We start from the raw sequence: 68428 nt of genomic DNA, 5'->3' as shown, positions 1-68428 counted from the left end.
TTACAAGAAAAGCACTCACGTGTTCTACAAAAGGACCACGCATACACTATTACTTGAATGTTATGACTAGACAGTGTGCCACTGTAATGCCCCGCTGACTGATGTTGTAACACCTAAATCTTCAGTCCACCTGTCTAGCCATCATAAAACTGCACAGTCTGCACAGTCCCATCGCTGTCTCTTGTGTCCGCGAATCCGTGAACAAATGATGAGTCATCACTGACAGATGGTCTTTGTTGAGAAAAACTTGTCTGTGAGATATGACCTTTCTGTTAAGTTAGTTCAGATAAGGCTTTTGTGCTTTTATGGAAATGTTTGTAAACATACAGTCACTTATAAACTATCCTTACAATCTTCTGTTTGAGCTGTCGGGAAATAAAAAGCCTAAAAAACTGCTTTCAGGGTTTTACAATTGCTACATTTTCACCTGATTGCAAGTGACTTTTCCAAAACTTAACTTCTGATGTTGATGCTCTGTGGTTTTTTCTCATCGCTGCATCATTGATTCCAAAGGACCATTTTGTCAGTCGTCAAATTAACACCCGCTGTAAAGCAACAATAAGATGCATCTGCGCGTATCTTCTAACCGCAAAAATCAAGATTATAGATACAAATCGTGTGAGAAATCACGTTTTGGGGAGACTGAATCATGTGTGATTTGTATTATTTTTCTTTGATCCCTTAAAAATTGTAATATCACCCGTCAAGAATGTACACTATCACAATCTTTCAATCTCTATCTATATCATACCTATCTGAGAAACATCTTAACTGAGCATATTCCCCGTGTCTTTAGGATAGTTCAGTATTGTCAGCTGAGCACCTAGAGTGTCTTTTCTTGTTGATTGGCTTAAATAAAAATGCAAAGAGATGCTCAGAACAAGAAAGGTTCAGTGCAGGGACTCAGCTAAGACAAAGACAACAGCCGTAGAGCTATCCAACAATAGTACCCACATGAGTGTTTTAATCTCCAGACCTGGGCTCAGACCTAGACACCACGCCTCTCTGTATTTCATTCTGTGATAAAGTCAAATGAATGTGCTTATTCCACCAACAAGGGAATGTGAGTTGCAAATGACGTGTTGAAACCAGACAATACCTTATTTGTGTTCTGTCTACCAGGTTTTTAACTGATACTAAAAGATTAGTTGTCACAGATTTATATTTTATTGTACAACCCACTTTAAGAGGTCATAAACTCCATTCCCCTGGGAAGTACTGAAATCCTGCCTTATATTTTGGTAATGACAGTTCAAGTCATGCTGCTAATGTATATCTTTTTAGTTATATTTCATATCACATACATTCAAAGTCTTTTCCTTCACAAGTCCTCCATGTACACTTAGTACTCTGAAAGGTTGAAAGTACAGGGCTGAAAGCCTCAGTTTATAACATTCATGTAGTGGGTGGAGAAACATTTAGATCCTTTACTTAAGTAGAATCTCATTAGGTGTTAAATTGAAAATGGAACTTGTTATAATCAACATTTTTATTTCAACAGTGACTCAAAAGACTATGTGTATGTGAAAGGTGTCTTGTAGTAATCAACCCACAGAGAATGTTCATTTGACCCCCATGGAGTATTTAAGCATCTTTTAACCCAGTGTTTTGATAGATGGCCCACAACCTTACTGTTTTGGTTCAGCTTCAGCTCTCTCTCAGTGGCAGACAAACACGGTTTGTGACTAGCTGGTAAGCACGGTGGAGCATTTACTCCAGCTGCTAAAGAGCCATATATTTTTCTCGGGAGCTGGTGGAGACCAAAAACAGAGCTAAAAGGAGAGTGTTCCTACTGCCCCCAACTGGTCCAAAAATCAGTCAATGCAGGTTTAAGGAAAAGGGCTATTAGATAATAAATTACGCAATGAATGTTATGTATTACGTATGTATATAAGTAGGTAAAAGTATTAATATATTATATTATCGCAAAGGTTTTACTGCTGTAGTTGCTTGAGGTGGAGCAATTTGCAAGTACTTGACAAACCTCCCATCTATAGAAATGCATCATATTTAATGAGCTCATCATATGTTGTGTATGTAAACTATTAAAATAAAAAAAAATTAAATTTTATTTTTTTTAAATACTCAAGAAAAGTACTTCTACATGTACTTACATTGTACCTACAGTTAATTTCCACCACTGTATTCATGTTAATAATGTCCTGTCCAGTTGTCATTTTAATAATAATAAGAACTTCCGTTTAAATTGAATTTCTCAAACCTTTCATTTAAACCAAGGAATTGGCCATACATTACACAACAACAAGAGTTTTAGATAAAATTACTGGGTAAGCAGCTCTAAGGGAGTTTCCTGGCTGTGGTGAATAAATGGTGCTTGATGAGTGTTTTTTAACATGTCCAGGGATGAAGCCTTGTGGATATCTACAGAAAGGGCGTTCCAGAGGGTTGTGCTGCACAACTACAGGCTAACCTACTTTGGAGAACTATGACCTGAATGTCTGAAAATCTTCAGAGATATAATAGTAGTACTGTATATCTTGGGCTAATGTGCTCTGAAATAATCAACAGATTTGTAGTTTGCTGTGTTGGATAATAGGTGATGATTAGATTATTAATTTGGAACAACTTGTAATTAACCTGCATTGTGATTGATGGATGTATGTTATCATACAGGTTCTAAATGTCAGTAATGAGGGTTATAATCATGAGTCATCCATAATCTGCTTTAGGATTGCTTGGTATTGGCTTATCTAATGTTTGAGTGAAACCTTGAACAGCAGTGTTTGATCAGCCTCTGTGTCAGCAGTCATGAGCGTGTTGTTTCCCTGTCTTTTTCCTGCAGGGTGACACAAGGAAAGTGTAGGCGGCTCTAATATCAGGACAGTGGTTTCACCCTTGCTGCCAAATATAACCCACATATGTGCCACCTTTATATTAGGGTTATGAGTGGTTATTTGTTATTCTTAAGAGGTCCAGCCTCAATCTACTACATTTTTAACTAACTTGTAATGTATTATAGTATGCACTGTCCTGCTAACTGATGATAAATTAGTTAGTACATGTACGCAACTGTTACCATTCTGCAGGATGGATAGAAATAATGCCAGCCACAGACTGTAGTTAATATCTCATTTTTATGTTTGGACAGTATTTTATCCTCCACATGCTACAGTCCAGTAAATCTGAAAGTCACAAATGTGTAATGACTTTAAAAAACATAATGCCAATTAAGGAAATAGGATTTTTAGCATCCACATTCCAGACCATGTATTACATTTATTTCCAGACTTGCTTGTAAATAGGGTTGTGAGGGAGCAGACTACAACGGACAGTCAGGACTGCAGAAATGATCATCGGTGCCAACCTGCCCTCCATTCAGGACTTATACATTTCCAGAGTCAGGAAATGGGCAGGAAGCATCACTGCACATCCATCTCACCCCGGACAAAATCTGTTCCAGCTTCTCCCCTCTGGTAGGCGCTACAGAGCACTGTACACCAAAACCAAATGACTCAGGAACAGTTTCTTCCAACAAGCCATCATTCTGATGAACAGCTGATTCCTGACACTCACAGTGTCAGGAACAATTCCTGTGTAATAACCCAGTAACTCTGTCTCTAATCAGCCATCTGTTTACTGGTTACCACTTATAATCTATTTATTCACCATTCTCTATTTCAGGGCTGTTCATACTGTTATTCACACCGGCATTTTGTATATTGTAATACTGTATACCAAATTCACCCACCACATGTACATAACACCTGCACATAATACTTATTTATTCCAGCATCCTTTGCACTATGCTCCATCGCACTGTATACATGTATACATGTATGCATGTATGTGTACCTGCATATCACATCCACCTTCGACATGTACATAATAATAATAATGGTAATACAGTAGTAATTTACTCCTGCATCCTTTGTACCTTGCTCATTGCTCTATTGTCTCAATCTGTCTATATTGTTTTGGTTTATAGTGTGTATGTATGTGTTCTCCATACTGTAGGGTGTGTCTGATTTTATTATTGTATTATTGTATAAGTAAGCATATCATGAGCAAAGCAAACAATCCACTGTGAAATTCCTCGTATGTGTCCACATACCTGGCAAAAAAAGTTGATTCTGATTCTGATTCTGAAATTTCAGCATACACAAGGGTTAAAGGCAGGGAAACACATTAACCTGAGCTGCTGTCGTTGGTCTGTAGAAACACATGCGGACATACCTTTAAGGTAAACATTAAAATGTTCTTTTGCATAGGTAGAAGTGTTTTCTTTGGGCAAAATAAGAACTGGCGCTGATCACAGAAATACTATGACAGCAGCATACAACTCCCATCAAATATCTATTAATAATTAATTTCCTGAAATCTGACAGGCAGTTGAGCGAGTTGAGCAGATATAAATCAGAGCCTTTTCCCTCTTATTCAACCATAAAATGTATGGTCGGATCATCCAAATTTGTCACAGGAAATGAGCGTCTAAAAAAGAGACACAACAAAAGCTGTAGCTAATAATAGATTTGAAGGCGTGGGTGTAGCTAATCAAACAGCACATGTATTGTGCAGCTTCTATTCACCACAAAGTGGTTGGACTATCTAGCGTATTTATACTTAGCCTTTTCAGGGGTTCAGAGACGCAGGTTTCCTCTGTTTGTTCACTGTTTCTAAGTTTAATATGAGGGAGTTCAATGCAAGATCACAATGCTGAGTGGTAAATGATTCTTTTAGGAGGAAATGTACCCATGATTGGATGAAACTGAATCTGCCTTGTGGAAAAACACCAGAAAGAGGGGAGCTAATACACAAACAAAGTTAAAGAACATGTTTCTGTGATTATCGCCTGTATAGGGTATTTTAACGTAAGGCAGTGGTTCACAACCCCGTTCAGAAGCCAAAAAAGGCTCATGCCCACCATGCCAAGTAACAGTTGATTTCATTTTTATCAATCATCATAATTATACAGGCAATAGAAATAAATAAGATTCAGGTTTGCAAAATAGCCTTGCCAGCATCAGAGCCCTCTTGTTTGTTTATGTCACCACATGAATCATATTAATGGAAGTCCACGACCCCCCTTTAAACCGCCCGCAGTTTGAGAACTGCTGCCGTAAGGTCAGTTAGTAGGAACTATTGGGGCTGTGACCATACTGCTTAAATAATTAATATATAAGTCTTTGCAGTGAAGCTGTGTTTTCACAGTCTGGTTCCAGGTTCTCTGAATCTTCTTTTTTTCCAGTGAGTGTGATGTAATGCTAAATAATGAAGTGAAAACAGTCTGATTATCAGCCTAGTGTCTACAGCATGGTGTGATGTTGCAGAAACAAACTGTAATATTATTATTTTGATTATTATGTGGGTAAAAAGGGTGGATTCCTTGAATTTTTAGTCAACTTTGAATGTTTCTAAAAAGAAGGATGTTAACTGATGAAAAGAAATTCCACAGGAAATAAAAGGGATTGTATCTCACTGATTGATTAGCAGCCTTTAATTGTAGAAACAGACCAACCTTCTTAATCGGAGTCAAAATGGATAAAGGCAAACATAGATATAGAATAGGTGTACAGTTGTTATTTGATAATTGGTTAAACAGGGTTTTTGATAATGGATCCAGGAGTGGGAGTTGCCGTAGCCAGCGGCTGCCACAGCTAATCACATTAGAAACAAAACAAGTTAGAAGTACCAAAGTTACTGCATCCATCAGGTGTAATAAAATAGAGCAAACATAACACAGCCAGTCCTTTATTTAGTCTGAAAGGTGAACGGTGCCTCCCTGCATAGCAGTGAGTTGATTCTAGGAGGGGCTGAGATTTTTTCTATTACACAGAACTTTCATGACGCTGCAGAGCTGTGGTTAGCCTGTGTGCAATGTCCAGCAAAATCCATGTTGTGTGTCTCTATACAAATGTACAAATCTCTCTCTTTTAGTTTGTCCAACAGATACCAGACATGTAGACATAAACAGTTTATGAGGGATTTTATAGTGTATTTTCTACCAGTTGATTAGAAGTGTACATTTAATTATAGTGGAACATTGTGTAAGACATCATCTAGTCCAAGTCGAAGTTGATATGAGGGTATGCAGGTTTGATTTTGATTTGTCTGTTTAGTTGTGTTTTTATCATTTATTTTTATTTTTTTGATTAATGTTAAAAATATTTTTTTGTAATTCTTTGTTTCTGTAGTTTTTAAAAGCCTGTTAGACAGTGCTTTAATGAAAACAAGAACATCCGAAGTAGCAATAATATTCTTTAAAACCTTTAGAAAATGATATGACAATGCAAAAAGAATTGATTTTCCAAGTATAATTGAGTGGGTTGCAGTCTTTACTGGCCTTGATATCCCTTTTAAACAAGGGGAACCAAAAGTGAACGCTTAATAGGCGATATGAGAGCGCAATCTGGCATATAAAGGCTTAAAAGTTCTGAAATATATATAAGAGTCTGAACACTGAGTGCTTTGTGATGAGTGGAATCTTAAAATCAGTTCTAGGCTGGGTCCACCTATAGGTCACTGGCAGGCTTGCTTTTGTGTGACTTTTCCTTCATAGCCAACAATTCCTCTGATGGAAACCAGTATCCTGCAGAAAAATAACAGCGTGAATGGCTGTGTGGCAGCTATTGTCACAGCAGACAGTGCTGTATGATTTGTTTACTTCCTAATACCAGCCAAAGAAAGGGCACATACATTTTATTAGAGTTACTTGAATTGAACTGCTGTAGTATCAGCTCTGGCATCGATGCCTTGTTCTTGGATTATTGCATTGTGGCAGTGTCTGGGAAGAGATTTTGTTTTTCTTTTGTTCTTCTTTGTTTGAGTTTGATTAAGAAATTTCATCTTAACAGCAGGCTGTAGTTGTAATTAGTCCTGGGATTAGATAAGTGACTTCAGCTGTTCAGTTCAGCTGATTCTTGGATTGCCTTTTTTTCCACACAGCAGTCCACACTCAGTGACAGTCTTAAACAGCCCAGTAGATGGCAGACAAATCTGGGCCGCTGATGGTGTACTGGCCACAAAAAAAACAAAAAAACATCTGCTGTGCTCATGTAGTTCAACAAATGACCAGAAGAGACCACACTATTCCAACTTTTGATTGCTGTACCATCTGCAGAAAAAAGCCGTGTGAGAGGTTTCAAAGAGATCAGAGTTGAATTCATTTCAGTTGAATTTAACTCAGAATGCACACAGCAGCACATTTGAACATAAAATAGTTCTATCTCAATGTGTTGCTTGCACAGGCTTGTCCTTTTCAAAGTGTTACATAGTGACCAACAACATTTTGTGCACATATAGTGAAAGGAAAAATGGAAAATATTTTTATTTTCTAATGCACAGAAATCCCAATTCCAAATCAGACTTTATAACCTCTCTAGCACATGTTTTACAGATATACTCAGTGTATAATGCTAAAATGAACTTATCCTACTTATTAACGACAGTAATTTTAACTATTGAATCTTAATCTCACTATTCAATATTTCTCCCTATTAAGTCAACATCTCCATAGAGAAAGGTTACATATCTAATGCATATGTAATTTTCACCTAATAATGTCAACATCCCCTGAGGATTTGCTATGATCAAATGCAATTAAATTGGACCTTTTCAGTTCAGAAATTGTATTACACCCTGGGATAACTGGCAAGTTAAATTTAGAAGGAAACTAAATATATGTTTAAAACCTGTATTCAAGACCTCTTTTGTATTTTCCTATGTTTTTTTGTGTGCGCAAAGTTTCAAGAGTTTGATTTGTCACAAGCATTAGTGAAATGCAGTGAGGCATGCTCATTAAGGCTGTGTGAAAAATAAGAATTAGAAAAAAAAATATTTGTTTTTCTTTATTCGATTGAATAATATGTGTATATATTGTATTATATATATGTATAGATCATAAAGATACAATTTAGCGTTTCAGGTAAGAGCAGACAAACTGTAAGCAACTGCCTGACCGTATAAGGATAATGACAGTCCTTCCTTACCTCTGACTAAAGTGTTGTTATTGACAAACCTTAACCACATCATAACCAAGCATGATCTGCCCCCCGTGGCCACAAACTTTAAGCAAGAAATGTCAGTCACTGCGGTCTTCACTGAGCTCAGGTGGTCACGCGGTTCCTGCGGTTTGTCTGAGGTTTTTTTCCCCAGGTGGGGGAGCTGCCACCCTGCTGAGAAGTACGCATGCGCGACAGTATTTAATCCTCCTACAGAGTTGACGTACAACACCTTTTGACAGCAAAGTGTTAACAAAGAAGTTTAAAATACAACATTTAGCGGCTTCTCTTGGCATTTCCTGTCCAATTCAGGCGATACTTGCCTGCTATATTTTTGTCTGCCGCTTCAGAATGTCCCTTTTGTGACTTTATTTGGGACTAAAGAAGGCAGTTAGTGAAGCTAGTTCCGCCTTGGATTCTCCCTGTGATGGACTACAGCGACAAGTGTCAAAAGTACTTAGAGGTCAACGAAACACAGTGAAAACAGGTCTACTGCCTTTTGGATACATTTGCACACAAGTTTACTGGTTACTTGAAAACGTGAGTACCCTCTGTGCACCATAATACGTAGGTAATTTTAAGCCAGAACGACTGGTGTGAACTAGTTTATGTGAGCTAACAAAGCTAATGCAGCATCGTTAGCCACCTGTTGCTGGCTTCAACTTATTTACGTTAGCTAGCAGCAGCCAAGGATTAGCACTATGCCAGCCCTCTTTGTAATGCCTTTCTATCTTTAGCTCACACACATACGTTTGCTTGGTCAAATTATAAAGAAGAAATGCACAGCGAGACTAAAATTCAGCCTGTGTTACTATAAGTTAACGTTTACTTTCCCCCAATTAGCCTATCTGCTAATACCTGTCTGATGTTAACTTGCTAGTGAAACGTCACATGTAACGTTAACATTAGTTTCGGGGGGGGGGGGGGGGGGCTGAAAGTCTGAATGTAACTTACCTTACTAACGACTTATTTTTGCCTTTAGTTGGCTTTCTGTTTTTATTCAGGACACATTACCACTGCGTGAGTGTTAAAACCTAGATTTAAAAAACAAAATGTTTTTGTATTGTTTTAATTTAGTACATTTGCAATAGAGACGTCACTGAGCTGTCGGGCCTTCGTCTGACATCTGTAGCATTACATGATAATGACTGGAGAGATGGTGTAAACTATTTGGCGTCCCTGGGAAACAACTTGCCTCTGTGAAGGATTCCACTGCATTCCATTCACAGGACCGTCTACTTGTTCCAACAAGCACCCAGTTCTGTTAGTCCTGGCTGAAAGCCGTCATACGCCCTACAGGGCAACAGAGTCTGTAAAGGAGGGAAGCCAAAAGCAGCTTCAGCTTATTGTATTTGTTCTAGATCGGCTGCTTTGTAATTAGGACAGTCATGTTATTGTGCTTTGTATGGATCTAAAAGGGATTGCACCTTGCTTGTTGAGCAGAAGAAGTGTTGGTGAATTCATCTCAACCTATGTTCATAAAGGTGGGTAGCATTTTGGAATGAGGCTGAGAGATTCATGGCGATGGGACATGTTGCAGAGTATTGGCATTGATTTTTTTCAGAAGATTTGAATGGTGGAAAGTGCATGCCTAGAGTGGCTTTTAACTTTGGTCTTGTTCGCAATAACACCTTTGGCAGATACAGAGAACTTTTGTCTGGAGGTAATTTTTACCTCGGCCAAAGAGGTAATGTGTTCAGTCCAATTTGCCTGATAGTAAGGTGTATGTCTCAAAAACTTGTTAACATTTTAAAATTTTGTGGAAGCAGGCCTTTTGTCAAGGAACACGTTTTTGGTGTATATCCAGGAATGAGCTTGTAGGATGGGAATCTTCCATAATTTGTGCTTTTTCTTCTCATGTACTACTGCACATCAAAAAACATATGCTCTGAAGCTACATACACTTTTAACAGTGTGTAAAATCTTTTTCTGTTTAAGCTACAACAAACAGCTTTGTGCAGCCTTGGTCGGTACTAATAATTAGAAAACGGATGTGTTCACATGAAGATTTTAATATTGTGGGTCTGTGTTGGACTTACATAATCAGCTGTGTGTGCCATTATCAGCTTGCTGTTGACAGTGGCTCACTGAGATCTTTGCAGCTCGCTCCCAAACAGACTCCAGCTTGGTTCTACATTTAGTGATTGCCAAGTCTGCAGAATGAGCTTGACCCAAAGTGCTGATTGTACTCACCTCAGCTCGACAGATCTGTCCCGTCCCGTGTCATCCCGTGAACTGGAAGTTCTTAATGATCTAATTGGGATCTCGCATGTAAAAACTGATGAACTACCAGTGCAGTGCAAAAGGAGCACAGATGATTTTAATTACTGACATTTCAAAGGAATCATATCTTTTTAGCATGTCGGCTAGAGTATGAAATACCTCTGACATTTCTTAAAGTGTATCATCATTCAGCAATCTCAGGAGTTATTGTTGCTTTGCAAAGGCAGTAATCTGTTATCATAAAACAGCATTTTTTTCCATTAGAACTAAGTAAAATCTACATTAACCAAGTGTTCACGGTTTGTGATGCTAATATTATTACTAAGGAAAGTGTCTTGGACTTGGTTTTATATTCATGTAAATAAACACTGTGGCTGTAGAGGCTGTGCTGAGCTGTTGCTGTCTTAGACGAGGTGTATTTGTTTTTAATTTTGATGACAAGCAGCAACCCTGGCAGTTAGCTTATCCAATTAGCATGCTGATACCTGTTGACCTTGATGGTTACCATACCATTCTGTGGCTTTCCAGAGTGTGCTTTGATTTATAAGCATTTATTACACCCTGGTTGCCAGAGGCTCAGAAGAAACAAGACAAAAAATATTAGCAACAATCACTTTTTTCTCACACGTGTCAGATTATTGGTGAATGCAAGATAAATCATTATTGTGGAAAGTAAGAAGAAGTGGTTAAGATGAATTAATTGAATTATGTATTCAGGTGTGGTTAGTACCACATGGTAATGGTAACTACAGAATTTATTTGAAGAGGAAATCTGAGGCATAAATGCAGATAACACCATCTGCTCTGATTCTGACAGTTAGCATTGTGAGGCAAACATGCAAAACACAATTGTCAGCCTGTTGTTCAATATAAATAGTAGTCTCTGTTTGCCGATGTGTCTCACATTTATTTTTGACATATTGTATTGACATTTATACCTAAAAGTCAGTCAAAACTGTCCTTAGTTCATAGATACACTACTCAGTGCTTGCTCACTTCCATACAAAATGCAAAAAGGCGTACACTCATGTGAAAGTACTGAAATAGCATGGTTAGATCCTGTTACCAAACCTGAATATCTGGCTGTCATTTTACATGCTGTTCTTGGAACTGTACTCTGTTCTCTGTATACTTTCAAGTGTGTGCTTGACTCACAAAGACAACATGGAAGCAATGACTTGAAAACCCGACATAAGGTAACTCATAAGCCAGGCTATCTTCTCCTCAGTCCTCGAATACTCTGTAGAATCATGACAGGACTGGGTGTGAACCGTTTGTGTGTTAGTACATGCTCTAGTTTAGCAGTCTATATGCTCACAAAGTGGTGCACATAAAGTGTTTGTTGTCAGTATGCACCAGCTCATTGTTGTTGCATTTCTGAGCGGGAACTTGCCTGGGCCAAGTTCACCGGGAGGATACTTGAGAACAGAATTGGGTTGCAGTGGTGCTGAACTTTGTCTAGTGAATTATTTGTGAGTTCAAGTGCGTATCAACTTCTCTGTCTTAGTGGGGAGGCTGGAAAGTATGAATAATAAATGCTTCATGGCTTTATTTAAATGGTAAGTAAGTAGGTATTTGTGTATTAGCGTAAGTAGCAGTAATCGTGTTCAGCATGCAGTAGCTGTACTTCCATCAGTTTTCTTTTACACGTGCCCTGTTGTTAACTATGTGTGTTTTTATTGGAAATAAATACAGTAATAATACAGAATAAGTAATTTACAGGATCAGTCAATTTATTGCAAGTTTCTAATTTACAGGTAAAATATTGATTTTTTTTGGCTGATGAGAGTATCCATGTGTTTTTTTTTTTCCCTAGGTTAGATTGCTCTGCTATTTTGTCAGTTCTGTACCTCTGTTTAATTGCAGCGAGATATTACATTATTTAACAGCTACATTCATTATTTTTGGTTACAGGAACAGCTCAGAATCATCTGCACTGTAGATGATTGTTCCTGTAGACATTTTGTGGTCAACCTGATGGTGATATGTAGTAGTAGCATATATATAGTGCACAGTAGCCTTTTAAAATGGATGATTTGAAGTGGTGTACAGTACAGACATGTAGTCCTCATTGCAGCTGTTGAGCATGTGCTGTGTGTACATTATAGCCTAAGACTTGTCAAACCAGTAGGACTGAACCAAAGCTGATCTGGCAGAGGGTTGTTAGCTGTTTAAAAAGTAACAGCTTAGTGGTAGCCTATTTTTGTCAATGGCGATGACTTGTCTCTTGTCAAAAGGATCTGTACTACAATCCAAGAAAATGGCACCCACTAAAACCTTACCTAATTAACTGAGCTTAAAAGGAAGATGACTTTGTGTCCTGTTTTATGAACTTGTCTGTTTGTATGTTTTACAGGAGTGCTGTAATCACTGTGCTGCTAACAAGAAGTCACTGACACTGTTTCTGTGGAAGATTTTTGTCGACAATCAATGATCTTCAGAAGAAGTAAGTTGGCTTAACAAGACAACATTTTGTAGCTGAATAAAGGTAGTAATATTGGCTAATGATAGTTAGTACTGTACTTTCATCACGACTACATTTGAAAGAAATAAAGGGAGGAAAATTGCTGCTCCCAAACACTGTATCAGGTTCCCCGGACGTAACAAATATCACAACAAACAGAATGCCAGCACTCGCAGTTAAATAGTCTTTGTGTTTTATTGTTTCTGCTACAGTAAACAAGAAAACTATTCACCTGTGAGTGCGGGCATTCTGCTGGTTTCCCATTTGAAAGAGAACCTGTGCTTTATCAGAAGAACTTGGCTTAGTCCACCTGATAAGAAGGTCAAATACCTGCCTGCCAGGCTACACTCTCCCTTTTATACTGCAGTGTACACATTATGCAGCCTGATTCAGTCACACAGGCTGGGTTTCACCAGTTTGTTGTCAAGGGACTTTTGACATTCCAAAGGTCCGCCTGATACTGCTGTTAGGACCCTCCCCTTTTTAGCGTCATGATGTAGCCGCGCCTACTGATTTTGACCAATGACAGGCAGGGCCATCATTTGAATAGTCACTGTGAATCTCACAGACAACACAAATTGACACTGCCTGTTTGCTCTGTGTTAGAGCTACAGGACTTTTTAACTTTCCAAATGAACTATAAATTATCATTGATAATTGATAACTACACATATTTAACTTTAATTGGCAGATGCATTGTTAAACAGTTAGATTTGCAGGTCTCTCTACCTCTTTTTGCACACACACGCTCACTGTGAAATACTGAGCTGTTCAGAGCTGTACTGAGCTGTGGCAGTCGAAGTTGTTAAATGGATTCCTCTGTACCTTCATCCTGGCGTGTTAATGAGTGAGCTTATTAATGAACTATTTTGTCTTTGTTAACACAAAGGAACTTTTGTTCAGCTTCAATCTTTCCCCCATTAGCTGCAGAGAACATCCAATCTATTGAAGTGCCCTGAGAGTCATTCACTAATTTACTGAGTAATAATAGAAATCTGGGGTCTTCAATGATCGGAATAAGTTTTGTAAGTTCCTGTAAAGTTAAACTTCATTAACACGTTTTGTTTTAGTAGATTTTTTTTATTGTTGGTTGTGAATTGAGCAAGTCTGTTCTCAGAGCCATGACAAGTGAGAGGTATTCATGAAGTAAAACATTTGTTTATACTGTGTCGAAGAACTCTTGTCATCTTATAGTGAAGTAATCTACGTTGTTAAAATACATTTCATAATGATCTTATTTGTTCATTTAATTCAGGAGCTGCTGACTGCTGAGTTTTGGACACTGTGATGGAAAATAATGGTAAGGAATTACTCCTTTGTGTTATAAGAATGTATAATCTGTGGTTTTAATGTTTTAAGTTTCTCATATTTTTTTTAAAATGCATGTCATCAAATGAAAAAAGGTTTTGTTTTTTATGGTTATGCTGGCTATGTGAGACTGATGTTATCTCAACCATAGTATCGTGTTGACAAAAAGCAGTGTCAGCAAACAAAGTGTGACGAAGCTGTCCATCAAGGGGTTGGCCCTGTGACACATTGTGCTGTTGACACTGCAGCTATTTGATTGGCCCTCACTCAGAGGACACACCTGGTAGGTTAGTAGAGCTGCCGTCTTCTCTCACTGCCTCTCGTGGCCTTGTGTCTAATTCACCACTGGCCTCAATTGTTGTCGACCTCAACATACCGCACGTACACTCTTGTGGCCCAGAGGACCTTTGTGACATCTGTGGGGAAATACCTTGGATGGCTGTTCAGTCTGAATATATTAGTGAGTAAACCTGCTTTTCTGTCTGTTGTTGGATGTTAAATGGTGAATAATTAACTTTTCACTACTTTTGTTAACTATAGTGCTCTGTCTTGAAACAATAATTACAACATGATTGAGACAGTAATCATAGCAAATGATCAGTAATCACTTTGTTCCCTTGAAATGCCAAGACAGGACAGGACATGGCCCCATGATCACTTTTTAGACAACTAGGGCATGGCAGGAACAGATTAAGGAAGCTTGATCTACTCATCCCTGCCTGGCCCTGTGGCCAAACAGTAAAAATAAACTGCACTTCCTCCTCGGTCCTATTCTAAAAGTGATGTGTTTCTGACATGAATGCATGGCTGTTGAGCACCTGGAGGTTTTTACGTGTCCTTGTATTTTGATCCAAAAGGCCAAAGTCATCCAGTTTGTTGGAGCTTGTTGGCTGGTTTTACGTTATATTAGTATTTTTAGTACGTTTAGTATGTTTTGGGGTTGTCATGCTAACATGGTTTTTGTGAGTCATCAAGTTTGTGTTTTTAGTTAGCTGAGCTTCATTTTCTCATGGAGTGGGTGTGTTTTATTGTTTTTTTTTTAAAGCATGAAAAAATGTGTTTGTCTCCATCTGCTGCTGCTCTTAGGAAAGAGTGAAAAGGATGCCAGTGCCACAGTGATCAAATGTTGTCATCTCTGTCTGTATGCCAGTGATTTCCAGGATTGTTGTCCAAGTTAAGGTCCTTGTACTGAAAGGCTGACTTGGACTTTCATTACACACATTCCTGTGTCAGTTGTGCTCCTGTGCTGTCGCTTTAATTGGACTGCAGAGGGGGCAACCGTGATGTAGGGTATTATGAAGTCAACTATTTAATGCACTGAAAACACAGGAATGGCTCTGTCACTGCTTACCAAACCTCTTCTTATTTAGAGTCCTTTAGGTATCAATCCATTACATTCTAGTGCAGTTTGCATCAGCATATTACAGTTTATGGAAAGTAATGTCTCCCTGCCTGTCTGTGGTTATTACACTGCACTCTCGTCCTTTTTGAGTAGACTTCACATTCAGTAAATCAAATTCAGTTTGAATAGCAGTAGAAAAGATGTTTAACATAATTTTTTGTAGTTGCACTTTTATCTCTAACATGCAAGGAGGAGCTCTTCTAGCTCCCACACACTAGTTAAATATAACCTAATCACACAGAGCTCTGATAGGAATGTTCAGACAGACTGCCTGGGTGTCCTGTTTCTGACCTGCATGGGGACACATGTAAGAATCAGGCCTCTAGACCAGTTTTGACCATGTTTCTGCTCAAGCTTTATGGTGTTTGGTACTTAACTTTGAGATATTTTCTTGTGCTTTCAGTGTTACAAAAAGACTGCGATACTCTATGTAAAAGGAAATATCTCAGAATTTCTCATTTTAAAAACACAAAAGTTAATTAAATTGTACTCAAAACACTTACCCAAACCTGAGGGCGGATTGAGTTGCTAATGTGTAATGAAAGTGTTATCATTTCACATGTGCAATTCATAGTTTTAGAAGGACAATCCCCGGAAAGTCACTGGACACCTCCGCTGTGTCACTTCCTCTTCTCTGGCTTTGCGCTCCACCTTGGCTCCGGCTCACCTTCCACTTCTCGAGTTACTTCGCCCCAAAGAGCCCGCCCCTCGCCCTTCAGGGAGTAGTATTTTGTCAGTCTGTGAAATGGTGCTAGCGGGGGGCCCACTGCATCCCAAATCCCCCGAGGCTTGATGCTGGACTGACCTCAAAGCTTGCCCGCTGTGAACTTTGCCCCTGAAAAATCTACTCTCAGGAATGAAAGGCATCCAAGACTGCCGGATTACTTTATTGGCGTACCTTATTTATGAAGTCAGAGCTCCAAGAAGGGAGGGACCTAAGAATTTAGCAAGTGAGTGTTTGTGTTTTAAAGCGAAAGAAGGAGGGAGGAAGGGCGGTAGAGACCAAATCACCCAAGCTGAAGGGAGGGGAGAGAGCAAGACTGTAGAGACAAGAGAGACTAAACGACACAAGTGAGCAGTCAAGACAGTCTTGAGTTACAGGAGCTCTATGCCTGATCAGAGAGGAGCGAGGTGGCGTTAGGTTTTCCTCTCCTGCCGTGCGCCTAGGGAGAGGCAGGGCCCGGCAGGCCAGTGGGGACAGGAGCCGTAGCATGGGACACAGTGCTAGCAGTGAGACAGTGGCCCAGCAACCAGCTCAACACAACACTGGTGAGTCCAAGACCACAGATCAGCACTAAATGGTTGCTGTGAACATTTTGACAGAATTTTGATGGGGAAACACCTGGCAGGCAGGTTTGCCTTTGTGTAGATTGGAAAGGCAACCAGAGGGCACAGTATATATGAGCAGGTGTTTTGAAAGCAGAGAGAAAATGGAAGGTGGCAGGCACAGACAGGTATGCATGCAGATGGAATGTGATGATTGTGAAACGCATGAACCACACAAACCTGTGTGTGTGTGTGTGTGTGTGTGTGTGTGTGTGCACGCAGCGCTCATCTCCCTGTGGAAGCCTCTCTGGAAAACAAGATTTGGGGGTACAAGGCACCAATTGACACCAGCTCTCCCCATGTGGATCTGGTTGTTGTTTCTTATAACTGAGGTCTGCTTGTCTTCTCCAGTCACATTGTAGTCCATAGGGTTATAGTGAACCCTAAAGCCCCTGTCTCTTGCTAGTTAAGCTAATAACCGTTCAAACATTCACATCCTGTTTTCGCTCTCTCAAGTTCTATTTGCACACTGTTTCTGCATAATATCATTGCCTCTGATTTGCTGACACTAGGCTGTAGGTCATGATCTGCTGTTTATGTGTGCTTTATATTTTGATACAGGGTTTCTGTTCCTAATACTTGTGAACCCTCTTGCCTAAATAAAACAAGTAACACGAGAACACCATCTTCGTTACATGTTTCCTGCCCGTACAACATGTATTTTTGCCTCTGGTGAGCTATTCTGTGTAGTAGGTGTGAATCTGTCATGTGACTGGCGTGTCATTTGGACAGCTTGACCAGAGGACCGCAGGGTACTGCATTAGTGCTGAGTGGTTAGTACAGGTTTGAGTTTGAATGGCTTAACATTTGCAGAAGCCTTGGTGGATACTACTGACTTAGGTTTAGCTGAAACAACTTTTCCTGTTTAGAGACAGTTTATAAAGTCATACCTGAGGCTTTTTAACCTCATCTGTTAGATGCCTTTTATTATCTGATTGTTCTGTGAGAAGCGGCCATCTCAGATTGTCATTCTCTGTCACCACATCACACTTTGCTTCTGTTGCAGGAAAACTACATCGGTGTTCTCCCAGTTCCCCCCTCCCAGTTTAACACCCTCCGGTGTCCGGGGTATGAGTCAGGAATAGTTTGAGTGCCAATGTAGTGTACAGAGTAGTTAGCATGGGCCATACATGCAACAGCCTGCTTTACTTCATACAGTGGGTAGACAAAATAATTTTACAGAGAAGGACTTGTTCGTGACGAACAGTTGCAATGGAAGGTCCTCTAAGGTTGAAGGCCAGTTATTCGTGCCCACACAGCATTTGTGTTTTGGCAAATTATCTGTAACTAAATTGTAAGTCTATTGGTCAATAAAACTCCAATTTTATTATTTTAATATGTCTGGCTGAACAGTCTCAAGTCATTTAGTGGGCCAAGCAGACAAATTGAATCGACACAGAAAAACAGGAATGTAAAATATATTGCTTATTGACACCTAATCTGACACATCTTAAGTGCATTTTTATGTGCTCCCAGTCGAAGTAAATGCACCCAGATATGACGACAATAGGCCAGTTAAAAAGCTGGTCAAGGCTGAAGAGTCCACATCTTTCTGTCCTGCCATGTGATACATGACACAGTGTAGCATTGCAATAGTTTGGAAGTGTTCTCATGTCAGATTTGTACCACAAGTTGTAACCAATCCACTAGTTGATTCATGTGTTGTGCTCTCTAGAGGTGGCACCAGAGTTGATATTCATGTTTACGCTGACTGTAAACTACAGATATTTGGAATAATCATGGTCGCCAGTTGCTCCCTCCGACAGTTAAAGGTGTGTGAATGTGGAAGTAGCTTAGTCTCAGAATATCAGTTTGAATTGATCTAACCAATAACTAGACCAATAAATCTGTCATGTCCATGTATCGGCCATATTCGTTTAGTGCAGATATTTTGATATCTGTTACTGATGTAAATAACAAAACATTGTTTTACGAAAATGTCAAAATAATGTTTGAGGTAATTTAGAAAAGGTGTAGACGAGTTTATTTTCACACTTTAGAATGTCATGCTCAGGTTGTATCACAATTACTATCTATATAACTCTGTAGCAGTATCAGACAGGCTCTAATATCAGGCTTCACCAGGAGAGCACGGAGTGGAGTAGACAGGTAAAATGAATGTTGAGTTACCGGCAACTCGTTACATTACGCAACCCTTACATTCATTGGTTGGTCAGGAGATGCAGTGACGTCAACCAACAGCGAGTCAGAAAAAATATAGGTAATATCTAATTTGCTAAGCTACAAGTAGAGGAAAAGCTAGCTAATCACTAGGCTAATTTATGCAGTGCAATGTCATATGCCATAGGCTTAAGCTAATGAACCTTGACAGTTAAATCACAGCTACAGCCTGGCGGAGAGTGACTGAGCTAAAAGGAGACTAAATGGTAACCAGCCAGCCACTGATGAAGCCCACATAAACAGTACAAGTGTCTGGAGAGCAGCACTGTCTGCCTGTATATTCTTAACTGATCAAATTCTAGTAGATGATTTAATACATCATGCATTAATCATTCACACCTACATTCAATATACAGAACACATTTTTTTCCAAAGGAATGTGATGTCCTGTGCTTATACTGGCTACATTAATCTCTGACCTTGAAAAACTCATCCTTAGGACATGGGTTTTATAGTGATTGTAAAAGGTAACAATCCTCTGTTAATCCCTCAGTGTTACATGTGTGACAACCTGTAGCATGCAAGATCAGTCAGTGTGAGGAGACTGGTGACCCCCTATTGTTCAGCTGATCAGTCAGTTAGGGCATTGCTAGAAGGAAACTGGAGAGCCCATCTTTTCACCTGCACCTTGTTTCTATTCTCATGACTTGATTGGCTTACAGTATCTACCAAGTAGGGTGTGTAAATTGAGCTGCCTGACTTTTTATACAGGATATGTGTTTTGCAATTTTTTTTTTTCTTCCTAAAATGGACAAGCTTGTGTCATATGAGTATGTGCATATAGAAGTCAGCGATCAATATTTGAATTCAATCATGCATTTAGATTGAAGTTGACACACGTGACACATTTGCCGGCCAGGCTACCTCGACCACATCCTTCCTTTTCATCATAACTGGATGTGAGTCCGCCCACCATGCATGCCACCTTCACACTGTCACACAGTGTTCAGTGTAACTGCTCTAATGAGAATATGAGCTCACCTGTCTTCCTGTACATTGTGAAAGCATAGTGAAGTCTCCCTCCCTCCTGCCTGCACTCAAACCACAGGCCTTCTGCATGGCTCTATGCTTGCTACCATGCAGCACAGTGTTGTGTAACTGCTGCCATACGACTCATCACTTCAGAATTATAATGGTGGTTTAACAACCAGTTTTCAGTAGCACAACACCAACTTGGGAATTTTGAGTCATGGTTTCTGTCACATTTGTGTGCTTATTTAACAATCCAAAAACAACCCCAAAATATCTAAAGTTGTTATGGTGACCCTAACAAATGCAGAGGATGTTACATGATCGTGTACCCATCACTGTTATGGCAAACATCACACATTAATTCACAGCACCCTGTAAATAATACCAGAAGAAGAAGCTGTGTCCATATTTCACTGTTTGGCTCCTTGCGACAGATGAGGCAGCTAAGCGGGCACTATGAGTGGAATTTGGACCTGCATTGTTTTGAACTATGAGAGCTATGAGATAATTGAAGTAGTAGTTTAGAGCAACTTGCAAACTTGATCAGGAATCAAGATCAGGAAGAAAAGAGGAACTATTTTGTTTTTGTTATTATTTTATTAATTTTAGTGTTTTATGGATGAGCCTTTATATTGAATTGCTAATACAGCAGGTTGAGATTTTCCTGTATAGCAGGCAGTTAGGATGGCATATCGTACTGATGTGTTAGGTATATAATGCTGTATGTTTATATCCTATATTTCATACATGCTCTATCAAAAAACCTTGCCATCTTGACAGTGCTAATGATCCAAGACTTCTTAACTAACCCTGCACTAAAACAGAACTTTAGTGGTTGCTATAGTCACATGCCGCAAGCACTTGTCATCCGGATGTGGGCATTTCTTGAGACTCAAGATAAAATTCCACTGTGTCCAATTTGTAAAAGAGGCTTGTTGAGAACTGTGATATGTGTGTTTGCCAGTACAACATAGCAGGGACTTTCACAGCTGTGTGAATTGTGAGCTGTGTAATAAATGCTGAATGAAATATTGTTAAAATGTTGTTGTTTGGTTGTTTATTTAGATCCCCATTAGCCACAGTAATGAGAACAGCTACTCTTCCTGGGGTCCATAGTTGTTGTTCAGTCACAGCTTTTTATGCATGTTACTGACGTGCGATTATTCAGAGCGTGTACTGATGTAGCTGAAACAGGGTTCCTGCATCTCTAACACCACCCAATACCCAATGCTGTTCCATTTAAAAAAAAAAAAAAATAAAGTAAAAATATCTTCCACAAGTCAAACTTTTGAGTCAGCTGTTCTTTGCCACTGTGTCATGTTCATGCAGATGATGAAGTTGACCTGCAACACAGTACAACGCCGGATGACGAAGGAAACTCTGGTGGGGGATCACCTCCAACCAAACCCAAAGGCAAGTTTTCCAAAATGGGGAATATCTTCAAGCCCTGGAAATGGAGGAAGAAGAAGCCAAGTGACAAGTTCACTGAAACGTCGAAAGGTATGCTGGGTGCAAGGGCTCGTTATTTTCGCCTGTTATGTGCAATGCTTGATTTATTTGGATATCTTTTTTCCCAGTCTTGGAAAGAAAGATTTCTGTTAGAAAATCTCGCAAAGAGCTGATTGAAAAAGGGGTTCTGAAGGATATCCCAGAGAATGGTAGGTTGAGCTTTAGTTGTTTTTGATAAAGATTATTCTGTGGATGAATTTGCTCCGTCTTTGACATTTACGTTTTTTCACTGTTTGTATCTCCATGGGACAGACAGCAATGATGTTAACCACTCAAAAGCTCCACCAGTGAAAAATGGGCACCCTGTGCCGATGGATGTGGATAAAGTGTCGGAGGCAGGGGTGCGAATACCTCGAGGGGAATCTGACATCAAGGTGAAAGCAGATGAACGTAGAAACAGAGTGGCGTCCGATGCCACCCGAAGTAACCGGGCACCTCTGGATGTGGACTCTCATGCACGGCTTTCTGTGGATGTAGACAGACGAAGTCGTCTTCCATCAGATGTTGAGAAGAGAGGCGGAACTTTACCCCGAGGACCTCCACAAGATGATAGATACCGCAGAGACGAGAGGAGAGATGGAAAAGATGACAGAGAGGACAGAGGAAGGAAGAACAGGGATGATATGGAAAGAAGGGACTGGCGAGAGGAAAGGGATGGAGTGGTTGACCGAAGGGAAGATGGAGACTTCAGAGAAAGGCGAGAATGGAGAGATGAAAGAGAGAGGAGAGATGAAAGAACAGAGAAAGACAATAGGGAAAGGAGAGAGCGCGACGAGAGGGAAAGGAGAGAGCGCGACGAGAGGGAAAAGAAGGATCGCGACGAGAGGGAAAGGAGAGATCGCGACGAGAGGGAAAAGAAGGATCGGGATGAGAGGGAGCGCAGAGATCGCGACGAGAGGGAACGCAAAAATCGTGATGAAAAGGAACGAAGGGAGGACAGAGACCGGAGAGAAGATCGGGATCGGCGGCTTGAGAGGGAAAGGAAAGAGAGCAGAGATGACCGAAAAGATGAAAGAGAAGAGAGGGAGAGGAAAGACGTGCGAGGAGAAAGAGATGACGGGGACAGGAAAGATGACCGAGTGAGGCGAGAAGAAAGGGACAAGGGGGGTGACTGGGCCAAGCGAAATGAAAGAGAGCGACGAGATGAGAAGGAAAAGAGGGAGGAGAAGGAGAAGAGGGAAAAGCCAGAGCCTCAGCGGCTTGTCTCTGAGATAGACTTGCGGCAACAGAAGAGCTCCATAGAGGACAACAAGAGGGTTTTCCCAGCCTCTGAGGCTGACAGCAGGAACACCCTGCCCAGATGCCTCCCAGCTGCACAGTTCAGAGATCGCTCAGGTAAGATCTCTGTCTTTGGTTGAATTGTACTAGATAACCTGTTTTTCTACTTTTTAACCTGCACGTTTGTGGCATTCTACGGTGCAATGACAATTAAGAAACCTCTAGTAAGAAAGTTGATTGTTCTGTTGTCATTTCTCACAATCCAAGTGAAGGGTTACTACAGGAAGTCAAGAAAAATCAGGGGTCATGTTATTTTGATACACTTTATAACTTCAACAACCACAACACAATGCAAGCTGAATGATGCACACTAACTTGGTTTTATTTTAAAAATAAAAATAAAAATCTCTTACACTCCTAAAAATCTGTTAAAAGGTTGAGCGATGCAGAGTGCAAAGTTTTAAACTTGACTGCATGAGCTGGAGCTACAACCAGGGCTCATGTGCATCTCCACAAAAAGATGACTACATTTTGGTGACATTGTTACCATTTGGAGACTTGTTTTCTTTCACGTTTCCGACGCTGGTGCAGATTGTTGATAGTGAAAACAACTAGACCACAACAAGATAAGGAAAGACTGTAACCTTTTTTTTTGCTTTGACTTTACACTAAAGGATATTTTGTGACCCAGCAAAGCCATTTTTGGCATTCTCATGACAATCCTGCTGTTATACGCAGTCAGTAAAAGAAGTTAATTTAATTTAATAAAGAAGTAATTACCAGTGCAAACCTTCCCGTTATAACCCTGTGTCATGAAGGGAATAGAGGGGTAGGTTCCTCGTTCTGTGCAAGAATGTATTCCAAAGTTTAAGGAAGATAATGAGACTTTGAGTTAATCAGATGAAGTTGGCGTCTTCCAGTGTCTTTTTAGTACAAAATTCCCTCCTTTTGTAGCTCAGTAAATAAATGCTAGAAACAACAGAGGAAGATATTTAGTTTGATAGGACTACTGAGGCCTCATTTACTTCAGATAAACTGTGGAAGGTATTTTTCCCAGAGCGAGGTCTGTGATATATATAGGGATCTTTTAATGGACAGGAGGAATGATTACATCAAAGCAAAGACTGTTTCAATGCGCATACATGTGAGTGTAGTTTTAAGACAGATTAGAAAAAATATGAACCAGTTACAGTCATTTATGCATATAATAATGCAGAGAAGAGGATATATTATAATTCAGAACTTTGAGTGTTTTTTTTGTCAAAAGCTCCTTCTTTGGCCAGTTTTCCTTTAAATACATCATGCGTATCGTCACCCTCGAGGATGAGATTTGAACATATTTTATTACACACAAAATGATTCACCAGTTTTACTAGATGAAACATGTTTGTACTTGTATTTGTTATGTCGGGACAGCCTGCGAGCTAACGTCTCTTGGGTGCTGCACACCATTTTCCTAGTAAACAGTCAGTGAATGTTTTGCAATGATGAAATACCAACATGTGTGCAAACCAAAGTCTACTGGTGCTGCGTTTTGGGTAAATGATTGAACTGTTATTCTGACAGGGGTTATGAAGCTAAGCTCAATCTAAATTCCTTTAAAAAGATCTTGACACAGTAAATATCAGGCTTTGATACATGGATTTATGTGAACATGAAACAGTGTTTTCCCTAGGATGGAGTTGGGGCAGCAGAAGTGAAGCGAATATTTTTTTTTTGTTCATATAAAAAATAGAAAACCCCAACACAACATGTCTTAGCAGCATTGCACTTGTGTCCATGAGTATTCGATGCACATTAAAATACCTTAAAATTTCAGTGTTTTCCCATAGTTTTATAAGAGCTTTAGATGAATGTTTTGGTGGTGGTAGTAGTAGTCATGGTCAGGGGGTGGGGGGGGGTTTGGGGGTCCATTGAAAAATATGTAATTTCGGATGAAACCGGGCCATTATTTTTACCATATGTCTGAACAAATGGTTGAAATGGCTAGATAATAAACAACACACAAAGATCAGTCTACTGGAGAGGAACTACAACCTTTAGATTCAGGGAAAGTAATTTGGTTGGTTCTGATGTTCTCCACAGTGATTTTACATTTATGACACAGCATGTTTTGGGCATCACCCCCTAGCCTTAACAGCAGGAAAACCCTGTTAGTATGACCTCAGAATCATTATAGATTGTTCATGTTTGCCTTTTGTGTCTTCTTTTTACAGTTTTAGACATTTATCTGTACACATCAATATAAAAAATAGGCAACATGAAATTTGCACATTAAAATCCCCAAAACAAACGTCTCCTCATTAGCTTCTAAGGACTAGTTTGCATCACTAATTCGCTTTACTAACCTCAGCTCCTCCAGTCACCACCGTCCTTTCCTTTCCTTACAACCACTTTTTCAGACCCATCTGAAAACTGAAAAATAATTTAGGATGAACCAGTCTGTAAGGCTACAGGAGAGAGCTGTAGGCTGCACCAGTTTAGTCTGTTTAGTGTGTACTTGATGCTCTGCCGCTCCTGAATGCTATATGGGAAAACACCGTGAAAAGAGGGTAGAACAAATCATTAGGACCCCTCTGTGTTTCTTTGAACTTTCTCAATGTCTGCTGTGTGTGAGCTTTAGATGGTCTGATTCATGTCAGCTCTCATCCTCTAATAACTGTAGAACCTCGATCAGAATTGCTCTCTGCGTAAGCTCTGAAACATCAGCTTATTTTGCAAGGTTCTCCAACACTTCAGCTCCTCCCTCAGTGGTTCACTGTATATGTTTCCCTTGTACTTAGTTTTGTAATAGAGGAGAGCAACAGTAGAAACCTTGTCGTTTTGGTCTCTCCTTTTAATATGTGTGTTTGTGTATGTACCCCCTCTGCAGAGTCCACTGGCGTCCGTTTCGCCCCTGACCCTCATCCAGCACAAGACGCTCAGCAGGAACCTCCCCCACATAAACAGGCTCTGCTTCCCCCTAAATGTGTCACTCTTCCCTCCCCCTCCTCCTCTTCTTCATCCTCCTCCTCTTCTTCCTCCTCATCATCATCCTCCTCTTCCTCCCCGCCTGTTATAGCTGTGGCCAAGCCGCCGAGGACAGTCTCCCTAATAGTTACCGACCCACCTCGACCCGCCCCCCCTGCTCCTTCCCCAGCTGAGTCTGCCTTGCCGCCACCTGTCCCTCCCCACGCCAAGCAGCCTCCTGTCCCTCCACCCAAACCCAACAACCGCAACAGCAACCCTGCAGTGCTTGGTGAGTTACAGTTTTATAGGACACACAAAATAAGCATCTCTATAAACTGCTGCTTTGTGTATCTTTCTTTAAATTATAAGTCAAACAATCTCCTGATGCTACAAAGCTTATTTTGGAGGTTGTCTGCCTGTTTGTTTTTAATAAGGCCCAGGAAAACTGTGTATTTAGTATTTGGAAAAAAAACAAAACAATGCTTCAATCAATTGCATGTCAAATGCTAGATTTGAACAATCATCTCCACAGAGGGCCATAGACCACTAGGCCATTCTAGCAACAACCCAAAAAAACTGCTGCAGTTGCAAAATGTCTAGCTGGTCATGCATGCACTTGTGGGATTCTCTGACACTGACACTTGAGAGTTTGCAGCCTGTTGCACCAGCAATGTTTGAGCTTAAACATGCTGTTGCACTGCACAAGTTAGTGACAACATAGACAGCACTTGTCACTACTTATTTGTAAGTGAAACGTCTAAGTGTTTAGTGAGCTTCCATATTTACAGTGGAATATAGCCAGACAAAGATGCATTTTAACATACCTTGGCTAGTTCACACTAAATTTATTGCATATTCCTTTATAATTCTCATTTAGCCTCTTTTTAATGACATTATCTCATATGATGTTGTTCTAATGAATACATCGACCAGTTTTTATATGATGGCACATTTGGATTCTCGCCTTCACAAAGGACTAACCTACAGTACATGACACCAGAGCCATACATAATATATTGGCCTGTAATTGATTCAATCCAGGTTTATTAGAAAATGTACACAATAAATTTAAGCCAGGGCACTTTGGAATACAAAACCCTAGACCGTCTTTCATATAATTTAATATCACACAACAGAAACACAAAGCATAAAGGAACTCTCCTTCCACTGTTGTAGTTGTCTTTTTCTTCTTATTGTCGCTAGCTGATTTTTACCTGAATTCTGTACTGGATGACACCAAAAAAGTTCTGATTATGGTCTACTTGGTTAAGTTGCAGCGTACGTGGTTAATTCAGTGTGAAACTAATTAGTTACAACATAACAGTTAGTGTTGACTTTGCACTCTACACTTTTCTTGAGCCGGTGCAACAGGCTGCGTACATAACAGGAGCACTTTTATGACCTCAGTTCTGATTGGGGAAGTTGAGGGATTTTTTTTCTCAGCCTGAAACATTCTTGTGGATCAAAGGCTCTTTTATTCAAACAGGCAAACTGTGATGAGGTGTCAGTAAAGGATGGGATTTACATAGTATGTTGCTAGTGCAAGGTTTCCGGCCCACACCCTGTTCAAAGGAGCAGATGTTACTTCTTGTTTGTTGTAATGTGGTTGGTATGATGTTTAACAGACCTAATCATATGTGGTTAGTGTGTGAAATAAAAGACTGATGAAGACACTGTAGGTAGTGGAGCAACATATACTTTCAAAGAATATGTCCAACTTTTGACTTTAACTGTTTCAGCTTATTATATATAGCCAATGCAGAAAAGAATATTCATATTTGATTCAGCTGTAATGTTAAGCTATACTTTTGCCTTGGTGCCAGATGTATTCTAGTGAACTAAAAGTTGTAAATATTCTGCTTTTAATTGGCATGTTTTCCATCAAATTCATAAATTACTTTCTAGAAACAAATCCTCATAGTACATTATCATGCATTTTTAAGTAGTGGTTGTAATTACCTCCGGTCCTTTTCCCGGTCGTTGCTATGTGTTTCCCAATATGTTGCTAGTGATTAGTTTCAGTGTGTGAAGACAACAGTCTCTGAAGAGAAGGCACGTACCGGCTTGTCTGTGCACTATATATGCAACACCAGCACTTCTCTTGAGGTTGGATTGAAACTGACTTTTAGTATTTCATGTCCTTTGTCCCAGCATGCCACAGCTGCTCTTGTTTATAGCCCATCCCAGTGCTGTCTCTGTGTGTCTGTGACAGAAGGACATTCCACTACCATTTGTTAGGGAGGTTTCTATACATATGGTACGACATTTCGTTTCACACTGTTACGTTCATTCTACAGGAGTGTGTCCGTTTCAGTTTATTTGTCCACGCTGTAGCATACATTTCCTGTTTTCAAATTGTTCTACTTTCTTTTAAATGTGTTGGATATTACATGTATGTTATCTTTTCTCATCAGAAAAGTTTTTATGTGGAACACATCAGAAATTATGTTCAGACCGAAATAGGATCTCTTTTTATTTTTATTTTTTAAGCTGATGCCGATGATATTTAACAGATGAACACAGCATGAACAAACAATCTTGTTGTGACCCACTCAGTGGGACATGTTACATTTGAAAAAATCACTGTCAATGCTCCCTGGTGTGACACTGTTTAAATTACTTCAGACCTAGTTTGGCATTTCTGTACTGCAATTTCTTTGTTATCAGCTGACGTACTACACGAAATATCTGCAGTAAGCTGTTACTGGCCGTTACACTAGCCTGGTAGATTTATTGGTCTAGCTCTAATAGGGATGAATATGATGAAACAAGGAAACTGTAGTGCATTTATGATTATTACAAAAGTATGTCTTATCTTATTGCTGCATAACTCCCATCTAAGGATGGGTGTATACTCTGCTTCTGGACAGTGTAAAACCAAGACAATTATCTTTCTCTCCCAGCTTGGAATGTAAACCCAGCCCTAGCTCTGACATCTCCACTCATTTTTGCCAGCTTCCTCATTGAACAGGGGCTGTAAGGGCAGGCAGCCTTGTTACTGGACCAGCTGGAGACGCCAGAGTGAGCTTGGCCTGTACCTTTCTCTACCTGTAAACCTGCGGCACAGCGCTGGCCAGACCTGCTCAGGTACCCAGCAGGGCGCCAGATCTCACTCCATCTTAACAGAGCCTGCAGACAAGTCGCGTAGATAAATTCACCGCCCTCATCCCCGCACATGGAGCACCTCCCCTCCATTTTAACACCAATACTACGTTGCATTTGCATTGCAGGATTTTCATCTGTTGGAGCTGTTTACAGCTCAACTAACTGAACTCTAAATGCTGCCAAGAAAATACTGCATGGAACTTGGATGGATGGATGTAGTGTGCTGGAGTGCATTTAATGTGTTATATTGAGCATTCAATGGGATCAACAGACTGTTTTTACACTTGTGTGTTAATATTTGCGTGTCAGCCAGCTCAGCAGTAACAGGAACGTCTTCTTTTCTCCCTGACTAAAGCTGTTATTGACACGTTTGCTTGTTTTTGTTAATGAAACTAACTTCACCCCGCTATAGACTGAATGTGCATCTTCATGTTCTGACTGCACGTTGTGTTTGTGAGCATAATTTACATCACAAGTATTGATTACTATTGTTGACTGTTTTTTTTTTTTGTTTTTTTTTGTTTTTATCAGCGGAGCTTTCACAGCCTGGCAGTGGAGTCATCATAGTGCCAGCACCTGCTAAGCCCTCACCACCGACACCACCAAAAAGGTTAACCCCTGTCACCAAGCGCCAATCTGTGGACCCGTCTCCTCCTAGTCAGGTCCCAGACGTTCCCACCACTGACCCGGCCTCAGCCCCTGTACTGGCGCCTCCTGTTGTCCTTAGAGGAAATAACAATGAGGACAAGACAAATGCTGCTGCCCCTCAGACCTCAGAGCCTCTGCCTTCACCAACGTCCCACATACCTCCATCTCCTCCCAGGGTCCATTCGCTCCAGCTGCCCAGCACCACCCCCTCTGGTCCTGTGCCCGCTGTGCAAGCTGATCCCCCCAGCCCGACCACCGAGCCTCCCAGCCAGCCTCCGGCCATCCCCCTTCACATCCTCATCCGGAGAGCCCTGGCCAACCCCAGCCCAGCTCAGCCCAAATCAGACGGCTCCCAGAGGGCCCATTCAGTTCTGTTTGAGTCTCCTCCTGATGTCCTCGCCGAGCAGCGGGGGAAGTCACGGTACTCTCTCCCTGTCACCATCGAACCCCTCAGGCTGTAAGTGTCCCACATGCTGTGCATTGCTTTCGTACATGACAAAATATCATTGCTCTGAAAGCTGACTGTGAAGGAGAGCAGGTAAACCCATTGTTGAGAAGTTCACTTAGTAGAAAGTTTGCATTTCATTTGGTTAAATTCGGATAGCCTAACTGAGAGGAAACGCGTGGCTTGTCACATGGACTCACAAGGCAGCTATTGACAGATCCAGTTTGAGACACACTGTTTGATTAGAGGTTTTTTTTTTTTTACAGGAAGTGAGAGTAAAAACAAATCCATATGTCAGTCCCTGACACTTAGTCAATTCATCAATTAATATACAACCTTTTTGATAATCAATTCATTGTCCAAGTCTTGGCAAAGTCTTTTTTTCACTACTTTCTGAGATTTTACAGACCAAACAAATAAATGGAAAATAAAAACACGAATGAACAGATACAGTCAAGCACTTTATATAATATGTTTCATCCTGGTTAAGAGCACATGAAGATATTTCAAAATATCTCCTCACCCATAAACTTTTTGCACCTTTTTTTGCACTTCAATAATCAGTCACCGGACAAAACAGAGTAAGACATTACCGACAAAGAAAAACTTAAAAGGAAACAAACGGAAGAAACCTTGGGTGAGTCAGGTCCAAGAGGAACCCCAAATTGGTCATGTAAAGATTACACATTGACTTTTCTCTTCAAATTATCTTAGGCAGGGGTTACTAATTGGAGGTAGCTGCAGTTGGATGGCAGTTTGTCGCTGTCTTTAATTATTTTATTAGATGTTCAGTAAATTATTTGAATTTAATTTCCAAGACACAGCATGAAACTTGTGAATTGAATGTTATTGGATTTATTATCTGTACTCTGAGATTGGCTCAGTTCAATTTGAAGCAAAAATTCATAATAAAAAAAAACAAAAAAACTTAAGGACTTTGTTTTAATGGGCTGTTGACCCGAAGGTAGTCTGTTGCTCCAAGGCCACCAAGAGAGCAACCCCCTCAGTCAGCCAAATAAGAGTCCTGTAATACTGTGCCTTGTTAATCTCTTCAGAAAACAATTGAGCTTTATTCCCTCACCTGGCAAAACGCTTAAAGATTGTCTGCGACTGTACCTAATGGTACGAAGATTAGACGAATGCCGTCTGAGCTCTTTCACAGCCGTACTTGTTTACAGGCCAGAAGACGATGACTTCGACATGGAGGAGGAGCTGCGGAAGCTTCGACCTCAGAGGCCTCAGTGGCCTCCTCGCCAGCCTGAGATGGAGCCCCGCAGCAGGATGGGTTTGGTCGGAGATTACAGAGTGAGTGTCATCCCTGAAGACAGAGACTCCGAGGAAAGCGAGGAGTCCGACTCTGACGGCCCTATCCTGTACAGAGACGACGATGATGATGATGAGGACGATGAGGAAGGCCCTCCAAGTAAGTTGGTCTTATTCTGCTACATTAAAGTATAATGGGAGAGACAGTAGATACAAGTGCCTTGGTTAAAAATACCGCATCACTTTTCAGAGTGTGAAAATCCCTTTCAAGTAGTTTTGCCTTGTAGTTGCACCTTCAAGCCTGGGTTTGGCGATGGGCTTTCACTCACTTTTCTTCTTTACCAATAAGGACATGTTTGTAAACAAGTAAAGGAAATGGTGCCTACTAAATTATTTGATCTGGACCCTGATTAAAGCTGCATGCATGTTACTAAAGAGTTAAGTTTCACATGCAGGTATGGCTGTGCGATATGACGATGTCTCTTGTTTGATGATAGAAAAACGTCTATCATTTACAATTATGCTGGTTTATGTTCCACACTTTACCGTAATATTTTGGTGAGGGAACATAAAAGTATACAAAAATTACAATAATACAATGCTGACAAGAATGTGCAAAAATTCACAACATGAGCATAAAACACAGTTGAGCGTTGGTGTAAAGTGTGGGGTCAGCAGTAAGGGTGTTTGGGGAGGGGTGCGTGAGAGTCCGTGACAGAGGGGACCCGGGCCTTGTTGAGGAAGGCCACTGCAATCGGAAAGAAACTGTTTTTGTGGCGAGAGGTTTTGGTCCTGATGGACCGCAGCCTCCTGCCAGAGGGCAGTGTCTGATACAGTTTGTGACCGGGATGGGAGGGGTCAGCCACAATCTTTCCTGCTCGCCTCAGAGTCCTGAAGGCGTACAGGTCCTGAAGAGAAGGAAGATTGCAACCAATCACCTTCTCCGCAGAGCGAATGATACGCTGCAGCCTGCCCTTGTCCCTGGCGGTGGCAGCAGCGTACCAGATGTTGATGGGGGAGGTGAGGATGGACTCGATGATGTTGGTGTAGAAGTGCACCATCATTATATCTGGCAGGCTAAACTTCTTCAGCTGCTTGCTGTTGTTGTGATGCTAGCTGTAGCAGCAGAAGAGCTGTGAGCGTCACTCTGAAACTGCTGTGTTGCCCTGGGACCTTCTCATCCTCTCATGTTAGCTTTGCGGCAGCAAGTAGCCTCAGTTTGGCCGCAACCTAGCTAACCTCATCACTTTTTGAGAACATACTAAAAGTTAATTGAGGCCCTATGGCTAAGAGGATCGTAAAAAACATCTTATGAACCTTCTTCAGCTTTAAGAGGTGTTTCCCAAAAGCACTGTAACTGAAGACGCATTTAGAAATGGTGGCGAGTAACAAGTGCCTCTTGGTCAGTTACAGGAGGCTGTAGGAGGACTGGCGATGCAGAACGATTGAGAGTTATTGAGAAACAGGGCTATAACCAGCACGCGGGAGCTGATTCAACATTAGATCTTGTAACATAATATAGGAGTACACTAAGAGGAAGGCACTAGAGAAAGTTTAGATTTATGGTCTATGTTTTCCCTTCTAATGAAAGAACCACACTGTATCAGTAAATATATGGGTCCTATGTGTAACAGGTGGACTGGCCAGCCGTGTGAAGAGGAAGGACACGTTAGCCCTGAAGCTGGAGAGACGGGAGAGAGAAGACCGAGAGCAGAGGGAGGATGAGGAGAACCACGACCTGGGTTGGCAGAACAAGGAGCAGTGGTTGGAACTGAGGAACAAGATCGGTACCACACTGAACCGGTAAAGGACTCTCCTCACATCAGCTGACTGATGTACATAAGGATGATATACATCCTTCTTGTAAAATTGAATGTGTTTGACTGATTACATAGATACATTGAGAGGCCCATCTAGTCCAATGATTAAACACACTCATACCTTTTTACTTTATCATGGAACTGGTCCCTTCCCAAGATAAAATATGCATTGCTTTCAGAAAGATCCATATCATCCTTTAAAAATGAGTAGTCAACAGAGTTTTGTGTCTTCAGGCGGCTGAGTCAGAGGCCGACAGCAGAGGAGCTGGAGCAGAGGAACATCCTTCAAGGTAAGACTCTCCCTCACTTCCTCATTCAGGTGTTTATTTGTTTTGGATTCCTCTCCACCACAAGGTCAAAAAGCACATTTTTCATTTTTCCCATCTTTGTTGAAATCAATAGTCTGCATTAGTCATTTGTCCACAGGTTAATGGGTTTTCCCCCGCTCTTGCCTGAGGCATATTCATAGTTACCGAACACACAGCAGTTTGTGAAATGTTGGTGGTGAGTTGACTTTATTAAGTACTATTTCTGATTTGAACAGTAGTGCAGCTCCAGGGATAGATAAACGCACCAACCCCCCTACACATTATAAATAAGAATGGTTAGTCAGAATGTGTGTTTTTCTAGAGAAAGCTCAATATAGATTCAATAACAAAATATCAAACTGAAAATAACTGAATCAATGAGCAATCAATGTTCCTTTAGGCTGTGTCTATGAATGTCACTGTGTGCGGTCTACACACCTAGCATTAAATTATGGTTGTCAAATGCACATTGTGATGACCCCTGTATGCTCAATTGTGTTACTCTTTTTATTTGTCATCCATATGGTGTTTTCCCTCGTGTGATCACGTCTCAGTGTCTATGATCTTTTCATTTGTTGATCCTTTACTGTGAAGCACTGTGTGAAGTCTGTTTTCATATCACTGCTATAAACTAAATTATAACTGTGAAGAATGAGTAACACGTTCACCCGAAAACACACTTTTCTGTTGTGCTCCATTCATTTTCTGTGTTGAACTAAGGATGTGCAATGCTGCTGCAGATATTTCACCACTTCCTGCATGCATGTGAAGACGGTGGTCGGCCTTTACTGTAACATCAGAAGTTTTGAGCGTGACAGTACAGTTTTGGTCTGTCATGAGGTTAATGCATTGCAATGTGCAGTTTCATATCATATTATGCCATTTGAATTTGCACAAGCCTGCGTAGTTACAGTCTAACTTTAGCATACACATAGAAGAATGATCTTAATCGGATTCCGTTTTAAAACGTAGCGCTCTGATATAACAGCTGGTCTCGGTGTCCGCCAATACCCTGAGTTATGGTCGATATCGGTATATTTCTAAGTGAACAGTTGGTTAAGGGAGGATCTACCTTCATCTATGGCTAAAATGCAGCAGTGGAAATCAGGCTTGTGCACATGGATATATCAGAAGTTTAGTATTACAGAAGCATGTTTATGCGTGGCTTTAAAAACGCACACATATGCACATGGTTCTAGTCTGAATCCATACTATGTTTTAAGCATCTGGCTCCAGGGCCCAGTTATTCAAAAGTAATCTGATCTGATTTCGGCTGTCGGATAAGATCAAATCTAGAAAATGGGTTGTTAAATTGAAAACGAAAGGAGAGAAAAAAAAAAAAAGAGGAAAAAAAAGGATTCTGAAATCGGATCAGATCACTTAATCCAATCCTGGGTTTGGATAGGATCAAACCTTCAGCTTGTGTTCAAAACTTTTTAGTAGGATAGGGATCCTTTTGATCCAAAAAATCAGGATTATCTCGATCCCAACAGAACAGTGGATTCAGGGTGGATTTCAGAAAGAAAATGTAATAAAACTTTTAATTTATTTTTTAATTTTCAAAATAATACAATATTTTTATCATGTAGGAACATTTATTTATATTTTGCACTTGATTTGTTTAATAACTATAAACCATTCAGTACAGTAAAGTTAAAAAAAATAAAAAATCCCCCAACAGCTGTCAATATCAGACAAAAATATTGCATTTCATTTCAACTGTCACTTGTCACTGTACATTAATTACAATGGCACAATCATCAGAGGTGAACAAGGTAACAAGTTCATCCCTTATTGCAGGTCCAGTCAGTCCTTCACTCAGAGATCAGCCTCCTAAAAGCTAACAGCTGCTCTCTGAATGATCTCTATTTTAACTATTTTTCTTAGATTTGTTGTGGGTCAGATGGTCTGACTGTTTAAAGAAATTGAAAATGGAAGGAAATTTGTTGTTTTTTTTTATTGTGCGTCTGTCTCTTCAAATAAAAGTGACCCCACGCTGGCTGTTCTACCTGTTGGGCCTTATATCATTAACAGCCTACACTGTGATATGTAGTCCCATTTAGAGCACTGGAAATCCAGATTTGGTAATCATGAAAAGTTTGTAGCTGGATCAGGGTGAATGTTGCTTTGAAAAAAAACTGCATAAAAGTAAGATGGATTACGTGATCTTGGATAGCAAAACATGGGATTTCCAAATCCCGATCATTCTGATCCAGATTTAACTTTTTGAACAACTGGGCCCAGGTGTACAGAGTATTGTGAAAATCAGCCTACTGTGGTTGAACATCAGTGCAGCGTCACTGTGTGCCAAGTTGGATCCCAGAGCCAAGTATTAACATAATACTTCTGAGAATCTGTCAACACATTTTGATCCAGGATTTAGTCCAGCACACTGCGTCTCGCTTGTCCCCAAAAGACTCGGCCAAGACCAGGCTTCGCAGCCACGCTGACACAATGTGGCGCCTTGTGCAGAGCAAGGCGGTGATTAAAGATTCCAGTTACCGCAGCGTGCCGACAGCAGCTCGGGTGAAATCTGCCTGACTGGCTGCAGTGTTTCCCTCGCTCATGGAATGTCTTTTCTTCCTGCAGCCAAGAATGAAGCGGATCGACGATTAGAAAGATCTGAAATCAAACGGAGGCTCACCAGAAAGGTCAGGATGAAACCAAGTAACTGTATCATACACCAAATTATTATGAACTAGAAACTAACCCCCCGAGACAGACCTGGCTTACCATGCTCCTGTTCCTTCTGCCATCAGCTGTCGCAAAGACCCACAGTAGCTGAACTCCAGGCGAGGAAGATCCTGCGTTTCCACGAGTACGTAGAGTCCACCCACGCCCACGACTACGACCGGCGAGCAGATAAACCGTGGACCAAGCTCACTCCTTCTGACAAGGTGAGACTCGGCACATCCTCACAAGCGCGCGCACACACACTCGACACCTCTTTACACTAACAGGGCACTGAGCTTCTTAGCAAGAGAGACCCTAAGCCCTGTGAGTGGTCACCTATGAGGAGATTTGCATTCCAAGCAGATTCAGTATCGAGGAGGAATCCCAGGAATGCAGTACAGACGCTGCTTAATGGCAGAGTTTTACCAAGTAAATTACCTTGTCCAGTGAAGCGCAGACAACTTGTAGGAACAGAAATTCTTTGTGTTGGAAGTGACATCATTTTAAGTGCATGTTTAATTTGTACAAAAACAAAAAAACTTTTGTCTGGAACATTAACAGTCAACAAAAATCTAAAATACACGTAGCTTCGATCCTACACTTCCTTTATTCTTTTGTGCCTTGCTTTAACCATTTCCACTGTTTCTTTCACGTCTCCTCAGGCTGCCATCCGCAAGGAGCTCAATGAATTCAAGAGTTCAGAGATGGAGGTTCACGAAGAAAGCAGGATCTATACCCGGTCAGGCTTGTTTACAGTGACCATCAATAATTCACCTCAACTGTTCTCTGTTTATTGAGCAGACATCAATATTTTATTAGTTCTGTTTTGAAGAATTTCCATGTTTTAGCCTGAAGACTTTTGCAGTGATGAATGTTCTAGAATAACCTCTTGACCTTCTCCCTCTCTTTCTGCCAGGTTCCACCGGCCTTAGCTGTCCACGCTGACCAGTAAAGGCACTTAGACTGGGGGTCTTGATGAGCTGCAAGTTTGTCTCCCCACTGTGAACTGAACATGTGGTCCATTTGGTCCGTTTTTACTGACTGCTGATTACTGGAACCAAAGCGAAAGACGCCACAGATCAGTTCAACCATGGGCGGTTCTCAGACATGCTCAGGCTCTTACTGAATTCAGGACAGGACGAGTTTGTTTGTGCGGCCATGTTGGAGGTACCCAGTGCCAACACTAAAAGAGGGAGAACCCCCCCCCCCCCCCCCCCCCGCCCACTGGGGGCTCAGAGAAAGTTAGCTTGAACTGAAAGGATAACTGTTATCACACTGTCTCCGTCAGGGGAAACCACTCTCATCAAGCCTTTACCTGCCTTTGCATTATATTTTCTCCCTTCCATGCAGAACAGTAACACTATGCACATACAGAGATCATCGTAGTTCTTATTAACACTGTCGATTGTACAACCAAACTGAAATACTTCTTTATGTTACTACAGATGTCTACTCAAAGGTGCCATGCAGCACCAGCCTTACTCCTCACATGATCTTACACACTAATTTAATTTAAGGTTCAAACTAAATGTGAAAGACGTCTGTACAATAATGTGTATTTTATTTAAGACTCGGTTGGAGTTCTTTAAATCAACAGTTTGATCTCTGTAGACCCTCAGAGTGCTGATTCCAACCTCAAAGTGTGCATCTTACTGTATTTTGTTGATGATGATTGAAATGATTCTCATGGAGCACATGTCACTAGACTATTTTCTAATAAGGCACCTTATCCTTAATTGGGTGTGTGGAAAATGTAAACGTTTTGAGCGTTTATATTTCTGTGTTTATAATTGAATTATTCAAGCAGGAAAATGTACATATTTTTATTTTCCTGGCTGTTTTTATGGTACTTTATATATGCAAGTCCATAGTTGGCTGCAATTGTATAGATCAATTGTGTAGATTTGATTGACTTTATATTGTACATCTGCAGTAATGACATGTTTTAATTGTAAAGTATTTCTCAAATGTTATTTCCAAGTAGTAACGGCACAAAATCTATATTTTTTTGATACAAAGATCTTTAACATGTTTTTGCAAACCACACTGTACAAATGAATAATCTGCTCAAATTAAAATAACCTGTGATTTTCATTTCAAAATAGTGTGATTATTCCAGCGTCTAACAGGAAGTCTGCCCACTCTTCTCTCTAATCCTTCTATGTGCTGGGGGGAGATAAGAGAATTGGAAGTGAGTGATGGCCTTTTAAAATGACCAGATGAGGGCAGTGTTATATAAAACGTGCAGATTGAGTCTCAAGCCAGACACCAGCGTCTCAGATGCTCTCTGATGCTAATTAGCAATGAATAGAGATGGAGTCAGTCAACAGGGACCCAGCTCTCCTCCACTTAGTGTTCAGACACTAACTGAATGTCAAATTATTATCGAAATGCACTGGTTAGAGGGATACACCTTTACTGTGATGTTGTTTTAATATCCTCAGATGTAGAACAAAAAGACTGTAGTAGATCCTGCTGAGCATGTTTTTATAATTCCTGTTTAAATATGTTTATCTTAAGCCACAAATATGTTTTGGAGAAATGTAATGGCTCTAGTTTGCATTGCTTTTTATATTTAATATTATGACCCTGACATGCATGTTTATCAAGGTGGTGGATAAGACTCATGCCTTTGGTGTGTGAGATGCAGATTTACCCCACTGCGACGCATCCACCAATGCGTCTCTGAGGAAGACAGTAAACCCCTAGCTGCTCCAGAGGCGTGTGACCTCCGACTTAAATTGCAATTGTAAGTCGCTTTGGATGAAAGCGTCAGCTAAATGAATAAATGTAATGTTTGTGCCGCACAGTCCTACATAGTGTTAGACATCCATTACTTCTGCAGTCTAGATTGAGCTACAAATAAAAAATAACCTTGCTTGTAAACTTTTTTAGTACATATATAATCTCCCATTTTTACTGTTTGCTATTTAACAGCCAATGAGCTCTAGCAGCGTAGCCTAATTTATGTTTCTCTCTCTCTCTCTCTGTCTTGTGGTCAGGGGTGTGCCATATATTGGTATCATTTTTTAAGTGATGACACCATACTAGGGGATTCACCAAATCCACAGTTCAGTTCAGACCTCGTTTTTTTTTTGGGGGGGCATTATTATTATTATTATTATTATTATAATAATATTCCATCTTAGGTTAAAGTAGTCGAAGTTACAGGCATGATCGCTCAATCATGACTGGACCTAAATAGTCATGTGACACATGCAGTTGGAAGACAGTAAAATTGGTCAAAGGTGTAATATTTACAAAATATTGGCCTGCAGCTTGCACTAATTTTAGATTTTGAGCTAGAGTCAGAGTCAAGTCTGAAGTCACCTTGTGTGTGACTTAAGTCGGACTCCAGTCCCGAGTCCCAAACTCGAGTCCCCATCTCTGCTTTACAGAGAGTGATGTTATCCGGTATTACGTTAAGCGGACACAGTGGAAATATTACATTACAGAGCGACAGTGATATTAACGCACCGCTGCACGTCACTCAAATTAGTTTTGGTTTGGATCCACAAGCGCGCACTTGAAAATGAATTCATGGGTGAGTTTATTAAACATGGCCGCCGCCACACGTCTTAATGAGAGCTGAACGGTCAGGGGAGCCGGTGTGTTGCAGTTCTGTCTGTCGGAACCGAGACCGTGGACTTTTGTGTCACGGTTTCGGTTTCAGAACCGTTACAGCCCTACGTCATACCGTCACACACTGAAACAACATGCAGGACTGAAAGCAAAAGTAACATACCGAGTTCCAAAGACGTAAGGATTCATTAGTATGGCACAGGATTGGTTACATAGATCATGGCTGGTATTTATCAAGCTTCTCAAAGTACCATTTTAGTCTAAAGTGCTGAGAATTCATGAAATTTACTCCTACTTTCAAACTGAAGTATAAAAGCAAGTTATCAAATTTCTCAAAGCTAAGAATCACTCTTACACTCCCAGTTATTTAAGACCGCTCCAGAGGTCTCTCAAGTGGTTAGGAGCTGCCAGTAGAGCTTGTGTTGGCACTGTGGAGACAGGCGTGTGCGAATATTTCAGGAGAGGAATAATGCGTCTGAATTATTTGACAACGCGCACTTAATTAGACGGGTTCAGACAGAGCAGGCATTATTTGTCAGTAAGTTGGTGAGGGACGTCATCTCAGTTTCAGTTAAACTGAAGGTGGAGATGATGCTTCGTTTCTTTGCCACAGGACAAACGCAGCAATGCTGATGATTTTGGCCGTCACAACCATCAATAAGCCGAATAGTCATGGAAACAATTACGGCGCTTACAGCTTCACTCATTGTCACGCGTTTCATCGACTTCCCAACAACACTCCCTGCAATCCGACAGAAGCACAACACAATTCATGCAAATAGCCGGCTTCACAGGAGCAGTAGGTGCAATTGATGGCCCTCATATAAAGATGAACTTTTTAATTTCCAATGTGTATATCATAATGTATTCTCTTGAAAAAATTTTATTGTCAAATGTGTGTTGAACGTAAACTCCTCTTAGGAATTTCACCATTCAATGTGAATTTATTTGAGAATGTTCTTCAATAAGGAAATCTATTCAGTGATTGGTCCTTGCCTAGAAAGTCATCCAAAATTGCGGCACAGCAAAGTGTCGTGAATCAGTTATCATTCATTCACTTAAATGAGGTCTCAGATGCTTGATAACTAACTTTTAAGACCAGCTTTGAGCCGAGATTTTTTTATTCTTAAATCAGTTCTTAGCAGTGTTCTTGTGAGTAAGTCTGAGAAGCTTGATAAATACGGGCCCTGATAAAACAATAAACCACTGTAATATGTAAGAAGTGCAAGGAGACTGTCACAAAAAAAGGAGGCTACACAACAAACTTATTTTACCACCTCAAGCAGCAGCACCCAGTGGAGTACGAGGAGAGCTCAAAAACTATGTTGTTTACTGTCAAACCCATGTCCTTTGAGGTAACATACATGTTGCTTCTAAATGACCTGATTGATCACTTAATTGATCACAAAAGTACACTGCTCAAAAGAATAAAGGGAACACTTAACACAATGTAACTCCAAGTCAATCACACTCCTGTGAAATCAAACTGTCCACTTACGAAGCAACACTGATTGATAATCAATTTCACATGCTGTTGTGCAAATGGAAAAAACAACAGGTGCAAATTATAGGCAATTAGCAAGACGCCCCCAATAAAGGAGTGGTTCTGCAGGTGGTGACCACAGACCACTTCTCAGTTCCTGTGCTTCCTGGCTGATGTTTTGGTCACTTTTGAATGCTGGCGGTGCTTTCACTCTAGTGGTAGCATGAGACGGAGTCTACAACCCACACAAGTGGCTCAGGTAGTGCAGCTCATCCAGGATGGCACATCAATGCGAGCTGTGGCAAGAAGGTTTGCTGTGTCCGTCAGCGTACTGTCCAGAGCATGGAGGTGCTACCAGGAGACAGGCCAGTACATCAGGAGACGTGGAGGAGGCCGTAGGAGGGCAACAACCCGGCAGCAGGACCGCTACCCCCGCCTTTGTGCAAGTAGGAGCAGGAGGAGCACTGCCAGAGCCCTGCAAAATGACCTCCAGCAGGCCACAAATGTGCATGTGTCTGCTCAAACGGTCAGAAACAGACTCCATGAGGGTGGTACGAGGGCCCGACGTCCACAGGTGGGGGTTGTGCTTACAGCCCAACACCTTGCAGGACGATTGGCATTTGCCAGAGAACACCGAGATTGGCAAATTCGCCAATCTTGGTCTTCTAGCTCTTCACAGATGAAAGCAGCTTCACAATGAGCACATGTGACAGACGTGACAGAGTCTGGAGACGCCGTGGAGAACGTTCTGCTGCCTGCAACATCCTCCAGCATGACCGGTTTGGCGGTGGGTCAGTAATGGTGTGGGGTGGCATTTCTCTGGGGGGCCGCACAGCCCTCCATGTGCTCGCCAGAGGTACCGAGATGAGATCCTCAGACCCGTTGTGAGACCGTATGCTGGTGCGGTTGGCCCTGGGTTCCTCCTAATGCAAGACAATGCTAGACCTCATGTGGCTGGAGTGTGTCAGCAGTTCCTGCAAGAGGAAGGCATTGATGCTATGGACCCCCAGACCTGAATCCAATTGAGCACATCTGGGACATCATGTCTCGCATCCATCCACCAACTCCTGGACAGTCTGTGGTGCAACGTGGCGTTGGTGCTTTAGTCCAGGTCTGGGAGGAGATCCCTCAGGAGACCATCCGTCACCTCATCAGGAGCCCAGGCATTGTAGGGAGGTCATACAGGCACGTGGAGGCCACACACACTACTGAGCCTCATTTTGACTTGTTTTAAGGACATGACATCAAAGCTGGATCGGCCTGTAGTGTGGTTTTCCACTTTGATTTTGAGTGCGACTCCAAATCCAGACCTCCATGGGTTGATAAATTTGATTTCCATTGATAATTTTTGTGTGATTTTGTTGTCAGCACATTGAACTATGTAAAGAAAGGAGTATTTAATGAGATAATTTCATTCATTCAGATCTAGGATGTGTTATTTTAGTGTTCCCTTTATTTTTTTGAGCAGTGTATAATCTTATCTTCAGCAGCTGAACAAAACCCTGCTGCCCCCCCCCCCCCCCCAATCATGAACATCATCATTTTATCTGTGTTCATTTACAGTGTCAGTGACAACAACAAGGCTGAAGATAAATAGATAACATTATCACCTGCTATGTGCATACAGTAAAAAATAATTTTTTAATAATTTTTGCACAGATCGAAGAGGGATGCGATTTAATGTCCTATATGTGATTGTACCATGCAACAATTTCAATGAATATATGGGCATGTGAGTATTGTTTTAAACCTGTCCATTTAAGGGTTAAAACTTGTTCAGGATTCAGGATCCTTCAAGGTCCATTTAGTATAGAGTGCTGAGTGTATTTCTGAGCATGTATGGACTTCTCTGGCTGAAAGCTTAGTTTCACAGTTCATTCTTGAGCCCGGAAACAGCAGTTGATAAAACAGTTTTGCCTCAGGGGTCCATTAAGTAACTGTTTTGGAGCTTTTCGATTCATAACACATGAATGAACTTTGTGTAGTGTCTTGGTAGCTAAATGATTACAGCACATGATCAGAACAAACACCGGTTTGATTCCAGCCAGTGTTGCGTGTCATACCCCTCTACTGCTTTTCCTGTCGCTATCACATAAAGGCAAGGAAATAATCTCTTCAAGATAGAAAAAAGACTTTGACGCTCATCATTTCATCTAATAACTTGAATTAATTTTACTTTCATCTCTAATGCCATAAGTTAAGGGCAGACAACATAATATTGGCTTGACTTAAAAAAAAAGAATAGTGCCAGCTTGATAAATTAAGTCCTCTTGGAGCACATATTGAATCGTGATGTCAATAATCATTAATAAAAATGTCAAACCAGCAGTGATGATAGAATGCAAATCCATATGGGCTTCCTCATCTGCTGCTGTCATTTCCATCTATTACAGATTCCCCCCATTAATGATTTTGCTTCATTTTGAAGGCTGCAGCTTGAAGCCTGACGTAATTTCTGACAAGACAGAGGAGTCATACATGCTTTCAAGTTAGTGCTGTGTCTCAATTTGCCCCCTTTATTACTATTGATATTCAAGACTATTTTGAGTGCATAAGTGCGTTCACACAGACAAGTAGGGCATAATGCAGTGCACTATGGGCCAGATTTAGTTAAGGTTTGCGTGAGTAAAAACGTGTGCAAATGTGATATCACCAGCAAATGAACACGTAGGCTGATCTATTAACGGTGTGCACGGAGAATGACGTCTTTCAAAAGTGCAAGATGGCACCTGTTGTTCATTTACTACTTTTGTCTTAATAAATATGCAATTTGGGGTGTTTTATTTATTTATTTAATATAATTTTATTGTGCAAAGTAGTGGGAGGGTAACATGCAAATACATTTAATTACTACATGAAATGTGATCTAACAAGCCTAAACGCAGTTTCATGTGAATGCAACAGCATCTGTATTTAATACGTTTGAAAGGAAGGTGTAAAAGATGGCCGCTGTTATTGTTGTGAGAGAGAGACACAGCCGTAATGAAAGAGGACGTAGAGAAATTAACAGTATTAGATAATATTATTCTATATCCAATATATAGAAATACAATTTAATTTTTTTTATTCGATGAACTATATGAATTGAATTGTGTTTTTGTATTTTCCTTTAGCTTTGACAATACTGTTGTATTAACATTCATGCCAATGAAGCAAATTTTGTTTTGACCAGTTTTTCAGGTGTGTTGTCCCAAGTAGTGCAATCTTAAGTATCCACCATTAAAACACGCAAAACCCTCATTTAAATACTGCCTCCATTGTGTTTGCACCTGTACAATTTGCCATTAATAAGAAGAAGTTAAATGTTGTGATTGTCATTTTTGGCTGTGTTTAATTTGAAATATATGCACTACGTAATAGGGGTGGGAATCACCAGAGGCCCCACGATACCATATCATGATATTTATGTTGCGATTTGATTTTTATTGCGATTTTAAATATATTGAGATATATTGCAATTTATTACCTTTTTCCAACTTCCAATTAGGTCCCTAAAGTCAAACTTTGTCAACATCTGTTTATATAAAAAGATACATTTCTCTGTTTGTTCATATCACTTTTTCAGTCCTCTATATGGTCCTCTTAAGTTTTCTTGTGGACTAAAACAGCAATAGATTTTATTATTCTAGTACCAAAAAGCTAAAACTCCCATCTGCAATTTATATAATAAAATATCGATACTTGGCGTCCATGTATCGATACAGTTTTGCCATGGCAAAAATCACGATACTATGCTCTATCGATTTTTATTTTATTTTTTCCCCCACCCCTACTACGTAAGTAAGAACAAAGTGTACATACTGTACTACATGTGAGTGTAGCCTACTAATAGAAGTATCCGAATAGAGAGACACAGCATTGCTCTTGTCACACTGTTCGTTTTATCTTGCTGCTCATGGAGCAAACTCTGTAGAGCAATATATTTATATCTATATATATTTTGCTTTTAATAAAATATGTAATTACCTGGGGCCGACCACATTGTTGAAAGCTTTTTATTTTTCATGTGCGGCGTCTCCACTGTGACGCTTCCATTTGCCTCAGCTTTCATCTGGTTTCATCTGGAAACTTGCATCCATCCTGCATCAGACAAGCAGTCATAAAGAAAAAAAAACACACGTTTGTGGCTTTTTCCCTCTAATAAATAAACAGAAATTGCTAATCTTATTCATTTATAAATAAGTTAACATGACCTTTGACGGTACTATGATTTATGTCCTTAATTGTACATCATGAACACGAGTCAACCTTCAAACCTGTTTTATTTTGTTCAGATATATCAAGGTAATGTGACACAAAAAAAAGCAGAATCATTTTACTTGCGTATTTTACTGCATCAGTACACCTCCTCAGAAATTACAAAGGAAGAAAAACAAAATCAGACAGTACTTGTGCTCTTGATGAGCCGCACCGCATGCATGTATAATTAGCTTAATTCCAATGAATTCCAATGCTGACAGTGACTGTGTTTCTTGCTGAGTTATTGTTTTCCTGCAGAAATACAAAAAATGTGAGCTGAACTCAACTCCATCTTGGGTATGAGCATTGAATATTTATGACTGGGTCGATGAAAATTTTATGTCCAATTTGTCTTCCCGGGCCTGATGCATCCAGTTTTAGTGGCAGGCAGCTACATTTAGATAACAAACCCCCATTAGAGCCTATTCATAATCTAACCATAGAATGACGTCACATAAATGTTTCTCTTTTATCTAGTCATGATTATTGATTCCAATGCAAGATTTGGGATTTTAAAAATGGAAGAAATTAGTTAACTCTCATGTGTTAGTCACGTCCCGGTTTGAAGGATATAATAATCAAATTCCTGGTTATTAAAGCAAAACCAAAGGCTTCACCACCTTCTGCTGCTGCTGACAAAGCACACATGAAGACACTGCTATAAAGACAGAAGCAGCATAAGATGGATTGCTAAAGAGGCTGGGGGCCATCATTGAATCATTAGAGAACCCCGGGAGTCTCCAAACAGCCACTCCTCAGGGGAGTGCTGGGGAGAAGCAGGTCAGTGATGCAAGACCGTAATTACATTTTGTGAATATAACAAAGCCTGCTGCTACTCTCCATCGGCGGCGTGGCGAGCCGGGGACGCCTCGCTGGTGGTGATTGCCGCTTGCAGCCCGTCGTGCTCATGGAATTGGAGGCTGCACGGCCTCGATTGTGTTCTGCTAGATGGTGAGGGGCTTCATGTGGTGAAGGTAGATGGAGGAAGACAGGGAATGGAACGCTAGGAGCGAACATCAAAACACGGAAAGTTAAAACACGTCCTCCCCTGCGGGGGTTCAGTGTTTCCCAGGTAGGCTGCGCGGCTCTCTTAACATCTTCCACAGGTGCCTGGGATGTAATTTGCAGGAAGCTCGAGATGAAAGGATTGCATTCATGTCACTATTACAACTTCCTGATGAAGATAGATGGAACTACACTGATTTACACTTCACTTAATAAGGTTCCAAACTGAAATGTGGCATCAGACAGAGCTAGACGCTGACAGGTTTGGCTTTAAAAGCAAAGCCCAGAGACACGCATGGAAAATGATCAACCGTGGAGGGCAAAGTGAAGCCCAAATGACTTGCCCAGAAATCAGGAAACAGCTGTGAAATGCACACTCCTGACCTAATTGTCCTCTTTTGAATGACGGTTGAAAATAATATGTGCACTCAATGCTGGTGAGCCCAGCTTTCTCTGAACGTAATGTATGTACAGCACATCCAGACCAGTTTTCTGATGTGTATATTACCTTGTCCTCATACTTCGCCCACTCACCACAGCTACTGGTATGAAAGGCAAATTAAAGCTTCAAAAGCTCAATGTCACTCCCTCCTACAATGTGCTGAGCACTCTTCAGACAGGCGGTTACTCTGAGTGAGAACTATATGTACTACACTGTATATGTCTACTGGAAATATCACCCACACATCATTTTGTCTTTCTTTCAGTGTTTTACTATGAACTAAATACATTTATAAAAATATTTCACAGTTATTGAGTCGTAAAATATTGTATTGCATGTCTGGCTATTTAGACTCCTTTCCGTATAGTGAAAGAATGTGTTGCTCCCCGCTGCCTTATGGAGATTTATAGAGTTTCAGCTAATTTTTTAGCTGCCTGTCTGCAACTTTACAGTTTTAGTTCACTCTTACTGCTCTCATAGAGAAAGCTGTGAGAACCCCTTATACACTACCTGCTTAGCAGACAGACACAGTTAGAGACTATTGCTTGTGAACATAGTGGAGGATTTAGCTGCAAAAGAGCCAGATTTTGGACTCCATTACTTGGACCAGTGCTCGAAGGGTACCAGCACTTCTACATTTTATGCTTTGGTGTACCGGGACTTTTTCAGGTGAATCTTTTCCGCCCTCTCTATATTAGTATCTCTGCGTGATTCATAAAGGCCCTAAATAAGCTGCATTACTTGGGGGGCACTACATGATGCCTGTCTGTTCCCATTCTCGCCTGTTGCTGGCACTAGCACGGACGGCCCTATTTGCTCACTAGCAAGTTGCGTAGGGCCCTGCGAATAACACACGGGCACCGCCTCTTCTTCTTGTCAATTTCAACTAAACTTTTTTACAAGCGCCAGTTCACAACACAACGTTGCGTTTCTTTGGCTCCCGAGAGACCAACAAAATCTGTTATTGCAGGTTTAAATGAAAGTACAAAAGCTAGTTTAGGTGGAGCACAATATACTGCTGTGTAGTTTAATCTGTAACAATATATCATATTTTATAAACAGGTTTTCTGTGTAAATTTTTTAATCCTTGTAACTATAAGTGTAAAATAGTTTTTTTCTTTAAAGAAAATGTAGAACTCTAAAATGCAGTCAAGTAGGCTAACAAAAAATGTGATGACAACTGAGATCTAAGAGAAAATTTGGAAGTTCATTGGACAGACTGTCATTTCTGATTCTGCTTGAGCAGACTTGCACATTCTGCACAGAAGACAAGAAATCTTAACATTGAACTTGGTGGTGTACACCACAAAGACTGAAAAAATCCTTAATTCGAGTATTTTGGGCCCATTTTCTTTTGATGTAAATTCAAAATTATCTTATATTTTTGTGTATGTTACATTCTATTGTGACGTATGTGTTTAATAACTGTGGGAAGAGTGACCAGGGTCATCCATAAGAGGGGTAAAAGGGGAAAGCATTCTGGCGTCCCATGCAGTCCAGCAGTAATGATGTTCATTCCAAATATAAGCAAAGATAACCAAATTAAATTTTGAACTAAAAAAACATTACTTATCAAAATAACAATAACTGATTTCTTTTTAAATGTTGCTTTAGCCTGTTTCATAATGAAAACCCCCTCTCCTGAAAATGGTATGAGTAATGTTTGTTGTACGCAATATCAAAACATCAAAAGTGCACCGCATGCAGCAGGCCATAATGTGTTTATGTAGGAGATAGAGAGAGAGCACAGCATGCGTCGACAAGAGTAAAGCAGATTTGCAGAGGCCACATTTACTGGACCTTTTCAGGGGCCCAGTCATTTTGGTGGGCAGGCCTGAGAGTGACAGGGTGTGCGCTACAGTTTCAATACATGGTTATGCAACCAAACCCTCTGAGCTGGTCTCATTAATTATCCATCCAGCTGAGGCTGTATGCATCTAGAGAAATATATTTATATGTATATATATTTTGCTTTTAATAGAATATGTAATTACCTGGGGCTGACCACATTGTTGAAAGCTTTTTATTTTCTATGCAACCAGTCTGAAACCATATCTTTTATCATGTGCGGCGTCTCCACTGTGACGCTTCCATTTGCCTCAGCTTTCATCTGGTTTCATCTGGAAACTTGCATCCATCCTGCATCAGGCAGAATCAGAGCCCTTTGCACTGAGAGCCCTCGTGAAAAATCACTGTGTTACAAAAGGAATGGGAGCTGCACAGAGAAAGAGAAGAGAAATGGGGGTCAAGAGGGAATATGGCACAGAAAAAGCCAGAAATGAATTAGTGAAATGTGTGTTTTATATAGACCCTCTCTCCATAGGGGTTGTGCTGCTTCCAAGGCAAATGGATCTCCAATGACAACCTATCAGCTCTGTTATTAGGCAGGGAACTCTTGCCTCGCAGCGCAAATTGAGTGCAAAAAAAACTATTGATTCTTCATCTGCTTCATTCCAGCTGGAATTTTCACAACGTAGCCTCCAATTTTATGCTCATATTTATTTGATTACCTTTTCTTTTCAAAAATCTTTAATCATGAGCTCCTGTGTGTATTAACCGGCTGCATTTTAGTGGCGTTGATGGCCCCCGCCCACCTCCCGTCCTTGCTTTAAAACGTCTGGGGAGCAGCAGGAAGAAGCTGAGCTCTGCTCCAACAAGCGTGATGCTAACTGGGGTGTAATTAGAGGAATGCCACTGCATGCCTGGCAATCTAGACTAATTAGCAAAGCTTTGCTGAGTTCTCAATCCGCAAGGACCCAACAGGAAGCAAACAAAGAATATTCTGCACTCATTGAGGGGTAAACAGATGTATAAATACTGTTGGTTCACTATCTGTCTTGTGACTGAGGTGTGGGGTTTCCTCTGGAGAAAGGAAGCTGAAGTAACACTCCATTGTACACCAAAGGAGAGGCTCATTTTAGCATCAACAAACAAACACATACTGCAACATTATCCACACACTACACGTGTTCAACTCTGCTTAGGTATATTTAGATTTTTAAAGTGGAACGCAGTCCACTTGGAGCTGTGTATGATGAGATTCACAATAAAGTATGAGAGAAACTCAAAACTGTGTTGGTAGGTATGTGTAAGGCAGCATTCATGTCATGTAAGATGTGTCGTTTTCAAATTGCAAAAAGCATTCGCCCCACGAATCCTAATAACGACTGGGAAGCTCAGATTTGTCTGAAAACACTAACATATCTGACTAGGTGGTAAGAATGAGGTGCCTGAAAATCAAACAAATATGGATCCCCTAACATCAGCCAAAGTACGTCATTCAAGGTAATCTAACCTACATGTAATAGATTTAGAGCAATATTATGAATGCACAGTATTTGTAACCCACAAATCTTTCCCACCTCTACCATCCTTCCCACATGACATGAACATGGCTGCTAATAATTTCATGCTCTCTTACCCATACAGATCATCAGTCAGACTGATCTGAAATCAGATAAACGCTACAGCAGCCCGGCACGCTTTCTGTACGTGTTGAAGATGGAGGTGTTTTAAATTGGGTGACCAAACCACCGTACGTTGCAATTGAATTTCAATCTATCCTGAGAGCTTTTTGGATGAAATTTGCACTTTTTGATATCCAATCTGCTATCCGATCTGAACTACATCGTTGTCAACCATGTGCTGAGGAGAGCCTTTAGTCTGCAGGTTTTCATTTCTCCTCTGTAGGTTTTTCAGTATGAGTAAGGCCAGAATTAGCATATAATGTAGTTATTGTATTTAAAAGACAATTCATTAACTTAGACCCCGCCATCTAAGGTACAACAGGTAGTTTATTTGGTTAGTGAGAAGGTTCAGGAAGGAAAAGATGGAGGGGTCGAGGAGGAAGGGATGAAGGGGGTTGATCTGGGTCATGGTGGCTGCAGCAGATAGGAACCCGGGGGTGGAGACTCAGGGTGGGGGCATGTCTCTATAAGCGTCTTGCTTTATGATCCCCCTGTGGTTCCTGGTAGAAAAAGAACAATTACTTTGGAAGAATTATACATTTTAGCATGCATGTCTTTCATGTTGGGAGGAAACTGGAGCGCCTGGGGGAAACCCATTCAAATACAGGGAGAACATGCAAACTCCACACAGAAAGGCCTGGGCTGACCGAGGTCTGAACCCCGGGACCTTCTTGCTGTGAGGCCACCGTGCTTCCCATTGAAAGAGGAGAGAAACATACTCATTATGGACCATATTACCTGAAGACATGTGTCTTAACAGACATCACTCTTTGCTCCTGCTGGCTATCCTGCTGGGCTTTTAATTGAAAATGTGTAAATTACTTTAGCCTGTATTAAAAAAAGTGTAGTAGCTAACAGGCCAATCAGGGTGATCTAAGACCTGATGTGAACCTGATCAACTGGTCGAAGCTCATTTGGCTGTAATGACAGGCTTGCTGTAACATTATGCTTTGTTATCAGTGTGGTGCACAGGCTGTCTGTAAGGACCTGGTTTCTAAACTGTGATATTAAAAATAAATAAAAATACAGGGTTGATACAAACAATGATAAAACCAAGATAAAGAGTAGTCATTATGTGTGATGGAAGATAAAACGGGACAATTTCCTGAGGCAAAAAGACCTTACAATGGCAAGTTTAGGATGAGTCAATACCAATAGACCAATAGTCATACTCTAATGGGGTGCATTATGAATTCTAAAGCCTAGGACACATATAATCATTTTAGAAAAAGAACATTGCAGTTCTACAATTCCTTCATACAGCTTTTAAAAGGTGATGCATGAACTGATTGATGTTGCATGATAACATAGTGTTGCTCTTGGTACTGTTGGCCCTTTGGTACTGTTGTTTGGTTTGTCCAAAATCTCTCAGATCTGATGGATTGCCATGAAGTTCATTAATTCATGGTTGCAAGAGGACACACTCAACTAAGAAGGTGAACTTGTTAAATCTTATGTATAATCATCAGCGTGTTAGCATGGTCATATTATTATTTTTTTTTGCATGTTGTTGTTAGCTTTTAGCTCAAGAACGGCCCCTTAGTCTTGTTTTTCTATCATTTTATGAAACATCTTTCTTTTACCTCTTGGTATTTTCCAATGAGGTCAAAGAAAAGTGGATGTAACCCACTGTCTGCTGTTAGTTCTGTGTCTTTAATAGATACATACAGTCTACTGTTTTTATGGTCTTATTTCTAATAATTTTAGTCTTGTAAAGCATTTTGTGACCTTGCTCTGTGAACTATGTTTTGCTAAATTAAATTTTGTTATTTCTATCTACTTATATGGACAGCAGAAAGCATTAAAGCTCCCATAAATGTGTCCTCTCCCTAAAACCCTCAGATGGTTGCCTCCTTCACCAAGCCAGTCTGCAGATAAAATGCCTGAAGCACCTATTTAACTTAATATCTAATTTTTTTTAAACCATTAGCAGTTTTATTACTTTTGCCCTACACATCTTTTAAAAACCATGTCAAATTACCAATGAAGTAAACTTCAAAGTGCAGCAGCCTCGTACACTTCACCTGGAATCATTACAAGCTAAAAGGGTTTTTAGCCTTACTGATAGCACAGAGCAAAGCGAAAGTGGAATTTCAGTTAGTGCCAACCTGTGTAAGTGAGAGATATAATCTAAAAATCCAAGAGGTGGAAGAGTGTTTTTTTTAATCTGGTAATGGAACATATTTTTCTTGGTTTCTGGATGGAAGTGGAAATGACAATCTTTTACAGTTCAACTTCACGCTGTATTTCATGGTTTAGGTTTTGGTCAAGTTTGTAATAATTGCCATTAGGGGCATTGGAAAGCAGATTGCAAAGCAGGTTATGTCACAAAGGAACTGCTGGAACTCCGGGACTGTAGATTGCTGCAACCACAGATGAACACCTTCCTTCCTTCTGGAGGGCTTCCCAGAAGGTGATTCCAGGGCAGGGTTAAGGAGAAGACTCACGAACCTGAGCCAAACCAGCAGGCTGGTGGCTAGCAGGATGGAGCAAAGGCTGCTTGCAAGCATAACAAAAGATCTGCTTATTATGCACAAAACCAAGGTGCTTTAATTTTCTGAGTATATTGCACAGAAATGGACAGGGACTGGGGGGACGAGGTTATGATGGCAACTTCTTCATACATGTGTCTCGTGTCTATCTCATGTCCGATGGGCGATATGTTATGTGATTGACTACTTCAGGAGCCACCCTGGTTGTGTTGATATTTTTGTTATGACACTATTCTCCCGAACGTTATTTTATTGCTTTTACACTGGCTCATCCGACTGTTAGAATCCGAATCGTCAGAGCTGGCTGCGGGGTGGATCCTTGGGCACCTTATTATTAGTATAACAAGACAAACATGATACTTTCCCAGTCAGCCCCAGGCCTACATGCTTGCAGCTATTAATGATTCAGCAGTTAGAATCACAGTCTGTCCCCATAGTTCGCACACTGTTTGGGACACTTTGCTTGGCATTGACTTCTCTGGACCATTGTTTTCGCCCACCGCTGGTCTCTGGTGGAGTGGAGACTCATTGGGATCCATTCGCCCGGAGAACTCTTCTTGCTTTTACATCGGCATTCATCGTCGCGGCTGGATTCAAGATGGAAAATCTGGCCTGGATTGACTTGATAAATGAACTGGAGAGACAATCTTCGTTTTACCCGGCTCCTCTTGCTGCAAAACCTCAACATGGTGCTTTTATCATTATTCCTTATCTTATCTTTGATTAATACCGGCGAGGTGATCCAACGAATTGGTGAACATGATGAGCTTTTCCCCACATTTCAAGAAATACCTGAGCACCATCTGGGACTTTTGCCCTATGGACATCAAAATCAGATGGATTTCACAGGCTTTTAGTGACTATAGAATTTTGCCTGAACTTGTAAATTTACTTGGTCTGCATGATAAGTTTCCGTTTTTTTTTTTTTGTCTTCCTTCTAGACCAGAGGGCTGCTCTTATAGAAAAGTAACATTGCCCTGGTGTAATTCAAAAAGAACTCTCGGGTAATCCTAACCCTAGTCCAGTCCTTAATTTGAACACTCCTGACGAATTTAAAACTAGAGCCGGCCAGGGTTTTATTCATTTTAATACCCGAAGTCTACTCCCCAAACTCGATTTCAAACAAACTTGGGCCCAATCAACAGATACTGACATTCTTATAATCTCAGAAACGTGGTTTAGTAAATCTGTTTTAGACATAGCGATTAAGGGCTGTGCCCCCCGCAGGAAGGGTGGTGGCATTGCCATCTATACAAAAAATCAATTTCTTTGTAACAACATATACTCGGTATCTGTTCAAGAAATAGAGCCAGGTTCAGGTGTGAAGAAGGTTCTGAGAATGATGAAAACTTAACATAGCATGGTTTATTGAACCCGGCCGAGGAGATACAGTGGCAGCATCCAACACGTGAACACATTGAATGCCAGCACCAGATCTGAAGGATAACATCTTTTGGTCCCTTTTATTGTTTCTGTCTTCCCCCTAGTGCCTGTAGGTTTCCCTGTTAGGTCATCTTTAGCTGGCCTTAACCTAGAACAACTAATCTATCTGATGTTTAGACTGCAATACTACTGGAATCTATTACTACCCATGAGTTGTACTCTAATCTGTGGAGTCAGTGAGTTCTTGTTAACATTCTTGTGAGACGCAACCTTGGAAGATTCCCAGAGAACACCGATATCTGCTAGCCCGACGCCTGAGCTACTGTCACACCTTATCAGTCTAAATGTCGTCTCCCTAACAAGGACAGTTACATGTGAGAAATAACTAGAGCTGGAAGGTCAGTGAACACTTATGGGGTCAGCTAATGTCTCTAGGTTAGACCTGTCTTAACTTTCCCTGTTGCATCTTAAGACACCTAAGGATATTCTTTTAACAGTATCCATTAGTAAGCAGCTGAAACTTTTAGCCCTGAAGGGGCAAACTATTACTGTCAGAGGTTGCTATAGACCCCCCTCAAAAAACACAGAGGCTTCTTCTTTAAGTCATCATCTTTGTGGATTGAATTTGGCAAGTCGCTTTTAATTGGTTTTCCTCAAGTTCAGACAGTTTTAAATCGGCCTGTGACTGCTTTAATCTCACCAGTTGATTGACAGTCCAACTCGCACAAACCCCAAATGCCCTGAAAAGTTGCTCGGTTTGTTTTTAACCAATGCTCCACACAAATTCTCAAAAATGTTGGAAACCCTGCATTTTTGTCACATAATGCACTAAAATTCAAATTAGCTTTGTAGGTATGAATGTATAGCAACAATATTGGCAATGCTACATATAAAGTACATAAGGACAATACATTTCATACATTTCATTAGATAAGGAAATAAAACAGCATAAGTCGTGTTTGTGTGTGTTAAAACAAAATAAAATAGTAACAATAAAATATATATGAAATATAAAAATTCTGTAAAAATAAATATAAAAAATTAGTAAATAAGTAAAACAATAAGCGTGTGTGTTAGAAAATTGTCACAATTACAAATGCTTTGATATTCTCATGTTTGTTTATTTTGTTTGCATTGGAAAAAAGACAAATCTGAGACATTCTCCAAAAATGGGCTGGACAAATTTATAGCCACCTTTTCAAAATCTCCAAAAATAATTGTATTTCAAGCATGTGATGCTCCTTTAATTTATAATTAAAATTCACTGGATGTCTCGCCTACCAAATAATTCTGTAGGGCCCAGTGTCAGGAAGCTGGGTCTCCGTCAGAGGTCATGGATCTAACAGGACAGCAATGACCCAAAGCATACTTCAGCAATGAGTCCAGATCTAAATCCCATAGAGCACCTGTGAGGCTATCCCAAAACCACAGGTTGGAGAAGGAACCCATCAAATCTCAAAGACCTGGAGCAGTTGCTAAAAGAAGAGTGGTCCAAAATTCCAGTACAGAGGTGTAAGAAACTCATTGATTTGAGCATTTTTAATTGCAACAATTTTCTGGGAGAAATTATGCATTGGAATTATGCATTATGTCACAGACAAGCAGGGGTGCCCATATTTTTGGCCTAGACTGTAGATGTGTTTGCTAACGACCTTCAAACTTCTCTACACTTTTGTTTTTTATCAGTTTTTTTTTCTTGCTTTATTGCCAAAACATGTGTTACCTCTGACTTACATACAGTCATTGGAAGATGAAGACGGGGTTTTTGAATTCAAGAGCAGCAGACCACGATCCACCCGGCCCAAACTACTGGACCAAGCGCCACGGCGGGTGCGATGATCGCTCAGAGGAGATGAAAGAGAGCCAGGAGAGGAGCCATGCTGGCCCAGCTTGGACTAAATTTTGCAGAAAAGAGCCAGTCTGGACAAAATGGGGCTCATGTTGACCAAACGACAGATTTCAGAGACAGTTGTGCCTACATCGTTACAGAGACCTGCCCCATCAACATCCCAATTGCAAATTCTCCTATGCAAATTCAAAAAATGCACTGTGGAATGTTCAGGGTGTATACATGTATATAGATATGTATATAAATAACTGTATTGTTTTATTTTATTTTATATGTTACTATATTTTAATATAGGCCTACACTTAATTACATGTTGTGTGTGTAGCATGAAGGAACTACAAATTGTGTTTCGTTATGCAGCCTTGTGCTGAATAATGACTAATAAACAACCTTGCACCTTGCACCAGTCAGGAAGATCCTGAAACAGAGGTCCCGGATTATTTTTAAAATAGATATAAAGCATTTCTGTGAACAAGCATTTTTACATGACCTCTTTCACTTTGATTGGAACAAAATGTTTCTTATAGATGAATTAGAATTGGCCTGGAACTACTTCTTATGATCATAGATAAGTATGTTCCTATACGCAAATTTAGAGTCAAAGGCCGAAGCAAACCCTGGTTTTTCCCTGAGATTTTCTGCCTTCTTCAGGATAGGGATGCTGCCTGGGCAAGGGCCAGGAAATCTAAGACTGATGCTAATTGGGTCTATTTTTGGCAACTAAGAAATCGCTTTACATCTCTCATTAAAAAGGCAGAATCAGTATTTTCTAAGTAAAGCTACAAAAAATCTAAACAACTCGAGCAAGTTCTGGAAAATCATTAAAGCCTCCTTTGGACACATTAGTTGTAGTGAACTACCCCCTCATGATGAACCAACCATGTTAGCCTGCTAATGAGCAATTTAGTTCATCAGGATCTTTATTTGATTCCTCATGCCTTGCTTCATCTGGCCTCAGTGTGCAGGAGAGACTCTGACACATGCTTAGCTTCTGACCAATTATTTTAGTTTTCTCCACTATCAGTATCTAAAGTTCCATGGACCCATGTAAGTCTTTGTAACTTAACTAATGACATACATAATAATGCCTTCACAAAAATATTTATTACACTCCATTACACTCCTTTGCTCCATTACACTAATGTCTTGCTGTCTGCAAATGTTGTTTTTGTTTTAAATTCAACACAAATGACCCTAGCAATTATCCCCAAATGTTTCAATTTCTTACCTATTAATAGCTTGAAGATATGGAAGTCCTGTTCCCATTTGGAAAAAATAATGTAGGAAAAGTTACACATGATAGAAATAAATTAATCTAACAGTAAGGAAAATTCTGAGATGTTAAATCTGACTTATGAGATAGTAAGTCAAACATTTGGCACAATAAGTCAAACAGATGAGAAACTAAAATGAGATACTAAGAGCAGATAGAGGTTTGACTAAGTATCTCAACATTACGACTTATTTACTTTTTCTTTGTCTTGGAGGATGCAGGCTTCCATAGATTGTGGTATTTTAAGACGAGGTAAGATGGTATTTTCCTAAAGATAGTTTTCTTAGAAATGACATTTTTGTATCCCTGAAACTAACCACATAAATGTTTACAGTAACTTTTATTGACAATTTCCAGTAATGAAAGTTAGGAACATCTAATATTTGGCAATTGGCCAGCAAAGTGTGGTGATAACTTGTAATTGACTACAGGGGAATAATTTCCAATCAACCAGATGAAGAAAGTAATAACACTAAAATGTTACCATCATGACCTCCCTAAAGCACAACATCTCTTTTCAGCATAACTGGAAAATATCTGAGTCTCAGGAACAAACAATGAACTGGTATCTGTTGCTATTAAAAATAAGCTAATAAAAAATAACACATCACGAAACCAATACATTTTGTGACATAAAGCAACATGTTGTTTGTGTGATAGGTGATCTAGACTTGACATTAATTTTCCTTATTAAATGTTTGAACTTAATCAAGTATCATGTAAAAGTAAGAACCTGTAGTATTTGTTACATCATATTGGAATGAAGCTGAACTCACAGGACCTACTCTATGTGTCTTCATGTATCCCGAGTGTGTGCTTTGGTCCATATTCCTCATTTATTTCCAGTTAAATTTACTATTTTAGGTAAAGTTGTGGCAAGTGAGAGAAAAAAAAATCGCCATTTAGGAGCACTGAGGCATTAAAGAGAAAGAGTCTTGCAGATTTACCAATTACCTTTTAGAAAATTAGCTTCCCAGAAAAATGCTCCTGCCTCGCTACACAGTGATTAGTGTAATTTTACTCAACTCAAAATATGAAAGCCCTTACAGCACTCCATTTGTGTAACTGTACAGAAGCCTAGAAGCTACTTATTTAATGCCTTTCGTTCTAGTCTATTTTCTTTAATTTTGTGGGAAACGAGTGTGAAACAAGATAAATTCACTGTCAAAGTCTTTAAGTATGTGTGCACAAATACGTGAAACTGAAGACCAGATTATTAAGGAACAACAAAGGTTATATAAATAACTATAATAATAAATAAATGAAGTTGTGGTTCCCTTTATGCAACACACAGAAAGCAAAACGTCATATACAAAAGTGATATACACTAGGTGGGTGGATAAATATCAAGTGCTGTGGATGATGCTAAAGAGTCTCTCAGCTTGGGATGCTGCTCTGTAGTCTGGTGGTATGACAGCAGATACTTCAGTATCTCTTCCCTGAATGCAGCAGGGTGAACAGGCTGTGTACTGTCCTTTAATAACCTTTGGGCTCTGCGCAGGCACCTCACCTCACCGATGAACTTGAATGCCAACTGTGCGCCAGGTCTTGTCACCCAACATCTGTGTTCCTCACTATTGTTCTTGTGGCATATTAACACATTTTTGGACACAAACGTTGTCATATGTTTGAATCAACATTTCAGTACGTTGATAAATTAAATACAATTTTGATCTGATGAAATGGTAAAAAATAAAAATAAAAGTAGGCCGTAATGGAAATGAAGAGACATGAACACAAGAGTGTATTTGACTACGTTTAAAAAAATATATATCTACTCTTATGTTTGGAGACAATACGTTATGGGTGCTGCACAATACAGACATAATAAGAAGGCTCTCAACAGTCATGATCAACCAGTGGTCAGTGGTTCTCAACCTGGGGGTCCTAGGTGTTGCAAGATAAATCTGAGGGGACATGATTAAAAAACTGAAAATTAGAAAGAAATTGCGTCTCTTACACATGTTGACTTTATTTTCTCTACGGTTTCTCAAATCTTTGCCTTTTCATTGTGAAAAACTTGATAACCATATCTTTCAGGCTTAAAAAGTATTAAAATAAGAATAATCTAAGAGAATACTATCAATCTGCTTTCAACTCAGACACACACAACCTGTGATGAGGGGAGTAGACAAGCTTTGATTTACAGGGTCACAAGCCAAAAAGGTTGGGAGCCAGTGACCCTACTTGGTCCAGCTCTTCACAGGGCTAATATGTTTGATTTTACACACAGTTCAGTTAACTTGTCACGAGGAGTCCTACTCTTCCTGTGGAAACAGTTGTATAATGTCTTCTGTGGCTCTGGAGAGATTTTCTTGAGTGTGAGAAAATAACCCAGATGATGTCATAGTGTTGTCATCAGGGTTATCTTGTGTTGGGCTAGGATTTTTTTATAAATTTATATATTTATAAATGTTAATATAATGAAAGATGATCTCAAGTTGCATTATGGCAATTCAGTATGCAGCATTCTTAGAGCTTTACTCATAAAGAGCTTAAACATCTACATACCTCAGCCTCTGCCGTTTGATTTTGACCATTCCTTTTTATAATTTGGCCCCTCGCAAGTCTCCCAACTTTATGGAAGTGCAATGCTACATTGCGGAGTTCCCCTCCAACCTGCATTTCTTGGACTGTGGGAGAAAACTGGAGCACCCGAAGGAAGCCCAGTAAAAAACAATGCATCTCACTGGTGGACAGCATGGTGTCTCAGGAAGCAGCCCTGCTACCTCATAGCAAGAGGAAAAAAACTTTTTCTAAAAAGGTAGACCACAAACAGTAACAGGGATAACTACTTCAGCTTGAATTTCTAGACTTGTGTCATGCTGTCCTGCCCAAGATATTTTAGTTCTGTTCACAACCATGACCTTTCATTTGCTATCCTAAAGAAATAATTTATAAGAAAAGAGACAGCAGGAACATACTCTCTGCATCCCAAATGCCGTCCTCAAAAGCAAATAACTCGCCACTGAGAATGTCATCATCTTCTTGCGTTTGAAGTGTGCAGCCGGGGCAGCCGGAGAATCCAGACAGAGGCAGACTGTTGTGAAGCAAAGTGACATTTGTGGGAGCTGAGCGGCAGGAAACTGACGCAGCTAGAGATGAGATTGGAGTTCCTACTTGTCTCCTCACAGTGCCATCCTGGCTGCTGATCAATCACTGCACCACTGTGCATTCCTCAGCTCTCAGACTCTTACAAAAAAGCTGTTTGAAGTCCCTCTGATCTTCTTTTATCTGCTTCCACAATGTCCTCATCAGTGTTCCCCCCAGAGAAGCAGGCTTTGGACTAAAGCTAATTGACACCATGTTGTGCATATACACACCTGATATTATGGAGCATTGATCAATGTCACACTGGAGGCCGTTAACTTGAATGTCTAATAGGGCCATTGATTCAATAATTAGCAGTGAAGTAGAAGTTATAGAGGTAATAGTGTGAGTGCTTGTCTACAAGTCCTCTAAACTCATCTGAGTATTTTCTGATCTGACGCCTTTATGTTTGCAAAAATTCAACACTGTTACAAAAATGGTTCATATGACTTTCTGATCTGCTGTGGTTAAGGGTGACCTATTACGCTTTTCTGTACTCTCTGTCATATCTATAATGTTACAATGTCAGATGATCATGTTAAACGTAGCCAAAGCTTCAAATAATTGGATTTAAAAGAAATCGCTGTGAGCCAATTTCCCACTGTTCAGTTCCCACAACAGTTTTTTTCTACTTTTGGCTCTGTATGATGTTATACTTTGTGTTCTGTACGGGGTCATTTGTGCGCAGCCCCATCTTCCTGGCAACCGCCACGCTCAGTCTGTCTATAGCCTTCCACCCAGCACAGGACGATGCGCCATTCTTTTGAAGTTGAAAGTGTTTAATATATCGCCAAGTGCTTTTTCAGTTTTGAAGGAAAATCAAGCTTGTTTGGTTTTCCTAAAGATTGGATTTTTTTTATTACTGAATCATGCAAAACTACCATACAGGAGTCACAGAACTACAATATAGTGTCAGAAATGCAGTGCAATAGGTCACCTTTAAGTGATGGTTAGGTTTAAGCTCAAAAGCTACTTGGTTCACATTAACAAATGATTCAGGGATTTTCAAAGTCACACACTGTGGGCCCCCACTCTGATAAGGCTGTACTGTTACTCCTATCTTAAAGCTTACCTTATGAATGCCAGGTATAAAGCCTGGGTTGTTTTCAGGTTCAACTCCACCACTCTCCTCTTTCATAAAATGACTGTATTCTCAGTCTGAGGTGAAAATGCTAACTACAAAGTTTTGAAGCCACTTCAAGTAAAACCCAACTCAGGGTAGCTCCTGTATGTTCAGGCTGTGATGCTCGGGGTGTCAACAATCGCTTAATGTCAAGAACCCTATTTGCCTCCATGAGCTGTGTGTAACAGCCATGGCTGCAACTGCTGTTGTATATCATGCTGGCACAGCTGGTACAGTCTATGGTACTTGCCCCTTTCACCACTCTCTTTCCATCCCTCAGCACCTTCTTGAACTCTCCGGCTCCCCCAGGGAGGTGTGCCTCACAGTTTAAAACCTCTCTGTTATTCAAACCGGCCATCATAGATCTTATTTAATCGCCTCCACACTCCGTAAACCGCAGTCTAAACAACCTGTGTTTATGGACCTCTAGTTTGACATGGGAGACTGCTGTTTTCCTATTGGTTTCTTTGAAGGCTTGTTAGATGCCCACACTATATACTACCCAGCTGTTTATAACACTATGTGACAGGATTTTACATCTTAGTAAGTATTTCAATTGCAGCTATCATTTTACCCTTCATTGTGACGGTCACAAGGTAAACAGGAGATGACATTGCATTGCGGCACAGGTTTTACAGCTTTTTGTGTTTGCCTTCATGGTTCTTCTTTTATGCAACTGTCAACCGAGACAGCTCCAGGGACAAAAATTATTTTTTTCTGAAATGTTCTTGGCCAGCTTTGAATAAATCATGTATAAGCACAAAATAGTGGCAATCAGTGGTTTCATGTCCGCATTTCAATCAGGAGAAACTAATTGAAAAAGGGGGCTTAGATAGTTAATTATGAAAGGAATATATTTAACTGCACAATGAAGCTGAACAGACAGAGAGAACCTTGAGTGATTAGACCTCATCATTAATGAATACTTTTCATGGAGGTGGTCACGGCATGAACCACTGGTGCGGGTGAAGATCTGAGGATCATGAGGTTATAGCTGATGATCTCAATGGATGTGAGTTGGAACAGGTTTCCTAACTTAACAAAGATGTCCCAGACCTCAATAGGCCCCAAATGTCCCCACAATTTTTGTGTATTGTGGTTCTTGGTTATTTGTTGGTGCAAGCTGGTACGGGAAGAGGCAACACTTACAGTATCAACCGCAATGATGAGCAGTGGCGTAACTACCGTGTATGCAGGGAATGCAGCTGCATAGGGGCCCGTAGTCGTTGCAGGGCCTGTAACGTTATTTCATGGTGTCTCTGTCTCACACATCGTTTATTTTCAATACCAATACAGTGACATTAAATACTTTTACACACAAAAACTCCATTGCCACATAAATACAGTAGGTACATCTAAATTAAGTTTAAATAAGTAAATAAGGATCAATTCATGGGTGATTTTTTGTTAAAGATGTGCAATGTGGGCCCCCACAGAATTCTGGGTCATTTCCATGGCTAGAGTAGCTAGCTAGTGAAGTGACAGCAGCTGGGAAATTAACACGATATGGAGAACAAACACAAAAGTGGGTTTCAGAAGCAAAAATTGAAAGAAGCAGCCAAGCAAGAAAAAACAAATCTACCAAAAATATTAATTTTCCTTAAAAAGAAAGACATAGCATAGCAGCAAGCACGAGCTGTGAGCAAGAAGAGCCGAAGGGGACACCTGCTGCTCTAGCGACAGCAGCGCGACATCCACGGCGGTGATCATGAGGAGTAACGTACATGCTCCCGAACACATTAAAACTTCTACAGCCTGAAACACTGTGCACTGCAACAGACTGCAACAAACTTTTAGTAAGTTATGCCATATTTACAAAAATCACATAACCTTATAACTCCTGTCATTCCGCGGGTGTTTCACAGACCACATCTCAAGAGTGAGAACAGCACAAAAACTAAGCAAGATGTTGATTGTGACAACAAGCTTTGGGGTAGCCTGCACCGTTATACTGCCATTCCACTGAGTGTAGCCTCTGCAGAATGATCTTTTTCCAAACTAAAACTTATCAAATCTTACCCGAAGAGCTCACTGTCATTAATGATAAACTTTTTCCATATGTGTGTTATTGTGCACTGTCACTGTTGTTGTGTTTCATATTTGTGAAGGTGCACCGTGTTTTAATCACTTTTGGTGCTCCAACACCAGTTTGGTCAAGTAGGCTAGTGTGTCACTGTCTTAGCCTTGCTATTATGACTCATCTTCTTTATAGAATGCTGTTTGGTTTCATTTAGTTCAGATGCCAACTGCAGTGTATTTTACTGTGGCTGGTCGTTTCAAAGCTGCAAGCTTTCACTTCACTTTATACTGACATTATTCTGCTATGATTGTGATGGGAGGGACCATCTTGCATCAGGGCCCCGAGCCAACTCATTACATCCCTGATGACAAGGGACAAAGGTCGTGATTTTTACCTAATGTTGTGGTCCTGTCTTGAAAAGGGGCCTTGTTCCAATATAGTTCAACTCGTATTATTTCAGTTGATAGTGGATTCACATGGTACATATTACTACACATTTTGGTTAATCAAACTGATACTGACACTGGGCACACATGGGGCTGGGTAGAGTTCAAGCTCTGTACTCAATGCACAGTGTGACTGGAGTATTTCCAACTAAACTCAGACTGAGTAGGTATGTGAGGAAAATATTCACTTTCATCCAAACTCTGCTCTCCAAATAACTTCCAACTAGCTGTGGCTTATTCAGTCTGACATCCTCTGTTTCTTTGTTGTCACGGGATTATCCATCACCGCTCTTCAATATGCTTAGGCAAGTATGTTTTAGCTTTGGCTTGTGGAGTTGCATTGATTTGGCCAGAGGGCCTGTCATTTTGTCACTTACATCCTGCGGCTTCTCAATTTCAACATCTGGAGGCAATTCAGATCTGGTCCTTGGAATAAATCAATTTCCTGTCATGGTTATATGAGTTGGTAATACCTTTACAAGCCTAACTAAAGCCAGTACAAGTAATATGTTTCATTATTTTTGCTATTTTAAAATAAGATAACTGCCTGCTGACAAAATTATTGCTAGTCTTGAAATTGCACAATATTGTTGTTTCATGTCTGTGATCCTATTCCTATTTTATTATTTTCTCTTTACTGTCAGGATTGCTCTGCATTGATTTTTGATCATGAATAAGTCAAGAAGCAGGTCAGTCGTTTGTCTCTTGACAATACTGTCCAAACCTTGAGTTGTCGCACTGATAATGCATGGCAGCCCACAGATATGAGCAAAGTAAATCAAAGGAAGGGTGTGATACGTTGGGAAATGTGCTTATTTGCTTTTTTGCTGAGATACATGAGGAGATGGATACCTTTATGTTGCTTACTAATGAACAGGCTGTGTCTCTTTTGTTTAATCTGTGGGGGGGAAAACAGAAAAAACGATATATTGCAAAAAGCTTTGATTTTTGATCCAATTAAACAAATTGGTTAATTAAATGTTAGTTTATAAATGTCTATTACTGAGCTTTTGATGTACTGGTAGGCGGATTTTTTTTACCTTTGGACAGAATCTGGCTTGATGTTTCCCATTTTCAGTCTTTGTGCTAAGGTAAGATAACTGCCTGAAGGCTACAGCATCATAGTTAGCGTACAGACATGAGAGTGGTGTCAATCTTCTCAACAACAAACAAATAATCAAATAGGGATAGGTCCCAAAATGACGAACTCTTCCTGTAATTACCAAGCGTTAGAGGTGCTGGTAGGCTTGTTTTTCAGTGTAGTGCAACAACAAACAATTCTTTTTTTAACTGATACTTTTGCGGGTCTGCACTGGTACATACATGACAAAACCTCTGACCGCCCCCCCCCACCACACACACACTCTGCTTTTATATATTACCAAACCATATCAACGCAAATGTTACTGTAGCTGTATGAGCTCACTGCTCAATGCTACAAACCTGTATACTCAACTCATCTTGACCCACATCGGCCGCTGTTGATACCAGCTCACACTTCTGTACGTGCCGCTACTGCATCCCGTATGAGGAATAATACCTAAGACACAGCTTGGTGAGCTGTGGGGCTTGCCAGATTCGTTCATGTATCAAAGAGACTGTTTGTTAGCCTGTGGATACTATTCCTTCTGCATGCTGAATTTGAATTTGAAGATTCACTGCTGCAACGCCTCAAACTCTACCTCCAAACACTCAACACATTTAGAGGCTCTCACCTGGGTATAATGAGGCAACATAACACTCGCACCTCCTGGCACAGAGCCAGCCTGTTTCCCCCTGCTTTCAGTCTTTATGCTTAGTCCTATTAGTATATGTTCTGTGTGTGTAGTGTGAAGGAGGCTACAACTTTAATTTCATCGTGCAGCCCTGTGTTGTAGAATAAACGTACCTTTAACCTTGACTGTCTCATCCACTGCACGGGAGTGGTCCCGCAAGGTTGTATGGAAAGGTTCAGGGATACGACACGATAGTGTGGCTTCTTTTTTGCTTCAGTCGGCGACTGTGGCTCAGGAGCTAGAGCGGGTTGCCCGTTAATTGGAAGGTTGGTGGTTCAGGCTGCATGTCAAAGTGTTCTTGGGCAAGATACTGAACCCCGAATTGCCACTTGTGGCTGTTCCGCCAGTGTGTGAATGTTAGTTTCTGTTTGAGCACTTAGGCTCAGTGTATGAATGGTGAATGCAGATGTAGCGTTTGAGTGGTCGAAAAGACTAGAAAAGTTCTATAAAAATACGGAGCTTCATTGTGGTACACCAGCCTATAATGTCCTGGACTATGTCCCATGCAGTGGATGAGACAGTCCTGGATGGAGTTACTTGATTCGAAATTGAATTATATAATCATTAATAAGAGTCTTTGTTTTCTTGTTTCTCGCTTTGGAGGAGCTGCCCATATATTTTTTATTATTATTTTGAGATTATTAATTACCTCAAAATTTCTTTTCATAGTATTATAGCTGTTGCATAATGGATCGGTTTAGATTTTAAGAGTTTAAATGATTGATTTACTTCAGTGTCTGTGGCTGTGATATCTTTCATTTCCATCTGCGAGCCCTCATGAAGCGAGCCTGAAAGGACTGATATCGACTTTATGTTGTAACACAGTAGCAGTAGCAGAAAAAAAGAATAAACCAGTAGCAAAAGAGAAAATTGTATGAGATGCAATAGAACATAATAATGCTAATAGGACTATGCATTTAATTAACTGGGGTCTTTATTGTGATTTGTGTGTCATTTTGAAGGGATCCATTCACACGTATTTTTGGGGAGATAACGGAATAATCAAATTCACGTCAGCAAATGAAGAGCTTTCAGGTAGAGAGCTTTGAAGTAAACTAGCATGTATAATCTTTAGTGTAGTGCGTGTATTATATCTCATGTCTTAATTGAACATAAACGAGAGAGAGCATGACAGAGAAAAGAGTCAGTGAATTGATTCTCTGTGATCATCAGCTTTCCATGTGCACAGTGTTCAGCTTTTCATCACTCTCCATTAAAAGAGCAACTGCTCGATACACAACACCTCAGTTCACACTTTTGTATAATGATGTTTTCTAGTCTGTTCCTTCTAGCTAAAGATAACATCCCGGAGTCTCCACAGTCTTGCAGGATCACAATGTTCCAGCACCCCCAGCAACAAACTTATTATTTTTCGTGCTGAGCCAACAACTGTTGTGCACACAGTTTCAACACTGACACAAGACAATTGACATGAGGGCTAATTATTTTTCATTTGTGCTGCTGATGTCCTGATGGTTTGCTGGTTAAAACATTTCTCTTTTTTTCACTGTTATCTTGTACCACTGACAGAGTAGGTAGCGTTGTGGCAGTGATGTACATTTAAATAATCTACTGTGTTACAGTACATTTAATATTGCTGATTGTATGGACTGATTAATCAACTTACTCTGTTTCACATACTGTACCAATATATTGTTTTCCCATTGTGCTTTAACACTCTTCAACATGCCTGGCAACACTTGACAGATGGCCTTTAATTATGCTGTTGAATTTAGACCTGTTAATGGATGAATATGCGTGACAGTGATTCAGTCCATTAGATACATACCAGGCTGGCGGACATACAACATGTACAGTACAATACATTATATATGGAACAAATTGTGTAGTCAAATAAATCCATACATACTGACTGATGTATGGTTCTGCTATGCATTTTAGCAGCTGTAATGAGACCCTCTGTCATGCCTGTAGGAGTCACGATAAAAACCACTGTGAATAACTAACCTTAAGCTTCCATTAAGCTTACCTCTGTTTACATAAATCAGATGTCTTTGCTAAACTGACAGACACCTGCATTTGTTGCAAACAGCGACACACCGTTTTGTTAGTCACTAGAGGATTTTAGCAAGAACCAAGAAGATTCTCAGTCATCCAGGTCATAGTTATCCAAAGGAGGTTAAAGCAAGGGCAACTGAACTTTGGTTGTAAATTCTTGGAAGATGCTTCACCTCTCATCTAATAGACTTCTTCAGTTCTAACTGACTGGCAGGGAGTCCCAGTTATTTAACCACTGTGGGGTTGTTATCAAGGTGATGGATACCGCGTGGTTCATTAGTGCTCTTGTATGGTCGTGGAGTCACCTGGGGCAAAGTCTGACCCACTGTCGCAGGCATTGTCACATGAGACCGAGTGTGATGGTTCTCCTGGGAAGGGATGAAAGGACAGCAGTGTAGGTGGGGAATGAGTGGTGTCACAGACCTCCTCCCCTGTTGAGAAATGGTTTCTCTACTCTGGTGTAAATGGCTTCTTTTATTCCTCTTTCAAACCACCTGTCCTCCCTGTCCTCCCTGCCAGTCATTTAGAACTAATGAAGCCTCTTGGATGAGAGGTGAAACGTCTTCCAGTATCTTCAACCAAGTCCATTTGCCCTTGATTTAACCTTCCTTGGATCACATACAATACTCTATGTGGACTCATTAGATGCTGCTCTGCTTTTATGGCCTGCTCTTAAGAACAGTAACTACTTAAACCCTTTAGCCATTGTTAATGTATTCTGAGCTGAAAATGCATATTATTATCTTGACTACAGAGAACGTTCTTGTCTACTGCGGGTCAAAAATACAAATCATGTGCGCAGACAGTTGACTGTTCCAGGCATCAGAGCGCGTGGTGCTTTATTTCAAGATTGAAGTTCACCTGATAAACCCTGGGCGACCTGTAGATAATATAATAATAATAATAATAATGAATGCGTTGGGAAACAGGGAGCCAGTGAAGATTCTGGAGGACAGGGGTGTTGTGGT

At 40.4% G+C, this 68428-nt stretch overlaps 1 protein-coding gene across 6 annotated transcripts; it reads left to right on the top strand.

The window, feature by feature from the left end:
• Positions 1–8164: 8164 nt before the first annotated feature.
• phactr4a (phosphatase and actin regulator 4a) lies at positions 8165–37874 on the top strand. Of its 6 annotated transcripts, none has more exons than XM_038724019.1 (16): positions 8165–8498; positions 12538–12627; positions 13901–13945; positions 21164–21334; positions 21412–21492; positions 21596–22678; positions 25434–25799; positions 28466–28597; positions 29147–29720; positions 30887–31131; positions 32606–32774; positions 33026–33081; positions 35689–35750; positions 35859–35996; positions 36435–36511; positions 36689–37874. In XM_038724019.1, the coding sequence occupies exons 3-16, from the start codon at positions 13933–13935 to the stop codon at positions 36702–36704; spliced, it is 3183 nt and encodes a 1060-aa protein (XP_038579947.1). In that variant the 5' UTR covers positions 8165–8498; positions 12538–12627; positions 13901–13932; the 3' UTR covers positions 36705–37874. The 6 variants fall into 6 exon arrangements, with proteins under 6 accessions (XP_038579947.1, XP_038579948.1, XP_038579946.1 ...); XM_038724020.1 differs by lacking the exon at positions 8165–8498 and adding an exon at positions 9272–9442; XM_038724018.1 differs by lacking the exons at positions 8165–8498; positions 12538–12627; positions 13901–13945 and adding an exon at positions 14233–14413.
• The last annotated feature ends 30554 nt before the right edge of the window (positions 37875–68428 follow it).

The sequence above is a fragment of the Micropterus salmoides genome, unplaced genomic scaffold, assembly GCF_014851395.1.
Source record: "Micropterus salmoides isolate LMB-PRFRI ecotype aquatic unplaced genomic scaffold, ASM1485139v1 Ms_hic_scaffold_17, whole genome shotgun sequence".
Lineage (NCBI taxonomy): Eukaryota > Metazoa > Chordata > Actinopteri > Centrarchiformes > Centrarchidae > Micropterus > Micropterus salmoides.
Note: the sequence above shows the minus strand (reverse complement) of the source record. Positions and strands in the feature narration are given on the sequence as shown.

What these genes read in the sequence shown, in the direction of transcription:
- phactr4a (XM_038724017.1), top strand. Translation starts at nt 16,567, where the DNA reads ATGGGACACAGTGCTAGCAGTGAGACAGTGGCCCAGCAACCAGCTCAA. An exon ending in ACCAGCTCAACACAACACTG is followed by an intron (nt 16,625 to 21,163) that starts GTGAGTCCAAGA and finishes ATGTTCATGCAG; the next exon opens with ATGATGAAGTTGACCTGCAA. An exon ending in AGCTCACTCCTTCTGACAAG is followed by an intron (nt 35,997 to 36,434) that starts GTGAGACTCGGC and finishes ACGTCTCCTCAG; the next exon opens with GCTGCCATCCGCAAGGAGCT.